The following is a 72,089-nucleotide window of genomic DNA, read 5'->3' as shown; positions in this document are numbered from 1 at the left end:
TTCAAACAACTAAAGCATGTAGTTTGGCTCAACCATCTGCAATAGTTTCCATTGAAATGTGTTCTTATGCAATTTTTAGGGATGTGTCCATACTCTTGATAGTAGTGACAACTTTTCCTGGTTTTGTAGTCCCAATTGTAGTGATGTCCATGACTTTTGGTCTTTTCTGGTAGGTTAGATGTCCACATAGGCTTTGATCTACACTCAAAAACACTATGTCCATACTTTTTGCAATTGTAGTAGTGACCTTCAAATCTTGGTGTTCTTATGGTTTTAGTCCTGCAATCATGTGTCTGATGTCCTTGCTTTTGCACTTGTGGCAGTGACCCATGTTTTTAGGTTTGTCAAGTTGATTGGTATTCTTGCTCCTGCACACATTAGAGGTATGTTCCTTTTTACCACAAAAATGACAAGTGGGTTTAGTATACTTACCTTTGTCACTTCTTTCTTCTATAGTCTTGGATGACTCTCCTTTTTAGTGCTGGTGTATCCTAGTCATGTAGTCTCATTACTAGATCTTGGCGATTTTAGAAGTTGTTCAAAGTACTTGATGGCTTCATTAGGTTTTTTGAAGCTTTCTAAAATTTCATTCTCTCTTCTCAATTCATTTTTTGGTTTTCCATTTTGCATCTTCAGTGTGGAGATCTTAATGTCCTTAACATTTAGTTCATGATGTGCATTCATCATCTGGCTTAGGGTGTCCCTCTGCATGTTGGAAATTCTTGCAATCTCAATTGATTTTTCCCCCAATCTGTTGGTAAGGTTTCTCTTGTCATCTTTTATTATAGCCTTATCTTCAATGGCTCTTTTCTTCTATTCAATTACTTCACAAAGAATCATGGCTTGAGATTCTTGTTCAACCTTGAGAGTTCTGATTTCTCTTGCTTGAGCTCTATTCTTCTCCATCACGTCTACTATTGCTGCATCAAACTCCTTGGAATCTCCATTTGCAAATACTTTTGAGGTGTCAATCTCCTTGTAATGTGTATCATTCTTAGCTATGGCATTCTCTCTTCTTCTCTTTAAGGATTTCCTCAATTCTTCCCTGGCTTCTTCTAGAGAATGTAGAATGAGATGTATCTCAATTTCCTAATTCTCTATGATCTTTCCAAGTTTGTCGACTTCCATCTCTTGATCTTTTTCTCAAGTTGTAAGGTTTCTCCTTGTGAGAACTTAGCTTTGATACCAATCATTGGAATTCACAAGTGGGAAGAATATTTCTAAGGGGGAGAGGGGGTGAATTAGAAGTACCAATAATTTTGAGCTATAAAATTTTAACTAAAATCAATACATGCACCTAACATCTCTAATAAACATGAAAGTAAAGACATGCATGAAAATAGATAACACAAGATTTGATCACCCAAAAACCTTCCAATATAAGAAGGTAAAAATGGGGTGGGAATGACATCCACAACTTATCACTGTAGCAATATGTAACTGGTTAAGGTTACAAAGTTTGACCATCATATCTGCCCTATGAAAGGCCTGCCCTATTAAAGGCTCTAACACCCTGTTAAAAGTGACCTATCTAAATGATTTACAAACATTCACTTGGAATGTCACCCTGCTAAAAGATTTAACACCTTGTTAAAGGTTCTACAAAATGGCTATTAAACCAACCTATCTTCATAGGATTTTCATTCTCCTAATACAATGGCTAGAGAGTATAGTAGAATGTGTTGACTTGATAATTTAGAATCTTCAATTGCTAATTTTAGATCCTTGTTCTATCCAATTTGATATGATCCTTCCTAATCTAATATAACTGTACTCGAAGTATTGACACTCTGTTCTGATAACTTGATTCCGCAATGATATCCTTCTTATAAGTCTTTACACCCCTTTAAACTTCCTTCAAAACTTTACTAGAATTCTCTCATGCATTCCATACAATCCACACAACATTGAATTATGGGGTTTTTTCCTCCTTAAAAAGGTTTTGAGACTTATGGTTAGTTATGAATCTATGATTGAGATTCATCCATCTTTCCTGCTCAAATATTTCCATTTTTTTGATTGGTTGCATGCTGATTGCATAGGGAATGTAATAGATTCAATCTTATCTTTTAGATCCTTTGAGATTCAGCTTGAGTTGACACAAAAATGGTTTAAATCTAAGTTTTTGAGGGCACAAACTCTTATTTTGATTCTATGTTACTCGACACTTACTGATTGTTGATGCTCAAAATATATAAGAATTCTGCCTTACTGGACACCTATAGTAAATCTGTCTTGCTCAGTACCTATACTTTTCTTGACACATATACTAGCTCGACATCAATTTTCACTCAACACCTATTGATTTCTAGCTTGGCACATACTGTAGCTCGACATCTATGTTATACTTGGCATCAACTTAGAAATTTCTTAAGTGTGTTGACACTCAATTATTAAAACCAATTTGAGACCAATCCATCTTCCCTTTGTTTCTTCTCTACTACATCTTTAACTCTTATCTCTTCTTTCTCTTTCTCTTCCTTTTCTTTTCTTTCCTCATTTCTTCTTCAATAAATTTCTTCTTGGCTTCTTCTATTTTTCTCTTTTTTGGCTCTAATAGCTTCTTTTCCTCTTCAATTTGTTTCAATTGATCTTGAATAACCCTGACCTAAGATTTAGGTTGTTTAGAACTCTAAAAATGTTAGTGTCATCAATGTTAATAATAACATTGGTTTGATCAATCTGCATAGTGTCACCACTTACTGACACTTTCAAAGTTGTAGGTGCTAGTGAAGGTGCTACTTTAGATTCTATCATCATCTAATTGATAGTTGTGGCTACTTCACTCCTTATTTTATCCTTCTCAGCCAACATAAATAGAAATGGTCTCACCTTGTTTCTCAAGTAAGGTGCTAGCCTATTCAACAAATTCTTGACTTCTTCCTTATCATCAGTCTTGCATATTGTCCTTATCATATACTTTTGAAGTTCTATATCCTCTTCTTGAGTTGGTGCTTTCTTCTCTATAAGTCTGTCACATACTTTTTGATTTCTTGTGCCTTCAATATCCTTAAGTTTTAGATTGTTAGCAATTAAATATCTCACAGTTGAGATATCAATCTAATCTTTCTTAGTATCATTATACAAATCATAAAAAAAATTCATCTGAACAAAGTCCCCTTCATTAGCAATGGTTGAATTTATCTTCTCAATATTCAGCTTCCAAAGTTTCCTTGCTTTACTTGTTGTTTGTTTAGAAATGATAACTCTCTCTGCCTATTTTTCTTCTTGTTCTTCACTGGATTCCACAATTTTTAACAATGTATTTTATCTCTTTCCTAGTCCAGTAGCCTATTACTTGACTCTTTTTGTCTTGGTAGTCATAGCTTCCGCTAATCTTTCTGATTTTGTTTGGATTACTTGGTTGTTTAGTTAATACTATAGCATATGGAATGCTCTATTCTGAAGAGGCTTCTACAATAGACACTGATAAAGGTTGCACATACATTATTCCTTGTTTCATTATCTTCCTAACTACCTGTGACTCACTTTCTTTCATACCGACTTCTGTTAAAGCTTTCTTCATTATTGTCTCAATCTTCTTGTGAGATGCTTTCTCTAAGGATGTTTGATGAGATGACTGTGTAATCTCTTCATAAGTCTCAAATCTATACTCAGCTTAGTCCTTCTCGAAGTTCAACAATAGATCAGTATATCTAATTTCTACATCATCACTTAAGTCATAACCTAAGGGATCAAGGAATGTTTCCTAAGGTTCTACTGCTTGAATATGAGTTAAATCTATATCAACCATAATACATATATCATTTTTTAATCTTTCTACAATTGTAGGTGCAATTATGAATCTTTGTCTCATCCCATTTTGAAATGTTTTCATTATCAAATTCTCACTATCCAAGATTTTATTTGCTGGATGTCTTCTACATAATCTGTAATCTTTTCCATGGTACATCTCTCACTACTCATAATTTATGTAACTAATAAGTATGGAAATATTTTAAGTACATGAAAGAATATATAATTGATCAATGATTAAAATCTAAACACACCATTCTTGGTCCTCTTGATTTTCTCCAAGTTTTTAAGAAGTTTCATTCTTATAATTTCAATTAGGTTAACTTGTTCCTTCTGAACACAAATCTTATAGCCTGCATAGATGAATCCTACTGATAATTTATCAATCTTAGAACTTGCACATATAGAATAGGCAATGATTCTGCTCAAGAATCTTACATCATCTTGTTTAATGGTGCTAATCACCATGGCCTTCCCATTGTAAACTGCTTTTTTGTAGCTCTCAACCTTCTTCTTAACAAGTTTCTCACCTATAGGTACACCTCCTTGTTTTCTAAGACCAATTACCTCATGAATAAGGTCAGTTGAAATGTCAGTTGCATTGTCTTCCATCATGAATTATACTTAGTATGATTTGAGTCCATTCTTTAGTTTCCAATTCTCGATAGAAGTGATACTTGAAAAGGTCTAGTTCTTTCAAATGTTCAAATGTGAGCTTTACACTCATATCATGGTTAAAGAATGTTTCCATATCTTTTTTCATATACTCACTCCCAATGGTTTCAAACTTCTTGTTAAGATAACTTCCTATGTCTTCCAAATACACTACATTATTCAAAGTAATGGATAATGTTGAATTAGGGTTTCCTTCTACGGGTTTCATAGAAAAAAACCTTCAATTTTGGTCTCTCCTCATTCTCAACATTATGAACTACTAACATATCCATGATTCTATCAAATGTAAACTTTATTGAAGAAATTATGCAGATAAATGATAAAATACCTCTTTCCAAAAATAGGGTTTAGTTCAAGATTGCCTTGTCAAGTCATTTATGAGTGCTTTATGCTTCTGATGTAATCTTACTAAAGTGGTAATCAAGTTTGTACTCCATTTTATTCATTCAATTTGAACTTGCATTAATTGCATACTTTACAAACATGAAAAAGTTGTCAATTACATTTTGCAATCAAATATCTACTTGATAATCTTTCTTCAGTCTTCAAATGCTACCCAAAGTTTACCATAGGTTCCTTCCATCATGACAATGCTCCAAGAATCCTCGCTCCTTGAAATTCTCTGTAGAAACATAGTTTTCATCTTCTACTACTGAATTAACTTTCTCTATAATAATAGTAACTCTCAATTCCTTCATAATAAGTTATGATAAGCTCCAAGTTCCAAGCGAGCTTAGATTCCTTCTAAACTTATCTCGATACACCTTTTCCCAACTTCTCTACCCATAGTTCAATCTCTAAATAAAGTTTCAAATTTTGGTGTTGTGAACAAGCTTAATTCAACTTAGTTGAATCAAACTTGATTATTGACTTCAATCTTCCTATCTCATCATCTTCTAACATTTTTTCTAAGATGTCTAATCCTTTTATGAATGCCTCATATAGTTCTTGTCGAAGTTCACTGACTGCATTTCTTTATTCCTCATTGTCTTTCTTAGTTTTAGAGTTCCTTTCAAGATTCCTTCTATCATTTTTGATGTTCCTTCCATCATTTATTCTATTTCCAAAGTTTCTTCCATTGTTCCTTCTATCTCTGAAGTTTCTATTCATTCTATGATACTTTTTTGTATGTCCAAAGTTGTTGCATAACTAACATACTAGAGTTTTGCTTCTAGGATTCTACTGATCAATAGGTGCATGATAATTCTGAGCTATGTATCCAAAGTTGTTACACTTATAACACACGATCTATCTTCTTTCTTCATAAGGTCTTCCTTCTCTCAATGTCCTCTCATTAGATCTATCATTATCATATTTAGGTTTTCTACAATCAATTGCTTTATGACTCATACCATGAAAATTATGAAAATACAAATCCTTAACATGATTAAATGATTTATTTGTACAATCTCTTTTCATATGACCTATTTCATTACATGAAAAACACATACCTCTAAATTCATTCCTAGTTTCTTTAGGAGAGTCCACTTGCTTTGATTCATCCAATATCTCAACTTCCTTGCCTTGTCTAACTTCTTTAGTTTTATTAGAAGATTGACTAGATTCAATCTTATAATCAGATTTATCTTTCTCTTTTAGATATGATCTATTTTTAGGTTTCTTTGTAGACATGTTAACTAGATAACCAAGACCAATCTTATCCTAGGTAGGTCTCTATATTGACATTGAATCATCAAGATTTTCTCCACTACAATAAAGCTTCTCAAGTTATTATTTGCACTAAGTTAGTTCACCTTTCACAATAGTGTTGTACTTATGAAGTTCTTCATGATCTTCTTTCAATGTTTCAAATTCAAATGTCTTCTTCACCAAACTCACTTTAAGATCTATATTCTCAATCTTCAAATTAGATCCAACTTTGCTAGGATAATTCTTCAAAGTCAACTTTAGATTGGTAATCTTCAATTCATGCTTCAAGATCATGTACTCTATCTTTAGCTTTGAATAATCATTATCACTAGTTTCAAATTCAGTAGATTCTAGCTTATATTTGAGATCTTCAATCTTGTCCTTCAATTGTCCAATATATATTTTGGAGTCTTCATATCTATCCTTCAACTTATCTCTTTCTTCAGTAAGGAGATCAATTTATTCAAGTGCCTCTTCAAGGTTCTTCATAAACTATTCCATATCCATAGGGATCTTAAGTTGTTAAGCCTCTTCTAAGTAATTGTACTGTAATACCAATTTTTAGAAATAGGAATTAATTGGGGTGGGGGGGCGAATCAATTTACAAAATTTAGTTGCCAACTAAATATTATTTATCACTTTGAACCATACATAAGAAAGTAAACAAGTAATGTTGAACAATAATAGTACCCATGCACAAAGATAACTCATAACACCATATTTTGTTAACAAAGGAAACCCTAGAAAAGGGAAAACCCCAGTGGGGATGATACCCACTAGTTAATATATTGATATATATATATGTTCCTTGTTAGAGGATGGACCCTGTTAGGAGTCAATGAGAAAATTCAAAATAGAAAGTCTTTATTAGGAGACTTTGAATCCCTGTTAAGAGTTGTAGTACAGTAGATGCAAGATGAGCCCACTACCCAAACATGTACTTCCAATTACAAGAAGAGCTCACTGCCCAAACAAGAAATTTTTCTTCTAGTATATAGGTTTTGTAACTTCTTTCTTAATTGATCTCTAACCTCAACTAGATCTCAGATCACAAAATTAGGCTCTCAAAACTTCGCATATATCCCTTCACAAAGTTCACATATCACAATACAATTGCTCAATACAACACATCACAACACTTTACCACTCATTTGAATTTGTAAGATGTCCTTTTCATAAACACCATGCCTTTTTACAAATTGTTGCTAGGTTGGCTAAGACCATAATATACTTTTCCAACTTAAACATCTTAGATGTCGGCCCTAATTGGTCAAGTAATTATTTTTTAAACAAAATAATTCCTTTCCTTTAATTTTGTTGTCCAGTTTCATTGGTAGAACAAAAATATCTCTTTTCCATACAATTTGTATTGATTTATGAGGTTATGCACATCATCATAAAAATGTATACTATCTCCATCTAACTTCACTAATCATAATATGAAGTCAATACCAAGTTACATACAAAACAATACACTGTTGTAAACCAATTTCATACTTAGACAATTTTTTGAGTACCAAAAGCTAAGTATCTTTATTTATGAGGTTTTCTACAAGCATGTACATCATGTGTTTCCATAAATGACACCAATTACATATCTTCATTAGCCAATTTTCAACAATAAGCTCTTTACTTTTATGTTCTTCTCAATCAGTTTTGTCAAAGATGAGATCAAGTCAATTTGATGATCATCATCACTTGATAGGCTAGCAAGAAAAAGTGGAGTAGATGAACTAGATGGTTTAGTTTCATCTTCCCTTTGCTTCTTCTCTACTACCTCTTTAACTCTTCTATCTTCTTTCTCTTTCTCTTCCTTTTCTCTTCTTTCCTTCTCTACCTTTTCTTTTCTTTCCTTCTCTTTCTTTTCTTCCTCCTCTATTATCTTCTTCTTTTCTTCCTCTACTCTCCTTTTCATTTCTTCTTCAAGCAATTTCTACTTGGCTTCTTTGATTTTTCTCTTTTTCTACCTCTAATTGCCTCTTTTCCTTTTCAATTAGTTTTAATTGATCTTGAATAACCTTGACATGAGATTCAGGTTGTTTGAAACTCTCAAAAGGGTTAGTGTCATCAATGTTAATAGTAACATTGGTTTGGTCAATTTGCATAGTGTCACCACCTACTGACACTTCCAAAGTTTTAGGAGTTGGTGAAGGTGTTTCCTTTGACTTTGCCATCATCTGACTGATAGTTGTAGCTATTTCACTCCTTATTTTATCCTTCTCACCCACCATAAATAGAAATGGTCTCACCTTGTTCCTCAAGTAGGGTGCCAAATTGTTCAACAATTTCTTGACTTCTTCCTCATCATCTATCTTGCATATGGTCCTTATCATAGACTTTCAAAGTTCTATATCCTCTTCATGAGCTAGTACTTTCTTCTCTATAAGTTTTTCATAGACCTTCTAATTTATTGTGCCTTTAATATCCTTAAGTTTCAAATTGCTAGCAATTATATATCTCATAGTAGAGATATCAATCTGATCTTTCTCAATGTCATTATATAAATCATGGAATTTATTCATCTAAACAAAGCTCTCTTGATTTGCAATGGCTAAGCTGATCTTCTCAATCTTTGGCTTCTAAGGTTGCCTTGCTTTTCCTACTGTCTGTTTATAAATAGTAATTTTTTCTACCTATTTTGCTTCCTGTTCTTCTTCTTCGATGGATTCCACAATTTTAAACAATGACTTTTGTCTTTTTCCTAGTCCAGTAGCCTTTTTCTTGACTCTTTTAGTCTTGGTAGTCACAACATCCACTAATCTTTTTTATTTTCTCTTTGGCTCACTTGGATGTTCAACTGATATTGCAACATATGGAATGCTCTATTTTGAAAATATTTCAACAATAGACACTGATAATGGTTGTACACACATTATTCCTTGTTTCATTGTCTACCTAACTACGTGTGACTCACTTTCTATCATACTAGCCTCAGTTAGAGCTTTCTTCATTATTGTCTCAATCTTCTTGTGAGATGTTTTCTCTAAGGATGCCTAATGAGCTGATTGGCTAATCTCTTCATATGTCCCAAATCTATACTTAGCTTGGTCCTTCTCAGAGTTCAACAATAGATTAATATATCCAATTGCTACATCATCACTTAACTCATAACCTAAGGGATCAAGAAATGTTTCTTGAGGTTCTACTACTTGAATATGAGTTAAATCTATATCAACCATAACACATATATCATTTTTTAATCTTTCTACAATTGTAGGTGCAATTTTGAATCTCTATTTCATCACATTTTGAAATGTTTTCATGATAAAATTTCCACTATAAAGGATTTGGTTTGTTGGATGTCTTCTACATACATCTATAATCTTCTCCATGGTACATCTCTCACTACTCATAATCTGTATAACTGATAAGTATGGAAATCTCTTAAGTACATGAAAGAATATATGATTTATCAATGACTAAAATCTAAACACACCATTCTTGGTCCTCTTGATTTTCTCCAAGTTTTCAAGAAATGGCATTCTTGGAATAATACTTAGATTAACTTGTTCTTTCTCAACACAAATCTTATAAGCTACATAGATAAATGTTGCTGACAATCCATCAATCTTAGAACTTGCACATATAGGATAGGCAATGATTCTACTCAAGAATCTTACATCATCTTGTTTGATGGTGCTAATCACCATGGCATTCCCATTATAAACTACTTTTGTGTAGCTCTCAACCTTCTTCTTAACTAGTTTCTCACCTATAGTTACACTGCCTTGTTTGCTAAGACTAGTTACCTCATGAATAAGGTTGGCTGAAATGTCAACTACATTGTCTTCCATCCATAATTTTCCATCATGAATTCTACTTAGTATGATCTAAGTCCATTCTTCAGTGTCCAATTCTTGGTAGAAGTGGTATTTGAAAAGGTCTAGTTCTTTCAAATGTTCAAATCTAGGCTTTACAGTCATATCATGTTTAAATACAATTTCCATATCTTTTTTCAAATACTCTCCCCCAATAGTTTCAAACTTGCTATCAAGATAACTTCCTACTTCTTTCAAATACACTATGTTCTTCGGAGTTATAGATAATGTTGAATTAGAGTTCCCTTTTATGAGTTTCACCAAAACAACCTTCAATTTTGGTCACTCCTCATTCTCAACATTATGAACTACTAACATACCCATAATTCTATCAAATATAAACTTTATCGAAGAAATTTTGTGGAGAAACAATAAAATACCTCTTTCTAAAATAGGGTTTAGTTTGAAATCACCTTGTCAAGTCACTTCTGAGTGCTCTATGCTTCTGATGTGATCATAATGAAGTGGTAATAAAGTTTGTACTCTATTTTATTCATTCAATTTGAACTTGCATTAATTGCATACTTTGCAAACATGAAAAAGTTGTTAATCACATTCTGAAATTAATTATCTGCTCAAAACCTTTGTTTGATCTATAAATGCTATCTGATTTTTACCATAGCTTCCTTTCGTCATGAAAATGCTCCAAGAATCTTTGCTCCATGAAATTCTCTATAAAAACATATTTTTCATCTTCTTCTATAGAATTAACTTTCTCTGTAATAACAATAACTCTTAATTCCTTTGTAGCAAGTTTTGATAAGCTCCAAATTGCAAACAAGGTTAGCTACTAAATAAACTTATCTCAATACACCTTTTCCCAACTTTGCTACCCATAGTTTGATCTCTAAATAAAGCTTCAAATTCTAGTGTTGTGAACAAGCTTAATTCAACTTAGTTGAATCAAACTCGATTATTCACTTTGATCTTCCCATCTCATCATCTTCTAACTTTTCTTCTAAGATGTCTAATCCTTTTATGAATGCCTCATTAAGTTCTTCTTGAAGTTTATTGACTACATTTATTTGTTCCTCATTGTCTTTCTTAGTTTCAAAGTTCCTTTCATGATTCCTTTTGTCATTCCTGACATTTCTTCCATCGTTCCTTCTGTTTCTAAATTTTCTTCCATTGTTCCTTCTACCTCTAAAGTTTCTATCCATTCTACAATACTTTGATGTATGTCCAAAGTTGTTGCATAACTAACATACGGGAGTTATATTTCTAGGATTTTACTGATCAATAAATGCATGACAATTCCAAGCTATGTGTCCAAAGTTTCATACACTTATAACAAATGATCTACCTTCTTTCTTCATAAGGTCTTCCTTCTCTTGATGTCCTCTCATTAGATCTTCTTCTATCTGCAAGATTAGTATTTCTAAACATTCTACTATTCCTTCTATCATTTTCATATTTAGGTTTCCTACAATCAATTTTTTATGACCCATACCATGACAATTATGACAATAAAAATTCATAACATGATTAAATGATTTATTTGTACAATCTCTTTTCATGTGACTTATTTCATTACATGAAAAACACTTACCTCTAAATTCATACCTTATTTCTTCAGGAGATTCCACTTGCTTTGGTTCATCCAATTTCACAGTTTCCTTGTCTTGTCCAACTTCTTTAGATTTATCAAAAGATTGACTGGATTCAATCTTATCATTAGATTTCTCCTTCTCTTTCAAATCTAATCTATTTTTAGGTTTCTTTGCAGACATGTTAAATAGATAACCAAGACTAGTCTTATCATAGGTAGGTCTTTGTATTGACATTGAATCATCAAGATTTTCTTTGCTAGAATAAAGCTTTTAGAGTTGTTGTTTGGATTGAGTTAATTCATCTTTCATAATAGTGTTGTAGTTAAGAAGTTCTTCATGATCTTTTGTCAATGTTTCAAATTTAAATTTCTTCTTCGCTAGACTTGCTCTAAGATCTATATTTTTAGTCTTCAAATAAAATTCAACTTTGCAAGGATCATTCTTCAAATTCAACTTTAGATTGGTAATCTTTAATTCATGCTTCAAGATCTTGTACTATGTCTTCAATTTTGAATAATCTTCATCACTAGTTTTAGATTTAGTAGATTTAGGCTTGGATTTAAGATGTTCAATCTTGTCCTTCAATTGTCCAATATATACCTTGGAGTCTTCATATATCTTTCAACTTATCTCTTTCTTTAGTAAGGAGTTCAATTTGCTCAAGTTCCTCTTCAAGGTTCTTCATCAACTGTTCCATATTCATAAGGATCTTACTCAAGTTGTTAAGCCTCTTTTGAGTAACTATGCTTTGATATCAATAGTTAGAATTAGGAATTATTGAGGGGGGGGTGGGGTGAATCATTAATTTACAAACTTTAGTCACTAACTAAATATTATTTATTACTTTTAACCATACATAAGAAAGTAACCATGCACAAAGATAACTCATAACACCATATTTTGTTAACTAGGGAAACCCTAGCCAAGGGAAAACCCCAGTGGGGATGATACTCACTAGATAATATACTACTATATATGTCCCTTTTTAGATGATGGACCCTATTAGGAGTCAATGAGAAAATTTAGTATAGAGAGTCCTTGTTAGGAGACTTTGAATCCCTATTAGGAGACTTTGAATCCCTGTTAGGAGTTGTAGTACAATAGATGCAAGATGAGCTCACTGCCCAAATAAGTAATTAGTCTTTAGGTATATGGGTGTTGTAACTTCTTTCTTGACTAATTTCTAACCTTAGTTTGATCTTGGATCACAAAATCAACTTCACATATATCACTTTAGAGAAAGTTTGCATATTACTTAATACAATACAATTTCTCACTACTTCACACTTGAATTCACAAGATGTCCTTTGCATAAATACCATGCCTTTTCACAAATTTGTACTAGGTCAGCTATGACCATAATATACTTTTCCAACTTAGAGTAAAGATCTAGGATGTCATCCCTAATTGGTCAAGTAATTATTTTGTAAAAAAAATAAATCCTTTCCTTTAATTCTCCTATTTTGTTTCACTGGTAGAATGTGAATATCTCTTTTCCATACACTCCATACTGATGTCTAAGGTTATACACATCATCATCAACGTGTATAATATCTCCATCTAACTTCACTAGTCATAATATGATGTCAATAACAAGTTACATACAAAACAATGCACTATTGTAAACCAATTTCATACTTGGACAATTTTCTAAGTATCAAAAGCTAAGTATCTTTATTTCTGAGGTTTTCTATGAGGATGTGCATCATGTGTTGTCATAAATAACAACAATTACATATCTTCATTATCCAATTGTAAATATGTGTATGGGCCATCCTCTACTTTAGATAAAGCAAACCTTTGGGAGGTACTTTCCAAGGCAATATTCACTATGAATGCATACAATGTTATGTTGGCAAGGGACTTCAATGAAATTCTTTCTTGTTGTGAAAAAATTGGGGGCATTTTTTCCCCTGTAAAGATGGTGACATACTTTATCAATTTTTTTGACAATAATGTCCTCGTTGATATGACACCAGTTAATGGAACATTTACATGGTCAAATAAGAGAAGCGATTTTCCCCAAACAAAAATTTTTTTTGACCAATTTCTCATTTCACATGGTTTTCTTGTGACTGCATTTTCAATTGTTTCTGATATTCTCTCTTTGATAACATGAGATCACTTTTCAACTTCTTTATTTATTAGTAATGGGGATACTGTCTTTCATTGTAAGCCCACATTTACATTTGAGAAAATGTGGTTTAGACACCCATAATTTTTTTCGCTACCCTTTTGTGCCATAGAATAGAATGTATCAATTTCACAAGAAGCTTAGATACATTAAATCAAAGATAATCTAATGGAATAAATTAGTCTTCAACAACATCTTTCACAAAAAATTAGAAGTTGAAGAAAAATTAAAACATGTACAAGAATACATTTTCCAATTTGGTATGGACTAGGATTCATACATATAACAAAAGGATTTTTAAATATAATAAGAGGAATTAAGTTCTAGGGAGTAGATCTAGTGGCGACAAAAATCTAGAGAACTATGGTTAAGAGAAGGGGACAAGAATACTAAATTATTTCACAAATCTACCAACATTATGAAAGCTAAGAAAGCTATCTTCTCCGTCATTTACTCAATAAAAGGGGAGAAAATGGAAAAGAAAGTGGATATAGATCAAGGAGTGGATTTCTTTAGTAATCTATTGGACCCTCCCAAACAAAGATTTATCATGGGTAGGGAAGAAGAGAAACTCTTATCTTTCATCCCAAACCTATTTTCTAAATTAGAAATCAAAACATGTTGAATTATTTTACATTTGAAGAGGTTAAGTGTGTAGTATTTTCATTCCCAAGTGATAAAGCCCTAGGAACTGACATATTTACAACTCATTTCTATAATAAAGTTTGGGATATTACTAAGTTTGGCCTTCTACTTACTATGGAACTTGTTGGAATATTAGTAAAGGTAGGATGCAAAGAAGGGGGTGAATTAATATCCCCCAAAAACTCTTAACCTTAAAAAAAATTAGTATTCACCTTAATTTATCTGTCACTCAGTAACCTTATAAATTTTACCACATTACTTGTAATGAAAATTAACTTAACTAATTCAACATGCATCAACTATAAAATCATAAACATAAAATTAGAACACATAACACAATCATTTGATCACATAAAAACCCTTGGTTACATAGAAAACTACGGTGGAGATGGTACCCAAAAATCCATCACTACTACAATAAGAGGTTTCCTTGTAATGGCTACAATTTTTTGTCACTTCTAATGACTTACTCTATTAGGAGTGTACAATTAGATTTTCTAGAATCTACCTTTCTCAAGGATTTTAGAACACTCTTCTAAGTGTGTACTCAGTTAAAAGAATTTACATAAAAAATTTAAGTCCACCTTTTACAAGGATTTAGAACTACTAAAATGATTATGAAGTAGCAAAAAATGATCTTTATAATAACAACTTACTTTGCCTAATTAGATCCCTCTTCTACTCATTGATATATCACCTTTTCTGATTGATCTACAATTCCTCTCAATTTTACTTGAATCTCTGATCTCTGATCTCTAATATAATCTGTAGTTTACTCTATTATATGATCTTTTTTTTTCTTCAGTACTTCTCTTGACACTAATAGCAACATTTAACACGATTCTTTTTTAGTCCCTTTATAGTTTCCTTTTGTATTATTATTCTCTAACCTAATTAGGTTTTAGGAACTTTCTAGAATCCATCATTGATCAAAATCAATGATGTAAAATGCTCCATCATTTCTTTCCTTCCCATTCCTCATTTTCATTGGTCTTTTCTATCTTGAAATCATCACATAATCAATTCACATTCTTCAATAAATCTTTGTAAATCTTTACTTCAATATTTGTAAACTATTTTTCCACTCGGTATGATCATTCACATAAAATTTTGTGCCAATTAAAAGTTTTACATAGCCTCTATTTCACTTAGTCAATGTTATGTTCTTCATGTTATTCAAAATAGTAATTCTTGGTTATAACTGCCTATCTTGGTAATCTCTCTGCTCAATGATCTCGAACTAGCTCAGTGATGTCCTCTACTCAATGATTATAGAATAGCTTGGTGAGTACTCACTTACCAGATTCACCTTCACTTGTCATTTTGACATTAATTGACAACATGATTGTATATGGGAGTAACATTCTCCTTATTAGGATTAAACCATAGATAGAAATAACAACTACATACAAATATAACCAATATCAAAAAATAATAGATCACATAGAAAAGGAAACAAGACACCAAGATTTAACATGGTTCACCCAATCCTTGGGCTATGCCCACCAAACAACAAGTCTGATATTATTACGATCTAGTAATTACAACCTGATTACAATTTGTAGTCCCTTACAGCCCAATACCACCGCAAGAACCAATTTCGCATCACAACTATCAAACAATCCCTAACCCTAAGCTCTTTTATACTAATATTTTTACCACTTTAGGGTTATAATTAATAATTACATGTTAGCCAAAATCTCAATAAAATAGGGCCCAAATTTTTTTTCAACCCCAAAGAATTTATGAAGTATGTACAATACTTTCCTAATCAATCACCACAATATAACAATCTCCCACTTGGGGACTGATTAGGCTCCACACTAAACAAAAATCTCCCACTTGGAGACTGATCCTGTAGCTATGCCACTACTCCATGAGGTTCCCATTGGATCAAACCACCCTACACTCTGTTGTTCTTTTATTCATGTTCAATCTAGAAGACCAACCAAAGTTGAAGAGGAGTTTAGCTTCTCCCTTGTTACTACCTTTGTCAGCATATCTACTCAATTATCATTTGTATGTATCTTCTCCAGCTTTAACTATCCATCCTCCAAAATTGACCAAATGAAATGGTACCGCAACTGTATGTGTTTGATCTTTGAATGCAGAGCTAAATTCTTTGCAAGATGAATAGAACTCTAACTATTTGTGAACAAATAATTATCCTCCTAAGGATGTCCCAATTCTTCTAAGAAGAACTAAAGCCATATCATCTCCTTGGCTGCCTTTTTAGCAACAACATACTCTATCTCTATGGATAGAGCATTAATCTTCTGTAACCTAGAAACCCATCTCACAGTTGCCCCACCAACACTAAAGAAATAAACTGTAGTACTCTACCTGGTATCAATATCCCTTGCCAAATCTGTGTCAACATTTTCCTATAAATTAGTAATAGAGCTCCCAAAATGTAGACACTTATTGGATGTTCCTCTCAAATATCTAAGAATCCATTTGGCTGCATTCTAATGCTCAATTCCTAGATGACTCATATACCTACTAACGACTCCCACTATATGTGCAATATTTGGCCTTGTACATACCATAGCATACATCAAGCTTCCCACAACTAAATCATAGGGTACCTTGGACATCTTATCCTCCTCTTCTTGTGTCTTGGGACACATCTCCTTAGTCAACTTCAAATGACTAGGTAAAGGTGTTGTAGACACCAAAATTTGTCCAAAACCCATTTCCTAACCAATTAGATAAATATTTATTATTTATTTAATTACCTTATCGTTTAATTAAATAAATTTATATTTATTTAATTATATTCCCCTTACCTTTATTTAAATAAACTAAGGTTTATTTAAATCCTAACCTATTCCCACTTGCATCTAACCCCTTTCACTTTAATTATGTCATTTACTTAATTAATTCCCTCCTAACCCCCTAGGAATTAAATATTGCATTTAATCCTATTTGAGCACCTGGCTCCTACATTTAACCCTCACCTAACCTCACTATCCTACCTAACCCATCTTGCTAAACCTACCCACTTCCTTAATCATGCTTGATTTGCATAATCATCCTAGCTAATCTCCTCTTAATCCTAAGTGTGTTCTCACACATGTGTGAGAGATGTTCACACTTTCCTTATCCCTCATATCTTGAATGTCTCTTGCACACTTGTCCTCTTGCATGAGAGTCAAGTTGTCTCACACATGTGTGAGAAGCCATCCTTCTCACACCTCTTGCACACTTGTCCTCTTGCATGAGAATCAAGTTGTCTCACACATGTGTGAGAAGCCATGCTTCTCACACCTCATTGATCATGTCACCATCAAATATTGCTTACACATGTGTGAGAATATTTCCCCCTTTGAATGGTCAAAACCCTAATCCATGTGGAGTCTACTTGGCCTCCACCTCATTGACACCTCATTGATCCTGAGAGATCCTAGCCCTCCATCTTGCCTTCAATCTCAACTGTCCATTGCATCCATTTTCTTACAAAAGGAGAGCCCTCTCCTCATTTTCACATCTACTATCTACCTTATTGTTATGTTGTTGGACTTGTGAGCAACCACATCCCATGAGCAATGAAATCATCTAGACTTGATGGTTTCATGAGGTTTGCATAGTGCTATTTTGATGTTCATGTTATCTTTATTTTACGTTGTTTTCTTTCATATTTTGAAGTTTTGCATGATAATGTAGGAAGATGCATTAGTTGTTTAGTGTTTTCCTTTAGTTACATTTTTATGCAACACAGGTGTGTTGACAGCTTTAGCATTCTCCATAGAGAAACATTACAACACCTTCTCCATATAATATGCCTGAGATAGCATCAATATTATTTTCTTCTTGTCTCTACAAATCTTCACCAAGGATTTATTTTTTTGCCCCCAAATCCTTCATAGCAAATGCATGTGCTAACTAGCATTTCAGCCCCTTAATATGATCCATGTTAGACCCAGCTACAAGCATATCATCAACATATAAACATAAAATAATGTCATTATCATCATTCAACCTCTTAAAATAAACACAATGATCTGAATGACACCTACGATATCCATGCTCATGCATAAAACTATCAAATTTTAGATATCATTGTCGAGGTGCTTATTTCAAGCCATATAAAAAAAATTTCAATTTGCACACTAAGTTCTCCTTACCTTTGACCTCAAATCCCCATGGCTAAGCCATATATATCTTTTCATCCAAATCAACATGAAGGAATGTTGTTTTAACATCAAGTTGCTCTAAATGCAAATCTTCAGTAGCCACAATACTTAAAACAGTACAAATAGAAGTCATCTTAACAAGAAGAAAAAATATCTCATCAAAATCAATGCCCTTTTTTTGTGCAAATCCTTTTACAACTAAACTAGCTTTAAATATTTTATACCTCTATCCTCTTCTTTTAACCTATAAACCCACTTATTCTATAAAGCTCTTTTACCTGCAAGCAAATAGCATAAATCCCATGTCTTATTCTTCAGCAAAGAGTCCATTTCATCTTTCATTCCAAACTCCCACTGAATGTTAGTATCCACCTGCACAACTTCATCATAACATTCAGGTTCACCAACATCATTAAGTAAAATTGAATACAAAGAGAGAGAGAATCTTTCTAGAGGTCTAATTTTTCTTGTTGACCATCTAACATTCACCGGTGTGTGTGGTATTTGTTGTTGCGGTTGTTTTACATCATTAGGAATGGTTGGAACATTAGCTTTTGGAGTATCATCTAGCACTACATAATCATCTTCTTTCTTCTCATGTTGCTGCAATAGATCTTTGTACAACACTTTTTCATTGAATATGACATCCCTGCTTCTTACAATTTTATGATTTTTAAAATCCCAAAGCCTATAACCAAATTCATTAATGTCATACCCAACAAATACACATTTCTTTGACTTAGCTTCCAACTTGGTTCTATTTTTAGAATCTATATAAGCAAAAGCTTCACAATCGAAGATCTTGAGAAAAGAATAACTCGCCTTCTTACTAGTCCATGCTTCCTCTAGAATACCACAACCCAAAGGAGTAGAGGGACCTCTATTAATCAAATATATAGTAGTATTGGAAACCTCCACCCACATGTGTAAGGGCAATCTAGCATGCAACCTCATGTTCCTTGTGTGCTCCATTGTAGTCCTATTCATGCGTTTAGCCACTCCATTTTCTTGTGGAGTCCTTGGAACAGTTTTATGTCTACGAATACCATAAGTGGAGCAATAATCTTCAAATTCATGACTGCAATACTCACCACCATTATCAAATCTAAGACATTTTAATTTCTTACCAGTCTCATTTTCAACCAATCATTTCCATTTCTTAAAAGTTTGAAATACATCAGATTTTTGTCTAAGGAAATAAACCCATACTTTTCTAGTTTCATCATCAATAAATGTAACATAGTAATGAAAGCTACCAAGGGAAGATACCTAAGTGGTTCCCCATACATTGGTATGCATAAGCTCTAATTTCTCCTTTTTTTTTTCCTTCCCAGTCTTCACAAAACTTACTCTCTCTTTTTTTTCATACATGCAATTTTCACAAAAATCCATATTAACACATTTTAGACCTAGTAAAACTTTCTTTAAATGAAGTAATTTCATACCTTTCTCACTCATGTGCCCAAGTCTATTGTGCCACAACACTGTATCATAATTTACAGTAGCTATGTGTTCTCCCTGCTCAACAATAGCAATTGTTCCTGAACATTCATTTTTCTCTAAAACAATTAAAGTAGAAGGAACAATATGACCTATACAAAGATATAAAGTGCCTACTTTCACACCTTTTTCTACTACAAGGGAACTTTTTGAAACTTTCCAATTTTTATCATTAAAAGTAACTACACAACCCTCATCACTGAGTTGCCTTACTGAAATTAAATTCCTACTTAGCCTTGGAACATGTCTTACCTCATGTAGTAGCCAATGATTCTCATTCTACAACTAAATCTTAAATTTTTCCCTTTCCAACAATCTGACAGGGTTCAGTATCCCCCAAATAAACAAGTCCAAAATCCCCTTGGACATAATCAATGAAATAACCTCTATGAGGTGTAGCATGAAATGAAGCACCAGAATATAAAACCCATGAATTATCAACACTTTCTAAAGATAGAAGCAAAGCATCCTCTTCAGATTTTTTACTTAGCACATTTGCCTCCTTGTCTCCATCTAGTTTATATCCTTCATTTATCTTTCGATTCCAACAATCTTTCTTTTTGTGCCCTGGTTTCCCACAGTACCAGCAGTCATTTGGTCCTCTCGATTGAGACCTCCTCCCCTTTGACTTTCCTCTTGATTTTCCACAATTTTTGGAATTACTTCCTCTCTCAGTCATTCTGCCCCTTCTTTGTGCATTCAAAGCACTTCCTGATGTAGATCCACCTGAGGTTTTCCTATGAGTTTCCTCACTCAAAACAACATCGATCACATCATCATATTTTAGGGTACTAGATCTAGGGACATAATTACTTATAGCCATTCCAGCTTTCAGGCAAAGAACACAAAATCAAGAGAGCCCTAATTTCTTCATCAAAATTGATACCCACAAAAGATAACTGACTAGTAATAGTATTAAACTCATTTAAATGATCTGCAATAGATCCACCTTTTGCCATTTTTATATTAAATAAATGCTTCATGAGAAATACCTCACTTGAAGCAGAGGGCTTTTCATATAGTTTCGCTAGGGTTTGAATCAATTCTTTTGTCATCTTTTCTTTTGTAATATTAAATGTCACTGATGGTGCCAAGCATAATCAAATGCTTTCAAGTGCCTTTCTATCTAAAAGATCCCATTCATCATTTGACATAGATCCCTGATTCTTAGCTTTGCCTTCCAACGATTTCCATAAATCCTTCTGATAAAGATAGTCTTCCATTTGCATCTTCCATAACTAGAATTTCTGCCCATTAAACCTATCAACCCTCAGCTTTCCCTCATCTACCATCGCTCCCACTCGATTGTGAGACTTCCACTCATCCATGAGACTTTCCTATAGAGGATAACTAAAAAACAACCTCGCTTTGATACCATTATTATTACAATCTAGTAATTACAACCTGATTACAATTTGTAATTCCTTACAGCTCAATACTGCTGCAAGAACCATTTTGGCATCATGACTATCAAACAATCCCTAACCCTAAGCCATTTATACTAGTATTTTTACCATTTTAGGGTTATAATTAATAATTACATGTGGATGGCAGTAGAAGGAAGTCGAGGTTCTCGTTATCCTTTTCCAACTCTTCCCATTGCACCTTGTCAAATGTAACACTATCTACGATTGCAACCACCAATGAGCACCTCCGGATCAATATGCATAAGGTGCATAAGCATGGAAAAAGCTAGTGCATGTGTGTAGTTAAGAGACACCCAAAAATTGTATGCAATCTCCAAGTATCATTGATTTTGGACAAAATAGGCATGCCTTTCAAAACACCTATGACAATCCACTAACACCCGTGAGCGAATATCCAAATAAGATAGATTAAAGGAGAGACCACCCAAAAAAATCCCAAATCTGCTTCCAATTCTATGTGGGACCAAAGAGGAGTAGGGGTAGTGATTAATGACCTAAACTGCCCAAAACTATGAAAGTTACCAAATCTAGAGTTGTATACAAATTATTTTAACAAAATAAATTTGATTAAATTTTTTTAAAAAGTGATGCCTTGACACTGTGTGCAGAAGGTGGTCCATGGTCTTTGAACAACATTCTTCCCTCTAGGAAGAAACATAACTGAAGATGTATGAATGAAGTCTCCCTAATCCTTAAAGGAATATGTAGGAAGAAATATCAAGGTGTATGATGCCTCTGACAACTGCTCCATGGTCTCTGTATAGATCTTTAAATGGCTATAATCTTTTGGAAATTTTTGTAGAACATAATCAAAAGACACATTTTTAACCTCAAAAGGCAAATAGATCTCCTCAAAATGTTGTGCAAATGTATCCAAACTCATATCAATTTGTGAAGAATGACTATGTAGAGAAGGAAGAAGAGGGCTAGAAGGTTCCCTCACAATGACTGAAGAAGAATCACCTTCATCAAACATAAGATGTATGAAATCAATACTGTCATCTAGATTTGAAATGAGGGATTCTACAAACAAAAAAGATATGTCTGATAGAAATTGATCCCAATGAATTGAATCCAGAAGATGCAAATGATCATGTTGCAAAGAATCATTGGAAGCTTTCAATGAAGAAACTCTAATCTATGAAGAAACAATAGGAGCACCAGGGTTATCAATATATTTATCATCCAAGAAGGATGTGTCCATACAAGATAGGGCAACTAAAATCTTAGCATCATCCATAGAAGCCTCATTATCCAAGGAATCATCACTTTCAGATGAAGAGTCAATGTCTCCATACAATTACTAGATGATGGTCCAAGCAATGAAAGGGCACTCTGTGTGCTCTATATGGTATAAAATATCCTTAGAAATAGTAAGACATATTAGTCCATAGACAATATCATTACTATTAAACCATGTAATTTTTTTTTCATAATCATTGGGCTCTTAAATGTGTCCAAGGAGATAGGGTAAAAGATCTTGCTCAAGGCAATGATTCTCTATCTCCTTTTTCCAAGACAAATAATTTTCTGAGGTTAGCTTGACAAGACAAGGATGAAAATAAATACTAGACATCATTAATCTCCCCCAAAAATGGAACTTTATCTCAGTTCATGATTACAAAAAGAAAAACATTAACAACCCCCAATCTAATGAAAGAAAATTCATTCTAAACAAGCTCTGGTCTTAAATACTTGCAAATAACATGGATACTTCTTCTTTAGCTCCCTACACTCTAATACCACGTAAGATTTTGCAACCTAAAGCTACAAAATAAATTAAGAATCTGCTAAAAGAATGAAGCCAAATTGTAGATCAAAAAAGCATAGTAAATAGAGCTGCTAAAATAAAAAACCTATTTCTCATTGATTGATTATAATCTACATTCATATGCATGATTTATACAATAACAACCACCATACCAATTAAGAAATCATGGTGAAGAACTGTAAAATAACAACATGATTTATGCATGCATGAACATCCATTGTTTAAGCTGAAGTTGAACAAATTCTCAATCTGTATGCCCGAGATATGAGCAAAAACATGTAGGTAGGTCCAAACAGAGCCCAAGGAGGTGACAGGAGCTCTAATACCATGTTGAAGTTGATGAAATATCAACCCTACAGCTCCCAAGAATCACTTGCATGCAAACACCTATCACAAAAAGAGAAGCAAAAGCTATGAAGGCTAAAATTGTCAAATCCATAGGTGAGACATTCTTGATGAGCAAAAAGATAGATTGCTATTATCAACAATGAAATTCTCAATTCTCAATTAATGTTTACAATGAGAGATCACCCTTATAAAGGAGATCAAAACCCTAAAAAGGTCCAACCTAGGTTGCACCAAAATAATTAATAAAAGAATTAATTATTAGATTCCTAAAGTTTGGCTTTAGAAACTAGAGTTAATTAGAAAATATCTAATTACTCTAACAGTGGTGTAGTCCAATTGCACCATTGTTCAAAATGAACTTTGATGGGGCATCGCATGGTAACCCAAGAGAGGCAGATGAAGGGGTTTGTATAAGGAACCATAATGGAGATATTATGGTTGCAAGAGCTATTACACTACCATCAGGAACTAATAATTAGGTAAAGGTCATGTTGCTTCATTATGGACTCTTTCTAGCCATATCAGTTATTATTATTGGAATTCACATTGAAGGAGATTTGATGTTATTGATTCAAGCCCTTCAATAGAGACACTCTCAGAACTAGAATATTAACTACATTCTTTAGAGAGCACTACCTTTGTTAGAAAAAAATCATCACTTCAAAACTTCACATGTATACTAGGAAGGGAATTCCTTGGCATATTATTTGGCCAACCTTGTAGCTAACAAGAAGTCCATGATAAATCAACCAAACAAAGAGGATATTTTGGCTTATCCAAGTATATTTGATATTGTAGACAAAGAAAAGATGGTTACATTGTGGTGTAATAGTAAAGCCCATGCAAAAGGCTACTTCTTAAGATCTATGGGGGGTCATATAGAATATATCCACAATATTTTCTACATACCTCAAGTTACTGTGTGTAGGAGTAGAAAGAGCTATGATCTAATATTTACTCTGCCTCAAACACAACCATTAACTTTGTCTTCAACACATAGCCATGTACCTTTAGGTTTGAGGGTATGTGCAAGATCATGGTGTGCCAAAAAGTGGCAATGTGAAAAAAGTGGAGTTTGAAAACATCTAAAAGTGTTTCAAAATTTGCTCTGACTTTTTTCCACCCATCCTAATACCAAGGCAAAAAGGTTGGGCCAAACCTTATTGGGTTTCTGATCCATTATCGAGTACTCAATATCATATCGAGTATCTAATAGAAGATCGGATATCCAAAACTTGCAACTTGGATTTTAAAAAAAAAAATCAAGAGCAAATAATGCATTTGTATTTGGATTTATTTTGAGATGACTCCATTTTGGGTATACGATATAGCAATAGGTATACAATATAGGTAAGGTTTTTGTATTTATTTATGATTTTGAATGAATTTTAATGTAAATTAGGTTTTTAAAATAGAAATCATTGAAAATTATGTTTTTTTAATAGAAATAGTTGAAAATTAAGTCTTTTTAATAGAAATGTTTTGCAATTTAATAGGTATGGTTGACCCAAATGATGACACTAAGGCAGAAAACAATGTTCCTCGTAACCCTCCACCAAATGATCCAATACCCCCTCAAAATTGTCCACCAAATGATCCCCTAACCCCTCAAAACCCTCCTCGAATTGAAGATTTGATATATGGAAATCTCACCGAACTGAGGGTTTCGCAAACCACATATAACAATATACCTATGTTGGGTTCCATGTTATCTATGTTAAACACCATAGTAGATAATATTGAAACACTTACTAATGAACAAAGTGTTGCTCTTCACTGGCATGAGAAAATGCATGCCATGTTTGATGATGGGTTGGACTATGATGAGGTTGTGGTCCTAAATATAACTAAAGATAATATAGTCAGCCTTTGCAAACCCAAAAACTGGTAAACCAGTAGAACGCACAAAGCCCAAATTATCAATTAAATGGTGCACAGATGAGGTTATGCGTACAAAATTTTGGGATCGTTGGTGGATGCTTTTCAAAAAACCTCCATACAAAAATTTAGAGGTGTCATACTATTTCATTAAAAAATTGTGTGTCGAATTTGTGTTGCACCTCAAGGTGAACTACTAGAGCAAGAGGCCCAACATGGGTGTAGGAGGAGGAGCTCCTTAGAATATATTAGACCCTTTTCCCAATGGAAGAAAGCTAGCAATTTTTTCCCCACTACTGATGTCTCCTCCCCCTCCAATGCAACATCTTGATATCATTGCATAGGCTAGCTCTCAGACTATTAGAGTCATCCATATATTGAGTAGCCTATTGATATCCCAGGCTAGGTCAGTTTTGCCTCCCCATTTTTATGATGATGGCACGAGTTCATCATTGATGGGCTAATCACATGTTTGTGTGCCCCATACTTGCATAATGTGCAAGAATATTTGTATGGGTCCCATAGGTGATCTTTCTGAGTATCAGTTTGTATTTGAGGAGGAGGATACACCAAACGCATGTACAGAGACTATACACCCTGACGTGAGAGAGGAGGGGCATGTAGAGGCATGGCATCATAATGTGTTGGTATGTGTATACATTTTTTTTTTATGGCATATTTGATTTAAATTTAATCTTTATAATAGAGCAATTTTAACCCATATTGACTTATACATGTATGTGATCTTCATTCATGTTTAGTTAATGACTGAGGAGGAGCTCAAACAGGTTGATGATGTCATGCTCTCGGCTATTTCATTTGGCCTTGAGACATCTACATTAAATTATGTTGTGTTCTCATTGTTTTTCTATTTGATATTGCAGCATATATGGTTTCTGATCTTTCTTTTCTCTTACAAGTATCACCTGTCAGTGGGGGGAAAGAGTGTGGGGGGTGAGGCACAACCCATTGACAAGAAAAAGGTAATTACATGCTTTTAAAGTGATTAAATATCAATGCATTCTTGTAAAATGTTTGTGATAATGAAATTTAATTACATTTTTTGTTGTATAGGGTGTGGCTACTGGTGATGAGTCCAAGCAGATTCAGTGTCACAGACCCTCTGGCATTTCCATTCATAGTGAGAGCCTCATCGTATGTATAAGTATCATTTATTTGCTATTTTCCTTATTTGCATAAACAAATTCAAAATGGATTTCCATGATATTAAAAAATAGTATTTTGTATCTCATAGGAAACACCAAGTGCACAAGAGGTTGGATGTCAGAGTTTTGTATCTTTGCTCATGCAACCATTATATCTAGAGGAGTCAATAGAGGAAAGTTGTAGTTTGAATTATTGATTATATGTTATAAATTTAGTATGCCATGAATTATAATGTTATGGTTTAAGTTGTAGATTCATCTAACAAACATACTTGAACATATACAGGCCACAATCAATGAGGTTTAAGCATTGTCGAGGACATATGAGAGAACTCCTAACCGGTGTAGGAGGTTGATGAGGGAGTTATTTATGATGAAATTTTTATACTATAAATATTCATTAAAAAAAGGATCATTATGCATTTGAGTAATTCAATGTTAGATACATAGAATCACATAAATTCAGTAGTCTAACTTTGGGTTTTCCTTTTTTGTTTATGTAGGAGGCATCTAATCCACCTAGTGCAAGGAAGAGGCTATTGATCATCCACCAATAGCATAAGATATTATAATTGTCATAGGATGCATCATGAGACATTTTGAGATGGCATATGCCACATGGTATACAGAAACGTTGATATTATACACATTCTGATGGCATGATTGTTAGGATTAAGCTCAGAAAAAAATAATAGTTACATGAAAATATAACCAATATTAGAAAATAATATATTACACATAAGAGAACACAAGACACCAAGATTTAAAATGGTTCACCCAATCCCTAGGTTACATCCACCAACAACAAGTCCAATATTATTATTATCAAGTGATTACAATCTGCAACCCCTTACAGCTCAATAACACCACAAGAAGCTACAATATCACCATTACATTATGAAATCCCTAACCCTAACCATTTTTATACAAGTCTTTTACTGCATACACAATTAGGGCTAGAATACGTCGTCCAATTGGAAAATAGCAGCTGACGCCTTTTACAATATAAGGTCATTTAACCTCATCTTGCCCCCAAACCCCCATAGAAATAATATGGGGAGACAACTGCACCAAATAAACCTCTGAGTCTGACTAGGCTTTACATCACAATAATGATCACCCACATTTTGTATATGGATCTATGTATTTTGATATATATTTGCATAATTTTTCTATGGATACATGAAGTTGAACTTTGATAAATATTTGTATAATTTGTTTATGTATATATGTATTTTGATATATATTTTTGTCATTTATGTGCACAATGATATACATATTAATTTAGTATAGTATTGTTCAATTTATCATGGATCATGTGTATTTTTCATGTTTATGGAATATCATTCATTTTGATCATGTTTGTTATATTAGATTTAAATGCAATAATTTGTGAAGAACATTTTAACAACCTTTATTATCAAATTTTGATGCAATTTTTAATTTGAAATGATACCATATATGTTTAATTTGAAATGATCTTTGCAATCCCTTAAGATGTCACTATGGTTCACCTACCCAAACAGACTTAGAGCACCTTGGAGACTCTTCGGTACAGGGTGGTCGTGAATAATGGAGACTCTCTGTGATCAGGAAAGAGTGTCACTAGGGTTTACCCTCCTATATGGAGCTAATGACACTGACAATTTGATGCCAATTTTAGTGGTTTCAAAGTTACACAGTGATACACCAATCAACTGAGAGACACTGCAAGTTTTGGCATCAAGCGAGATCATTGTGTTGAATCCAAACAAAATGTGATATCTCAGAAATGAGATAGGTTATTTTAGATCATGGCGAGACCTTCCTTTGGAATTTAATGTTTCACCTATAGCCCCCATGAGCTCTAAGTTATAACCCTTGAAAGATCAACCTCCAAATGCACTTAGAGCACCTTGGAAAGTCTTCGGTACAGGGTGGTCGTGAACAATGGATGCTCTCCACAGCTAGAACAAGGGTTCCATTAGGGTTAACCCACCCATCCAGAGCTAATGGCATTGACAATTTGATGCCAAGATTAGTGGTTTTAAAGTTACGCAATGATGCACCAATGAACTGAGGCACACTACAAGTTTTGGCATTGAGCGAGATTGATGTGTTGAATCGAAATGGAATGTGATCTTTCATAAATGCGATAGGTTATTGTAGGTCTTGACATTAACATCTTGTAGCATTCAAAATTTCACTGATATCCCCCACGAGCTCTAAGTTATGACCCTCAAAAGATCGACCTCTAAATGCACTTAGAGCATCTTGGAGACTCTTGGGTACGGGGTGACCGCGAACAATGGAGACTGTCTACAGCTAGAAAAAGGGTGTCTATAGGGTTCATCCACCCATCCAAAGCTAATGGCATTGATGATTCAATGCCAAGATCAGCGATTTCAATGTTACGCAATGATGCACTAATGAACTAAGGCAAATTACAAGTTTTGGCATCGGGTGAGATCGTTGTGCCAAATCCAAAAGGAATGTGATCTCTTAGAAATGAGATAGATTATCATGGGCCTCAGCATGACCATCCTATAGCATTCAACATTTTACTAATATCCCCCACGAGCTCCAAGTTATGACCCTCAGAAGATCGACCTCCAAATGCACTTAGAGCACCATGAAGACTCTTCAGTATAGGGTGGATGTGAATGATAGAGGCTCTCCAGGGCTGGAACAAGGGTGTCACTAGGGTTCACCTGCCTATACAAAGCTAATGGTACTGATGATTCGATGCCAAGATCAGTGGTTTCAAAGTTATGAAGTGATGCACCAATGAACTGAGGTACACTGCAAGTTTTGGCATTGAGCGAGATCATTGTGCCGAATCCAAATGGAATGTGATCTCTTAGAAATGAGATAGGTTATTGTAGGCCTTAGCTTGAACATCCTATAGCATTCAATGTTTCACCAATAGCCCCCATGAGCTCTAAGTTATGACCCTCGAAAGATCGACCTCCAAACGCACTTCGAGCACCTTGGAGACTCTTCAGTACAGGGTGGCCATAAACGATGGAGGCTCTTCGTAACCAAAATAAGGGTATCACTAGGGTTCACCTACCCATCTAGAGCTAATGGCACTAACAATTTGATACCAAGATCAATGGTTTCAAAGTTAGGTTGTGATGCACTAATGAACTGAGGCACACTACAAGTTTTGGCATTGAGCGAGATCATTGTGCCGAATCCAAATGGGATGTGATCTCTCAAAAATGAGATAGGTTATTATAGGCCTCAAAATGACCATCTTGTAGCATTTGACGTTTCACTGATAGCCTCCACGAGCTCCAAGTTACAACCCTTCGAATGTCAACCTCCAAATGCACTTAAAGAACCTCAAAGACTCTTTGATATGGGGTGGCCATGAATGATGGAGGCTCTCCACGAATGGAACAAGGGTGTCACTAGGGTTCACCCACTTATCGAGAACTAATGGCACTGACGATTCAATGCTAAGATCAGCTATTTCAAATTTTGGTGTTAGTATTAATTAAAATCATCATTTTTTAGGTCCCTCCACAAAAATTACATTAAGTAAAAACATCTTTGTTTCTTACACTAAATCAAAAAGCTTACATTTACAATATCTCAATTATTTCATCATTATTACATCAATACACAACTACCAAAAATCGTAGAGTCAAAAATAGAATAGATTTTTCTTCATTTCGCTCCTTATTTAGTTTTTACCTTCATGCATGGTGACTCTTCATGATGTACCTACATTCCAATATCATAAAAAATATTAGTAAATAATCGTATTAAACAAGATAATCATCATTCACTAAATCATTATGAATAAAAGAACATAAGAAGTAAATATACCTAGTTAAGTGTTTCTATAGGGTCTTCTCTCTATTTTAGGGTTTCTAATTGGGCTTCATGATCAACATTAGTAATAGTGAAAACTTCTTTTACTTTTGGTCTTCCTTGATGCTTCAAAAAATTCACATTTTTTTCTATAATAAGATGTGAATATATGAGAATTTTTGTGTGCTTTTCATAGTCTTCGAATGCAGGAATTCCATTCCTTCTAAGCATGTATGTCTGCAACCATGTTCCAGCAACAACAACTAAACCAATAGGATATGTGAATCCATCATCATCTGTGATCGGTTGTGCAAGGTTTTGTTTACCTCTTACACAATGTGCTAACCAATAATTTGATTTCTCATCATTCACTTGTGGTGCAACCAATGCAAAGACATGTCTTGGCTGAAGAAGATCTGATAGATGGTTATGCTCAAGTGAACTTTCCATGTCATCATTTCTGATAGAGAGTATGATAGAAAATGAAGTAATATAATGTGGAGTCCATGTTTCCACACACTCACTCAACTCACAGTGATCCTAATCACACTAAAAATAACTAGGACAAAAGCAAGCTAGCCATCATGTCCAAATGGTCCATTTACTAGAATCAAAGCTCCAAAATGAATACATTTTTTATGAGTCTCTAATAGTAACACAATTTGATCTATCACCTATGGACCCTTCCTCAATGAACCAAAAGAACCTATGTATTGTTGAATCAAGAGTCCCCCCTATGATAATGTTGAACTACACCAATCAACAATGCTACGAGCATCAAGAAGCTTTGCTCCTAAAATCTTTAATTGCTCCTTAACTAGAGCTCTCTTTACACATGCTCTTGCTCCATCATGTTCCCCTTTCCCATGGTCAGACTCAAAAAATCTCCAAATATGAGGCACCCCCTCTCTACGTGCATCCTACACAACAAATAAAACATGTGAGAATTCTTGAATTGACCTGTGAAATTATCTGACCAAATGATATGTCTATCCATAGCAATGTCATGCTCCTGTAAGAAATCAAAATAATTCTTGAAACAATGTTGCACAAACTCATGAGAGTGAGATCTATCATCTCTTATGTAAAAATGTTACTCTCTAATAATCTTCTGATTATCTTCCACTCTATTAGGGGCATGTCTATATGTTATGTGGACAAAAATAGCAATATGAATGGAGTTGTAATATTGAGATTATGTCTCATTTTGGGGCTACAATGTGTAGTTCTCTGCAAATTCAATAGCTGATATAATAGTGCCAATGGGAAAAGTCTCCTAACACATTCTAAATTTCTAATCGAACCACCAAGACCTATGACTATGCCTTACATACTTGTAGAAAAGATTTGTCTTGAAATATGAAATAAAACTAGCCACATTGATTTCTCTTGCAACCAATTCACATCTAGAGGCCTTACCTCCATTCTTCAATGTGTATTTCACCATTTCATATATCATTTTTTTACTATTGTCCTCCCAAGATCTTGTTTGTGTCCCTCATGGACACATGTATCAAACTTAGATAAGCCACCACATTCTAAACACTTCTCATTTAAGCAAACATCTCTATAAAAGACACAACCATCAACTCTAGGAAATAAAAATTGATCTAGTAAGTCTCTTGATGATTTTGGAAGCCCACTAGCACCACAATTCTCCAACATTTCTTTATTATGCAAAGTAGAACAAATGGAGCGTAATAGTTCATAGTGCATAGAAAACTCCACATGATATTTGCAACACGTATTTCAAATTTTAAGTGGCACACAATAAAATGGCTTCAAGGATTCCAAAGCCCTTTGTGATATATGTAATCTTGGATGACTCTCTAAATTCTTTGAACAACATTGTTTGACTTATCTCCAAAAAATGTTTAAGATGTGGTATGCAATCTTTGATGCCAATTCTCCACTTCATCACGTCTTTAGCAGTGGGTGATACTCTTGAGCTAGAGTGCCAAAATTGTATAATTTCTTGCTTCACATCATTGGATAGCTTTTTATCAAAATGCGGAAGTCTCCCACCAAAATCCCATGTTTCAATTTGAAGAGGATTGTCAATTCTCTCCCATCTACTAAGTGTTCTTCTCAAAGTAGTACGATTTAGGTTCAAGTCAATACAAGTTTGCCTCATATATCTACACTTTCTCAAATGATTACTTACCAAAGAGGTTGTAATAACCCTTCGAGCAGCTCTCTTATCCTTTCCCTATTATTTGTTCCATTGCTATTGAGAGCACTAAAAAGATTATTTAGAATAATGACATTTTTTTCAATTTTTTAATTGATATGAATCTTCAATTTGGAAAGCATAGGTCTCATCTTTTGCATCTTTAATAAGTGCATAAAAAGTTGACATTGCTCCACCATTGTCTTGTTGCCAAAAACATCTTATATAGTCTTGAATCCCATAGCTGAATGGTTCTTTGTGACTTTTTTCCTTCCAAATTGGTAATAACTATTTCATCAATTTCAATTATCCATTTTTGATGTTCTAGGACCTTCATGTTGATAATAATTAGGAGATATGTAACGTTCATCTGCATTTTCATTTTTGACACGGTCAATCATGGCATTTACGTTATGAACTGGTAAATTTTCAATCTCCAAATTTTCAATCATGGCATTATCATTATCAAATGATACATTTTCATTCCCCAACTGAACATATTCATTATCTGACTCTATGATTTCACCTTTGATCAATACATCATCAACTTGATTCACATTTAAAATACCTTGTCTCTTCCTGCAGTGATTTACCTTGTCCCTTTCCCTATATGCTACAATGTCTTCATTCGATAACTTCCTTTTGTGTTTAGTCTTTCGATGACTACTACTCCCCATTCAGACAATAATACTAGACACCTAATCAAACCTTATTGCAACTTTTTCGATTTTATGGGCCCCAAACAATCTTTTTTCTCCAAACCTATTTAAATGGACCCAAAATAACATGATTCTCAGGTCTCGAGTGACAGAGAATATTTTGGGAAAAAGTATGCCAATATTTTGGGTACCTAATCCAATATTGGGTATCCGATTCAAGATCAGATACTAGATTAGATATCAGGTACCCGAAATGGTCACCCAAATTTTAGAGGGAAGTTAGAATTTGGCTAGTGTGGGCAATCAACAACTCAATTTTATATAATTATATATTAGTATTTATTAGTATTATTGTTAAATATAATATAGTAATATATATTATTATTATTATATTTAATATATAATCATATATTATTATTAAATATAATATAGTAATACACGGTTTAGGATTCTCTTATGCGGAAAAATAAAGGCAACAAAGAATGATGATAAAGTTTTCTAATTAGTTTCGCGGTTCACATGGGTACATTGTTTAGTGCAGGTCATGTTGTCATGAAATGTGTTGAAAGCTATCACGAGTTAACCTATGACCCCATTCAACCCATTCAAACAAACCAAATAAGTCCCTAGGGGTCCTAGGACCCCTAGGGACATATGTTTTCATGAAATGCATTGAAAGGGGTCATAGGATAACCTATGACCCCTTTCGACCCATTCAAACAAACCAAATAGGACCCCTAGGGACATATGTTGTCAAGAAATGTGTCAAAAGGGGTCATAGGTTATCTTGTGAACTCTTTTGACCCATTCGAACAATAAAATACGTCCACATATGTTGTCATGAAATACGTCAAAAGGGGCCATAGCTTATCCTATGACCCTTTTCAACCCATTCGAACAAAAAAAATAGGTCCCTAAGGGTCCTAGGACCCCTAGGGACATATGTTGTCATGAAATGTGTCAAAAGGGGTCATAGGTTATCCTTTGACCCCTATCAACCCATTCAAACAAACCAAATAGGTGGACCCCTAGGGACATATTATGTCATGAAATGCATCGAAAGGTGTCATATGTTATCCTATGACCCATTTCGACCCATTCGAACAAATCAAATAGGTTCCTAGGGGTCCTAAGACCCCTAGAGACATATGTTATCATGAAATGTGCCGAAAGGGGTCATATGATATCTTATGATCCCTTTTGACCCATATGAACAAACCAAATAGGTCCCTAGTGGTCATAGAACCCCTGGGGACATCTATTTTCATGAAATGCATCGAAAAGGGTCATAGGATAACTCATGACGCCTTTCGACCCATTCGAACAAACCAAATAGGTCCCTAGGGGTCTTAGGGACATCTGTTGTCATGAAATGTGTTGCTTTCAACCCATTCGAACAAACCAAATAGGTCCCTAGGGGTCCTAGGACCCCTAGGGACATATGTTGTCATGAAATGTGTCGAAGGGGGTCATAGGTTATCATATGAACCCTTTCGACCAATTCGAACAAACCAAATAGGACCCCTAGGGACATATGTTGTCATGAAATGTGTCAAAGGGGTCAAAGGTTATCCTATTACCCCTTTTGACCCATTTGAACAAACCAAATAGGTCCCTAGGGGTCCTAGGACCCCTAGGGACATATGTTGTCATTTAATGTGTTGAAATGGGTCATAGGTTATCCTATGACTTGGTCGTGGGCTAGCCCATGACCCTAGTGGACCCATTGCATCATGACATGTGTCCCTAGGGGTCTTAGGACCCCTAGGGACATAGTGTAATCGATGTTATGGGTTGAATGGGGTTGTAGGCTAGCCCACAACCCCATTCGACCCATTGCATCGATTACCCTAGCCTACAACCCCATTATATAATAATAATAATAATACATTACTATATTATATACTAATAATAATATATGACTATGTATTAAATATAATAATAATATATTACTAGATTATATAATAATAATAATCAAATATATTACTATATTATATTTAATAATAGTAATAATTATTATTATATATTAATATATACTAATATATAATAATATACTAATACAATATATAAATAATCAAATATATTACTGTATTATAATATTTACTAATAATAGTTTAATTGTTGAACACTTGCTAAATTGATTTCCCTTCAAAATTTGGGCAATCAATTTTTGGGAAAAAAAATTGCCGCCAAATTTTGGGTACTCGATTAGGCTTGGTATTTACCAAACCTCTTTGGTCAACTCAAAAAACGTGTTTGAGACATGTTTCACTAACATTTAGGGTTCAAGTAGCCATCTAACAATATTTTTTTCATCAAAATTCAATGAAACGTAAAGGGTTTTTTGATAACACTCAAGATTCCATCGATATAATTGTTGTCAAATTCTAAGTTCGATAAGTATTTATTAGTTAATTTTAATGAAGATGTCGGTAAACTGTTGTTTGACATACTACTTGAAAAATAACTACAACTTTCAAACAGTGTAACATTTTTGAAATCCAAAAGTTGTGTCACATTCTATGCTTTGCCTAGTATAAGAAAAAAAAGGAATAATTAATTTTGTAAAGTTTTCAATTAGTTAAGGTGGTCAGAGGCAGGAGTTTTTTATTCTGAAAATGTTATAGTAGAAAATTCATATTTAATTATTTATTTAGAATAAAAATACCCAAAAATATGTCACATCTAGACATGAGTCTATTTTTTATATCTATAATTATATTTAAAATAGTATCATCTGATTTTGATTAATGTCAAAATTTTGACAAATCAAATAATTTTTTCTCTAGATAAGGCCTAGTAGTTTAGAAACTACATTCAATTTTCTATAGATTCTTTTCTTACAACTTTTTGATATAAAACCCATAACTACTTTGAAATTATGTGTCAACATAACCCTAATTTGTTGATTTTTCATTGCCACTTAAGACCATAGTTTGGTTGACCATGATCCTGCACATACCCTTGAGGATGAAGTTAAACTTGAGGCATCTATGGCTTCTCTAGTTTCTAGTTTAAGCTTGACAAAGATTCATAATGTACGAGGTATATCTAATGTATTGTTGGAGATGCTAAATGCTCTAGATCCTCATAGCAAGGAGGGTGTGTAGTAGGATGTGATTATAGATCTTGTTGGACAATGTCATACTTACTAGTAGTGGGTGATGCATCTTGTGAATACATCTTCGGACGAGGATCTTCTTAGTCAGGGTCTTGCATTGAATAATGAAATAGATTGTGTATGAGGGGATCATAACTCCATTACTGTAGGGTATCTTGTTACATGGGAAAGAACATCAACTCATGTGGATCCTCTTGTCAGTGTCAACCATGAGGAAGATGAGATGGAGATTAATTTAACTCAGCTAGCTCACAAGTTAAAATCCAGTGCACAAGCTCACCAGAGAGTTGATAATGTTGAAATGAATTAGTCAATAAGTTGACTCCCATTGATACCTCCTCCACCAGGACTTACATAATGGATACTCACAACCAACAAATTGTGTAGACAATGGATTTTTCTCATGGTGATGTTTAGGAGTCAACATTTGGTGCAACTCCACCAATAGCTAGCATAGTCAATGAGAAATACACACATTCAAAGACAATTATTTATTTAGCTGTAGCAAGCTTTGGGTTCTGGCCAGTTTACACATGGTTCCAATGAATCAACACATTTTAGTTGATTTCAAGTACACAAAACATCTCCATTCATAATGGAACTCACAATTATGCATGTGTTACAACAATCTTCAACTTCCTGCAAACATGTTTAACCTAAAGATAAGTTGTTTGCGGTTGCTTGTATTGTTAATGGTTTTCATTTTGTTGTTAGGTCTCTAGGATTAGCCAAGGTGTTTAAATGGAGACATTTTCAGTTGGGGCCTCCCTTTTTTTTTATTAGACTGCAGGAATCAAGTGCAGCACAGCCCCCCCTATAAACTGCAGTGCGCCAGGTAAACTTTTTAATGTGACTAGTAGCGCTGGCGCAACACGCCCACCGGTACCACGAGGACAGGGGAGACTAGAACCCGTGACCAACCCCCTGCAACAGGAAAGATTTAGCCAACCGAGCTAGGGCCCCCGCCCCAGTTGGGGCCTTCCTTATGTACAAGGGTCTTTTCTATTATTAATATAAATATATAGGCATGTATTGTCTTTTCTATTATTATATCAGTCAATAGGTTGACTCCTATTGATACCTCCTCCACCGAGACTTACATAACTGATACTCATATTCAGAAAATTGTGTAGAAAATGGATTTTTCTCATGGTGATATTTAGGAGTCAACATCTGGTGTAACTCCACCAATAGCTAGCAAAGTCAATGAGAAATACACACATTCAGAGACAATTTTTTATTTAGTTGTAGCAAGCTTTGGGTTCTAGCCAATTTATACATGGTTCCAGTGAATCAACGCATTTTAGTTGATTTCAAGTACACAAAACATCTCCATTCATAATGGAACTCACAATTATGCATATGTGTTACAACAATCTTCAACTTCCTGTAAACATGTTTAACCTGAAGATAAGTTGTTTGTGGTTGCTTGTATTGTTAATGGTTTGCATTTTGTTGTTAGGTCTCTAGGATTAGCCAAGGTGTTTAAAAGGAGGCATTTTCAGTTGGGGCCTTCCTTATGGACAAGGGTATTTTCTATTATTAATATAAATATATAGGCATGTATTGTCTTTTGGAATTTTTAATTTTTAATTTTTATCATTATATCAACAATTTATGTCAAATGTTAATATTACAATATAGCTTATTTCTAATACAAATTTTTAAATTTTTAAATTAATTACAATACATATAATTTTCATTTACATCTTATTTTAAGTTACAACTAGTATAGATATCTTAAATAAATCTATCTAAAGAAATGCCAATAGATATCCACTACAAAATAATTATAATTTAATTTACTACATCTAAAATTATTATATTTAATTTACTACATCTTTTTTTATTTAATTTTTTACTAACTTAATCTTTTTATTTTAATTTCTTAAAAAATGGATGATTTATATCTCCAAATATTATAATTTAAATGGATATTTTATGAGGTATTTATTAAATTGTTTCTAAAATTATATTCTATTTATAATAAGATTTAAACTTTTGACATGTAGATGATTGTCAAATTTAACCTGGAAGAATAAAAGTTAACATAAACATGCTCACACCACTACACTCCCCCATTTTGCCATTGTAGAATGCCTATCGGCATTAACTATGATTAAATTGTATATACTATTTCTAATTCTAATACTTATTACGACAAGTAATAGCCACTATGTGGCACTTATCTAAATAATAGTTGCAATTAGAGTAAAGTTACAATTCATATTAAGGATTACGTGAGTATATTTTAGGAAATATCTTAGGTTGGCCTTTGCACTAGGATTCAACTAAAATTGAAGCTATTGTCCCTAAAATTATTTCCACAGCCCATGTGGGCTTGGAGTTATAGTTGTGATTGATTTGGGTGCAAGTCTATGTTTCTAATCCATCTCCTAAAGTTGATGTGGCCCTCCATTAATAGTTGATTTGAGGTTTCATCTAACCTCCCACACCAGACCTTCTAAAACTTGGTTGTGTAAAATATATTAAGTCAACTCGTGTTTATTTTAGAATTATATATATTATTATCACTATTGCTTTAATTTATACTCTCCATATTATTTACTGTATATCTTACTATTGCACCACCAACCTTCATGGTCAAAAGAAGGCTTATCTTTAGACAATGAAGGTTGTATGTGCATGTCTTCTTGTGGTTAATGCATTTTTTGATCACATGTTTCAAAGTTAATAAGGTTAATAAAAGTTGTTTTGATTGGATAGTTGATCCCTTACCCCCTCTTCCCCCCACCGCCCTCTCTTGGTTACCTTGGCGGACTTTACTTTCTAACAATTTCATCGGCAAATAATCTACACATCAGTTCATTTCCACTAAATATGATATCATCAACAAAGTTTTTAGCTATACACATTAGTTCATTTCCACCAAATATGATATCATCAACAAAGGTTTCAGCTATTAACACCTAATCTTTAGATTTCATTTTTCAAGTACACACTATGATTATCACTAGTTCTAATGAAACCTATTTAGTTCTAATGAAACCGATTTTTACTATCTTAAATGTGAGATCATCAATTTCCTTACACCTTTGGGGTCCTCCACGCCACATTAACATGTGGGTTGTGCATGCACATGCAACCTTCATTGTCTAAAGACAGGTGTTCTATTGACACGATACAATTGTGAGATGCCTCCAAATGTACATTTCTTTGACATGACAAAATTTTATTCATTTTATTTACAAATCCCATCTAAAATGAGTAAAACTCAAATTTGTTCTAAATATGACATGTTCCTCCACTGCTTTAGTTGTAGATAAATATGATTTGAGATGGGCAAAATACGATTGTAGATAAATATGATTTGAGATGGGCAAAATATGATTTTTATAACAAGAATAATATGATTTTAGAATGATATTTAATATAATTTTTACCTATATTTTGTTAAAATTTTGATGTAACAATTTTTTTGAAAATCTTTACATTTGAAAAAGAAATTGTTTGCCCATTCAAAATATTATAGGAAATATATCTATCAGCTCAAGATTACACCTATTTTTGGTAAAGTGCTAGTTTTATTATATCTTATAAATGGGGTTGTGTATGACTATTTTCAGGGGGCTAGGGGTCTTAGAAAGGGAGACCCTGTATCCCCATTTCATTTTAAATTCTTCAGATAAATTCTCTTAGTAGGAGAACCAAGAAGGAAGTCACTGGAGAGGTTTGGAAGGGATTCCAAGTTGTCCCTTCCTTAACTGCCTTTTCCTATCATTCTTTTCCAGATTACTATTTTATTCGGTCAAGCCACGATTTTTGAAGCTTTTCATATTAGAAATGCTCTTGATGAATATCATGTAGCCTCTAAACAGTCCATTAATTGCAGTAAATTATGTATATTTTTCTTTAACACAGGACATCCAACATAAAGAAGGATCGAACTTGTCTTTGGATTTAAGGTTAGTAAGATGCCAACCACATCTCTAGAAGTTTGTTTTTTAATGTGGCAGTCACAAACAAGTTGTGGACAGATGTCATTAAGATGAAGAAAGATAGATTGTTGCAAGGGAAGATGCAAAAAGAGGGGTAAAAATTCATTAAGACAGAAAGGAATACAACAAGGAGAGCTCAACAAGGAGCTCGATCCTGAGCAACAAGATCATCAAATTCTTGCACCATCTCAAAGGACAGTTGCCTCCTATCCCTAATATTCCAACCCGGATCATGACTAGAAGCCCATTTGGCTAAACAATCAGTAGTTCTATTCCATTCACGAGGAATATACGTGAACCTAATGAACTGAAAAGAGGAAGAAAAGAAAAGAATCTGCTTAACAACAGTGGCTAGCTGCCAACTAACATCCTCAAGCTCTTGCGAAGAAAGCGTGTTCACCACCACCTGGGAATCAACCTCACAGATAATCTTACTCCATCCCCACAAGCAACACTGTTCCACAGCATATAAAATAGCCTGAGCTTCCATGAGATCATTAGTATAATCATCCTTATGAACTGAGAAGAAAAATTTAACATCCCCAGAACTACAACGAGCCACTCCGCCAATACCAGCCCGACTAGGATTCCCACGGGAAGAACCATCAGTGTTAATTTTCAGAACTCCACAGGGAGGAGGAGTCTAGTGCACATCCCGGTTAACCCGACCCTTCCTCTGATGGTGAAGCTGCCTGGACATAGAAGGAAACCTATGAGCTGCAACCCCATCCTGAAGATGAAAATTGAGGCGATTACAGATAGCAAGATCAATCGGATCCATACCGCCATCAAGCTCACACTTCACAAGAATAGTTTCCTGAAGAGAATGTGATATTTTCCACCAAAGATGCAAAACACCAAGCCGAACATTTTGGAATATGCGACGATTCCTCTCCAACCAGATATGCCATAGCATGAAAGATGGGCCAGCAATCCAAACAGCATGGAGAGAAGAAGACTTGGAGGGAGCACTACCCAAGCGGGCCCAGAACTCAGGCAAAGAGGAAGCATGCCGACAAGAGCAACCCCAAGCGCTCCACCAAAGGTGCCATATCTGAGTAGAATAGGAGCAATGGAAGAACAGATGGGAGACAGACTCCTCTCCATTACCACACAAAACACAATAAGAGGGGCCCTGAAATCCACGTTTACAAAGATTATCCCAGGTAAGACAACGGTTGTGAGCCACTAGCCACATGAAAAAATTGCACTTGGACCAAGAAACTTTATTCCAAACTTGCTTCCACCAAGAGACCTCAGCATCCCCAAATAATTGTCTAGTTATCTCCTGATACCCAGCAGAGACATGATATTTACCAGACAAGGTACCACCCCAAGCCAAAACATCTGGACCAAGCAAAGAAGAACACTCTCTAGAGGCCAGAATTTGAGAAAGCTCCTGACGATCCATGTCTGTACCTCCATGAGGCCAATCAGAAGAATGCTTCCATCTGTAACCAACAACAGGTCCCAATTGATAAGGAGTCTTGTAATGAGCCACTTTATCCCATCCAACGGCAAGAAAAGAGTCACAAAGAGGCTGAAGATGAGGGTATATGGATAAAATGGAAGGGAATCCATCCCAAGCATCAGACCAAAACAAATCCTGAGAACCTCCTTTACATATCCAGAACAGACCCCTCTTCACCAACATCGCACCTGTCTTCAAAGTATGCCAAACCATCGAGCTACGACCTTCAAGAGGAAGTGCAGAAACAGAGCAAGGATCAGCACCATGAAAATATTTATGAGTGATAATACGAGCCCAAAGTTGATGTTGTCCAGAGCACCATCGCCAATAAAGTTTAGCAGCCAAAGCTTGACTACTCAATAGAGCAGATCGAAGACCAAGACCACCCTCCTTTTTAGGCCTACAAACAGTTGCCCAATTAACCAAGCTCCATTTAGTACTACACAAATTACCACTCCAAAGGAATTGTCGAGAAAGAGCATCAAACTCCTTGAGAAAGTAAATAGGTGCAGCATTAACCATGCTTCTATAAGTAGGAAGAGCTTGGATAACAGCTTGAAGAAGAGTAACCCGGGCAGCAGTAGAAAGCCATCTATGAGTCCAATGATTTACCTTATCCTGAAGCTTGGTAATCAAATTTTGCCAGAAGAGACGTGGCTGCCTGGAAACAGCAATAGGAATGCCAAGATAAGTCAAAGGAAGTGATCCTATCTGAAACCGTAGGATACCAACAATCTTGTGCTGAATAGAATCAGGAGTGTTAAAAAAGTAAATGGAAGATTTGTGCTCATTAACTTTCTGGCCTGAAGCTGCCAAATAAACGTCCAAAGCATGTCGAAAGGCTTCAGCTTCCTTGATCCTAGCAAAACCGGCAAGAGCAGAATCATCAACAAATTGAAGATGGGAAAGAGAAGGTAAGCCATTACCCCACCGCCAACCTTGAATAGAATTCTAGGACACCTGATGCTTAATGAATCTGCCCAAGCCTTCAGCCATGATGATGAATAGATATGGGGAGAGAGGGTCACCCTGGCGGAGGCCTCTAGAAGCACCAAATAGTTGAGAAGGTTGACCATTAATAAGAACAGAATAAGAGGCAGAAGTAACACGACTCATAATCCAACTCACCCAGTCAGAGCTAAATCCAAAAGAAAGAAGAATACTCCTTAGGAAGCTCCATTTAACTCTATCGTAGGCCTTAGCCATATCCAGCTTAACAAACATGGCTCTCTCCCTTGAAGTAGCCATAGAGTGAATAGCCTCAGTAGCAATAACCACCCCATCCAAAATTTGTCTGCCAGCAACAAAACCACCTTGTTCTTCTGAGATAATAATGGGAAGCCACCTTTTCAGTCTCTCAGCAATCAACTTAGTAATAACTTTGTAAACCACATTACATAAGGCAATTGGTCTAAAAAACTCCAATTGATTAGCACCCTCTCTCTTAGGAATAAGAGTCAAGAATGTAGAGTTCAAAGCTCGAAGCATCTGCTTACTAGCATAGGATTCTTTAACCACCTCCAACAAATCATGATTAATGATGTCCCAAAATTCCTGAAAGAATTCAACTGGAAAGCCATCAGGACCAGGAGCCTTCCCCTTAGGCATGCCAAAGACCACCTCCTCCAGCTCTTCCAAAGAGATAGGACGCATGAGATAATCATTCATTTCCTCAGTGATAAGGGAAGGAATACAGGACAAAATAATATTTTCTTCATTATCAGCAGGAGTAGAGTCCTCAAAGAAGAGGGTAGAGAAGTACCAAATAGCCTCCTGGAACAAAGCTGGCAAGGAATTCAATTGGATACCTTGAGAATTAACCAAAGAAGAGATAGTGCTCTGATTCCGGCAAGATTGCACTGTTTTATGGAAAAAGGCAGTGTTTCGATCACCTTCCTGGAGCCAATCAACTCTAGCCTTTTGCTTCCAAAAAATTTCCTCTCGAAGTTCCCATTCTTCTAGAGCTCTAGAAGCAAGGGATTCAGCCTTGCCAAGATCCTCTGAGAAACCTCGATCTCTAATCTCCCTTGTGATGACATCAAGATCTTCTTGAGCAAGCCTCTTCATAAAGTGAAGGTTCCCAAAGCATTCCCTATTCCATATCTTGAGCTGCCTTTTAACATATTGAAGCCTTTTAGAAAATGAGAACATTGCAGTACCATATGCAGGAGCACCATCTTTCCACCAACAAAAAACAAAATCATGAAGAGAGGAGTCACGAAGCCACATCAACTGGAACTTAAAAGGAGGATGCTTCGGAACATAAGCCCCCATAGCGGAAAATTTGATTGGCCAATGATTTGAACCCCTCCAATCAAGGATTTCTGAAGAGATAGTAAGGGTGCCACTAACCCAGAAGCAAGAAACAAGAAATCTATCTAGACGTTCTGAGATAGCAGCAACACCAGTCCTGCGATTATTCCAGGTATAGAGACCATTAGAAGGCTTAACATCAGAGAGATGCAAAAGAGATATGTGTTGCCGAAGAAGAGCAGAAGAAGGCCCCAATCTAGCCAAACCACCATGCTTCTCCTCCAAACTTAAAACTGAATTGAAGTCCCCTGCTAACACCCAAGGATGATAAGGATGACAATTTCTAACATATTGAATATGTTCCCAAAGTTCCTCCTTTCCCACAAGATCAACAGGTGCATACACATTAGTAACCATGATTACCTCTCCTGAGTCTAGAGCAAAAGCTACCATAGAGAGAGCTGAGCGAGAAGACATCCAGCCAAGAGGAGAAATTTTTTGAGGATCCCAAAATATAGCTAAACTGCCAGCACTGCCTGTTGCCCCAACACACGGGCATTGGCCACGAGACCAAATACTAGAGGCATGTTGGACCATAGACTCCACAGAGAGCTTAGTCTCTTGGATACAAAAAACATCAGGACTATGATCAACCACCAAGTTATGAATAGCCTTTTGTCTAGGGATGTTATTCAACCCCCTTACATTCCATGAGAGAATAATCATCATTGGGTAGAATTGGGAAAATGAGAATCCAAAGGTTTCACTGAACCAGACTCAATCAATATATCTCCTGTGAGTTTAATCTTGTCTTGGTTTGTTTTGCGCCCACTCTTTAGAGGGGGAGTAGAAGAAGCCCACTTAAAGGGTCGAGGCATCAACCCCAAGGGGAGAGGAGATCCCTTGCCCTTACCTGATGGTAGCACATCCTTAATCAAGTCAGCCAAAACAACATCATTATCCTCCAACACTGCAGGAGTCACCAGAGCCTCTGTCACAGGAGCTACAGGGACCTCACAGTTCTGATATACTACAACTTGGGATGCCCCACAAGCATCATTAGGAACAGATCTCTCATCTGGGAAAACTGGATCAGAAGAGATAGGAGGAATACCCTCCTCTAGAACCATACTATCCAGCACCTCAAAGCGGTTAAAACCTGAATCAGATAATCTTTCTTTCAAAGGCCTCTTTTGACCACATCCCTTAGCTCGAGGGCGAACAGGGGTAAATCCATCCTTATCCTACATTTGAGCCTTACCCTTACCTGTAGCATCTTGCGGATTCATCCCCTTGGTAGTATTAGCCATTTGAGATTGTCCTTTCCCTGTAGTATCTGCCAAACCACCAACATTGCCAGCTGTAGAACCATCCACTCCTTTGAAACTCGAGTTACGGGGGCACTGACGCTGTAAATGACCATACTCATGACAAATCCGGCAACGGGAAGGGAGGGATTCATAATCTAACTGCTGCACCCAAGAAGAATCCCCCAGACAAATTTCCAAAGAATCTGGTAATCGGTTATTCAAATTAATTTCAACACAAATTCTAGCATAAGAAATAACCTTTTTATCGAGGGATTGATGTGCAATCGCAGCCGGCTTCCCCAACAAAGTAGCAATTTGTCGAAGGATGTCTTCACACCAAAATTCCAAGGGAAGACGAGGCAAGCGAACCCAAACTGGCACTGTTGAAGAGAGATCCTCAGCAGAATTAAAACCTGAATGCCAAGGTTTGACAAATAACCCCACATGGTTGTAGAAATAAGGGCCTCCTTCAAAAACCCAATCACGATCAGACATGAAAGAGAATACAACAAAAAAATAACTATTCCCTGCCAACATAATCTCCATATCGCCTTCCACTTGCCATGAGCGGTGGATCCATGCCTCAAGAGCGGATAGGGAAATCCGGATTCCAAGAAATTTGCATATCAAAGCATGCTTGGTCCAATAATCAATGTCCTCCATTACAGCCGTTGGAGAAATAACCAGAACAGGGCGATCATGGCTACGCGGAAAACAACCATTAACTTTTTTCAGCTTGGAGCTCTCCCCTGAATAAAACGATTCAGATCGCATTGCATGCATAGTTGGAGAAGAACCATCTATTCTCACCAACGGAGAAGAAATCCCAGGCCCTGCCATGCAAACAATAAAACATCAATCCAAAATTGACTGCAAAAAATTTCCAAAAACACCGACGCAAATTATGTCCAGTAGCTAGCAATCCAAACAGAACAGAAAAAATAGTAAAGATCAAACACCAAGAACAGGCTAGGGGAAAAACCCTAGCCCAGCCGGCAGCCAACGCTTCTCTACATTCTCATACTCAATTTCCTACAGACTTAACGTTAGCAAGGAGAATATATATGACTAAGGTTGTGCTATCAACTACTCCATTCTATCCCCTACCAACCTTGGAAATTCCCAAAAACCCCAAAATCCAACTTTCCTAGTCAGCATGGGTCATGAATGCTGGACAAATTAAATCTACAAGTTAAGAACATACTAGCTGTGTGCCATAGGCGGATTACTTTAATGTTTGTGTCAACAGATGATGGAGTCAACATAAACTTCCAAGTTGCTTCTTTTCTTTGAAAATCATGCTTTGCATTTTTAACCAGACTATGTTGTGATGCTAACTAATTGACATGGCAAGTATACAAAATATCCCATTTGAATTATCCAATGACTACATCTTATTAAATCATCTTACATTGCTATAAGATGTTCTGAGTCGTTGATTCTGAACGGCAACTCGTCCCTCTCAAACTAAGAAGTCTTTGTCATTATACACTATACTTGGCTTAAGCATTCAGAGCATTCATAACCTCACGTGTAAACCAGTGATCTATTCATAATTAGGAGAGGGGAAAATACTTTTACGAATTTCTTAAAATTCTCCTCTAAAGAAGACTATCAAAATGAAAGAACGAACCACTTAGTAGACCGTGATAAAGATATTTAATTGATATGGAGGAGTGCGGCTGCTCCTCGTATTCTCAAGTTTCAGAGATGTATTGGAAAAGTTGGTTCGAAGTTACTAAATAGTTATATAAGGGGATATAGTATAACATGGTTCAAAGTTACTTCAACAAATAGTTCATAGAAGAAGATATTGAAGGTTTATATTGTCAGTTCTTCAATAATTAAATTAGTGTTCCCATGCCTACTATGATTCTTTGCTTATGTTGTCCAAATATATTATCATTCATACGTTTATAAAATAGACTAGACTATGATGCTCATGCCTCATCCTTTGACCATTGATTAGTTACAATTGACCCTACATTGCAATAATATACTTTTAGAGTTTGCATATTTCCTATATTCATTCTACCAAGGACGTCATTTATTCAACCATGTTGATAATTATCATTAGTGTGTATATTACATTGTACGATTGTATTATAAGGCTTGTAAAGTCTACCTGAAGGAAATAGATGAACCCCTCAATACAGCCTGAAAAGAATCAGTTGTTACAAAATGGCCAATATGAGGCTTTCATATATGAGATTAAGAAGAAATATTTAAATATAAGGCTCGTGAGTATAAAGCAATACGGGCTGTCATGAGGCCTTCAAGTGTTTTATGGAAGATATAACAACAGGCTTGATATATACAAATCCTGGAATTTCTGATTGTTTCTTCATAATATAAATATCTTCTTTTATATAGTGAAAATCAAAATAACTATAAGCAAGACAATTTATGTGATCTGCCACATGGATGTTTACAAAAACTATTGCTTAAATAACTTATGTGCCTGTTAGAAAATTGAAGTTGCTGGTGTCTTGAAAAATATGTAAAGTCTTTCTGTCATTGTATGGAAAAAGTCATTTTGTCATCTTTGGTTTTGCGGAGTTGTATGTGCTCTGTTTTCTGTCTGTCTGTTGGTGACAGCATTTTATAAAAAGGGTTTTATGTCTCTTCAAAATTTGTTTTATCTTATAATCAAAAACTTATATGTCCACTAAATCAGATATGTATTACATTAATTCAGTACTAAATAATATTCTCTGTTTCTAGATATAGAGATTTCATTTAACTTCATCTGATATTCGGAATGTCTAATAGATTCTGCTGGGGTTTAGTGAAGTGGTAGGTTCGAGCAATTACTCTACAGCAGTAGAGGTTCAAATCTGATACATAGCATTGTGCTTGGCTGGGTGTGCGGCCCCATTAGTCTTAAACATAAAACTCAGATGGCCATGGTTCTACTTTAGGTAACTTTGTTAGCATCACCAAGAGAATTCAACCTCAGGTAAATGTCACCCCCTTAGCTTCCATTATATGTTCGATCTCAGAATATTATTCTGCCAAAATTGCATATAGACTAATCCAACATGGAACCTGATGAAGAATATAACTAGTTAAAATAATAAAAAGTAAAAGCTTGAATCCTGCTCTTCAGACTATTTAAAAAGTTCAAGAGTATAAAATTGAAAGCCAACTTTAAACACCAATTTTTTGGACCTAAAACTGGTCAACACATGTATAGATAGAATACCCAAAAACTGATATTAACTGATATTCAATGAAGTGCTATAGAGGAGATGTAACAACTCAAAAGATCTTCAAGTGAACTCTGCTATCTTCCTTGATAGAAAAAGAGTTTCATACACATTTGAATTTCTTTGCCCTTCTTTATATTCAGCCATTTATGCAATACAGTGCTTTAAACACGTAAGTTTATAAAACTCGTAAGTAAACAACTTGATACACTTTCTAACCAGTCACCCGATACCACAGAGTGGCCTGGACTGGCAAAAATAATCTACTCTACAAAGTGAAAACCATTTCAAATTTATTACTAAGCATGTACGCATTGTATGCTACATTGAGGGCACTTTAGCTAAGCTATTTGTTTTTGTAAACTCCGATGGCATACAAACCAGTGCATTCTGTTTTAAATGCTGATCCATGCTCTGTTCCATGCTTGCTTGAACCATTTCTGTGAACAGCTTCCTAGCAGCTTCAGATCCTTTCTCTATATCATCGACATGATCATAGCCAATAGTCTCAAGTGTAATAGACGCTGAGTCAGTTTTGTTCAAGGAAGGAGCTTCTCGTAGAGCCTGTAGAAGGGCACGAGCCTTTTCCTGGGCTTTAGGTGTGCCCTGAATGATGAGCTCAAAAAGTCCTGGAATAACTCCCTCTTTAAGGATCGCTTCCCTATAATTGTACTTTTTACTTTCACACATTGTCAGAAGAGCTCCAACAGCATGTTCTCTGCTTTGCAAGGATCCATCTTCTATCACTTCCACAAGTGTAAGGATTCCTCCTTCCTCCTCCAGAATGCATGTCCTGCCTTCTTCCGAAGCTGATAGTGATTCTAGCAAAGCACTGATTTTTTCAGCAGCTCTGGAAGATTTTCTCCACTCTTTCAGCAATTCTATTAAAGCCGGCACGGGCTCGGTAGCAAGAATGACTGCTAAATTGTCTGGGTATGTCGAAAGATTGTAAAGTGCCATGACTGCATCTATCTTTCCTTGATGGGTACCTATGGTGAGTAATTCTACCAGAAGTTGTGTAGCTCCAGAAGATCCAATAATTGGCTTGTTGACAGAAGAGGCTGAAAGTGTCAGTATTGCTGCAGCAGCATGTTCCTTCAAGCGAGCATTTTTTGACTCCAAAAGATCTACAAGAAGCTCAATAGCCCCAGCCTTCCCTATGGCAATCTTATTCCTGTGCAGAGTGCATAAAAAGTTAGAAGATTTCCAAACCAAAAGAAATTCACAAACAAGCTGCAAAAAGAAACATGCACTCTTAAAACACTTCTTATCAACATTGTGAAAGCTATAGCTTATCCTATGCAAGATTTTCAAGAAATTGAGAATATAATTTACTATTCTCCTCAGGAGACCGAACAAGATATTTGAGACATTTCAAAATACTGGAAAAGAATGAAACATAAATCCTATCCAGCTCTTAAATGTATAAATTGCTGCAGAAGAAGCTATTACTACAAACAACCCTGCCCAGAGCAGTAGAGTTGCACTCGGGTGGGGTTTTAGCCATTTATCATTTTGTTAGTTAGATCCCTCACCCGGTACCAGCACCACCTCCAAGTTGCCCTACTATTCTAATGGGCAGGATGCCCAACTGCCTTCTCTAATGCCCACATTGGACATTCCAATTCTTTCTTCCAAATATCAATAAGGATTTCATAAGTAACAACCTTGTCATAGAATACAAGGCATTTAGAGGCGCAAATAGGTTGCAAGACTCCTGTTGCCTTTAATGATTAGAGGATCTTATAAATTTATATGTATAGAGAAAAGGCTCCAACTTTCTCTAGGTCATCGATTAAACTAAGCTGCTTTCATCTTCATGGACATTCAACAAAGCTAGTCCAAAAGATTCTCAAGTCACTAAGTTGCCCTAAAGTTTCTCCATTGTGGTTTCAATCAATTCGAGCGAGACTCGCTCAAACAGGCCAAACAGCTGTGAATATTCTGCTTTCACCAGCCAAATTGAACTTCCAAAGGACAATCAAACTTATAAATCACCCTAACTTGGCCAAAGAATTTTAGTCCATAGGTAATAAAGATCCAATTATTAAAAAAATCAATCCTGCCTATGTCTATCTAAAAGTAAAGCAATTAAGAAAATTATATAGTTCTGCTTTGTGACATTATAATAGCCTCAACATTGAAAGAATGATGTTAAAGATTTTGTTTTATATCATGAGAATGGATATGTTGGAAAAAATGAAAATCCTTTCCTTGTACCCAGAAATTCTTCTCACAAGCTTGATCCAAAAACTGCACAACACTAACTGGGAAGAATTGCTCTGGACTTGTACTAAGAGATTGGCACATTTGATGCTGTACAATTTTTATGCCACATGTCATACTTTCATAGAGAAAGAAATGGATTGCTCCATTGCCTACCGTGACTATGCATTGACATACTGAGATTACAATCACAATAGAGATTGCTTGCGGCACGTGAACATTTCCTAAAGAAACATTATTAACATCAAGGGAGACAAAAACACAGTGGATTGCTCCAGGTGACGAGGCTCGTTTCTTAGGAACAGCAAAATTATACAACTGAGGGCCTACCACACTATATTAAACTAGTGCTACTGTTGAGGATACAAACAATGTTGTCTAACTCAACCCCAAAAAGGACATACAAGGAATTTCTGAATATAGAAGAATACAAACAACACAATTTCACTCTTAATCAAGTGCAGAAAAAGGGGAAAAAAAACTTTTCATAAGCAGAGTAATGGCAACAGAAAATAGAAATGGTATGAAAAAGAGCAGGAAATCTTCTAGAGTTGCTTTAAAAAATCTTTTACAGCTACCTTCTAGAAAATCTCTAGCTGGAAGCATGGAATGCAGGATCTCTGGCCAACTATCTTGAACACTTTTGTTGATTGTCTAGCCAAGCACTTTCAAAATTGTCTAAGAGTGATTTGATTATAGAAAGAATTAACTTATAGACATATCAAGGAAAGATATTGCCAAAGAGAGAGGATTCCTATAAGAACAATGTCTTGTATGCCCTCCTCTACAGAAAAATTATGTCACAGACCTTCAAGTACTTTTAACCAATCCCTGACATATCATTTGGGCTCTTAACAGAAAAAATAAATTTTTTTGGACCATAAGTGAAAGTATTTTCATTTATTGAGGTTTAAAAGATTTATGTCTCACAGGAGATGCGCCTAAAGGATCAGTGAATACAATTCAGACCAAATAAATGATAACATCTGTGGATTACTCCAGGTGAAAGTTGAAACGACCCAAATCTTGAAAACAGTAAATTCCTGCAATGGAGAGATTCATTGTTGGGCATTCTCTGAATGAAACTAAATGATGATTTTGAAATCAGAGTTAAAAATAATTTCTTACAGCACAATGGAATATTTATTATCAGAAATGGGGTTAACTTTGAAAACTGTAGAGTTTGCAGACAACTGTTAATCAGAATTCTCCTAATACTTTCAAAACTTCATTAGTTCTAGAAATAAGTAACACAAAGAAATAGGGTTCAGTTAACATCAAAAAATATGCAAAACTAGAAGGGATCTGTAAAATCAAATTTGTCCTATAAATTACATTAACAACAGTGCAAAAGGAATAGCTTCAGATCTGCACAAATTTGCAAACATAAATTTGCAGCTACAAAGGAAAAGATACACTGATTCCAAATATCAACATTTCAGAGAAAAAAGCTTCAGGCTTAAAACTAAGCATCAACCTTCTCTATTCAGAAACACAATAGCTCTTTAAGACGTGCACATGTGCGTATAGACACACAAATGTGGCTCAATGCATTTCACTTCATAATTAGAGTCAAGAATTTGTAAACAATTTAGTTCCATGGATTCCTCTCACAGGCTCGAAGAGTTGAAACACCTTCTCAAACTTCTATTTGCATCTAGCCAAAATACCCAAACAGAAATTGGAGTATTTGCATGTTCACAAAAAATAACACTTCTGTGAACTCTTACGAATGAAAGCAGCACAAGCAAGACTACCACTCTGTAACTTATAGTTCTAATAAAATTTTATTCTTCCATGTAGGAGGCTAGATAAACATTAATAATTACAAGACTTGTTTTCATTCAATTGCAGCCTTGGGAGTTAAAAACGATTCATCAAACCAGACAGCACTCCAACTTCTCATTTTTGACAGCCAGATTGGGGTCATAAGTGCAGTTTCCAAACATCGACCCAAATAAATCCCACATATACCACAAAACAGATGAAAATCAATCCCCAAAACATCATACCTCAAATGGATAAGCCAAGCCAAAATCCTAACTAAATTTGATGAAACCAAGAGCCTTTGATCCTGAATTTAATGTTTTTTGCAACAGATCATGGATTCAATGAGAAGAAAAATGATTTTAATGATTGATCAAACCAGACATAATTCCAACTTCTAATTCTGGGCCAAATCAGAAGCTCCCAAACATACACAAATATCAATTCAATGTACACCATACCTCAGATGAAAAACAATCCTCTATACATCATACCTCAAATGAACAGGATCAGCCCAAATCCACACAAAAGTTGATGGAATGGAGAGCCTTTTGACCTCAATTAATGTTTCTTGCAGGTAGGCTGATCATGAATTCAAAAAACAAAAGTACTTTCGATGACTGATCAAGCCAGACTAAAAACAAACATACAAATCCTGATGAATCTTGATGGCATAGAGAGCCTCCAATTCGTAGTTCCTGAATTGTAATGTTTCTTGCAGGTGGGCAGATCATGAATTCAACCAAAAAAAAGGTATTATTAATGACAGAATCCCAACTTACTTCTCATTCTTTACAGCAAGGTTGAGAAGGGCCAAAAGAGCAGCTTCCTTGACCTCCATATTGGACGAACTGAGCATCTTAACAAGGGGCACAATCACACCCCCTGCCGCCAGCTTAGCTCTGCTTCTTGCAGATGTCTTGGTCATATTCCTGATCTCCTTAGCTGCACGAACTTTAACATCTTCTTCCCCGTGAAGAACAGCCCACACAATTCCCTCCACATTATTACTCATCTGTTTCCTCTGATCATCCCCAGTATCATTACTCGCCATTACAAAGCCCAATCAAAACAAATTACAACTACCCGAAAAACCAAATTATATACAGATATTTCAGCCCTAACTGCACCCACAAATTTACATTGCCATTATTGCGCCAAATAAACTGTCGGTTGAAATTGTGAATCCGTTTTTAGGCTAGGCGAAAGATGCAGCCAGTCATTCCCCATCGTCCGTTCTAACGAATGACTTTGCTGGGTCGTTATTCCCCGCCGACAGCAGGAATCTGTGCTATGCTTTCTTTACTTTCACTCCTCTGCAAAAATCCACGTTTGACGGTTCCGTCGACTGGCAGAAATCGACATTTGCGGCAACCACTCTACGCCTTGGATTGTCGCCCCAGACGGAATCTGATGTCTCTTTTTAACCACGGTTAACATTGGTTTGGGTTTGGCTGGGTTGAGTTAGGTTAAGTGTGGTATGAATGTTCCTTTGATTTGACTCAACTTCTTAGATTGTGTTCTACACTACAATTATTGGAATTTTGGGGGTGGATTCTTCCTTCATGGGCTTGCTTGCCTCTTAATTTGTGGGGACTAATTTTGGCCACTCACATTGTCTCATTTGGTCTTCAAGGTTATAAAATAAAATCTTCATTTTTTAAAATTCCTTTTTAAAATCAATATCATTATCATGGATAAATTCTTTCATAGATTGTTTCCTAGATTGCTGAAGATTGGGAATTTATTATTATTATTTTTATTGGATTTTGTCTCTAGATTGGGGAGAGGCCAATCTAATGTCTAGATAGTGAGTGATTTAAGAAATATGTGTACTTCAATTAAAGGGGTGTGTGAACTGATAATTTCTTGTATATAATAAATAAATTTAAAATAATGTGGTATTTCAAAATTTAATTTATTTATATTGTCTTCTCAAATATATTTTGATGTTTATATAGACATTTCTAGTGATTTGGCACATGAATCACTTTGCTTGAGATTTGACTTGAGAAGGAATTGAGTAGAAGTTTAGGTTTGTACATTTAAGAAATATGAGTGACATAAAAAAGTATCACCTTGTTTTTTATTATTATTATTATTAATTATATATATATATATATATATATGAATTTTTAATTAAATTATATTGTAGATATTTTACATATAATAATAAAAGATGTATAATGATATAATATTTGAATATATATTTTTGATTAATGAGAAAAATAGTTCTATATCAAAGAAATCCTTCACTTGAGACAAATGTTGCACAAAGAAACTATAATACAACCAAAAACTAGAGAACTCCACCTCAACCACCCCCAACCAAAATTCATTAAGATTTTCCTTTAGTCTTGCTTGTACTTAAAATATATGTGAGTGATAGTTTGATGTATGCATTTATAAAAATATTATTTAATGCAAGTTTATAAAGATATCAATATTTAAATTATAATTTAATGTATGTATATAAAAACATTAGTATAATTTTAAAATGTAAGCTTTCATTTGCCTTGTTTTGAGTTGAGCTTGTTGACCAAATTGAGTGGTAGATTATACTTGTAGATTTATTTCTTAATATAGTTGAGATCTTTCAATTAAAATATGTTAATATAGATATATTAGATATTTTTAAATTTTTTTGTCAAAAGTGGAGAACCACTATATAATATATTAAATAACTAGTTCAAAAGAGCTCCTATAAGAAAGAGCTAGAAAGAAAACTCTCATTTGTTACTCAATACATAATATTTTACATTTATATATATATTGTAAATATTTAAATATAAAAATTTAGATTAATAGAATCTCTTAAGATTAAAATTAATTTATTTTACTTTTAATTATATCTAATACATACAAAGATTAAAAAATAAAAATTCTTATATTTATTTTTAAAATAGATATAGCATATCTTTTTTATAGTATTCTTCATGAAAATGTCATGTTTGAAATTAATATTAGTATTTTAGAAATGGTTATCAAGTCTAATGTAAGTATTTTGGAATTATAAAATATATAAAGATATATTATAAGTTACTATCTTTTGAAAGATGTGAAAAGATATTATTTAAAAATATGTAAGTTATAATTTAATGAAGTGTATACAGATTGTGTATGTTAATTATATTTAATGCAAGTATGTAAAGATATTATTTGTTGATATTTTGAATATATTAATTTAAATTTAATTAATATTTTTTATCCAAGAGACCTTTCTCTAGACTCTTTCTTCCTCATTCTCCTTGTGAGTTGGCCTCTAAATAGGATCACAATTAACATAATTGATAAAAATTATCCATCCTTGATCTAATATTTATCAAAATAATTATAATTAATATTTTTCTTTATAAGTATAAAATTATTTGATTTTAAACAATTATTGTATAGAGTGTGATAAAGCATTATCATGTACTTTTTTCAAGTATCTAACTATTATACATATGTTAATTTACTATAATCTAAATTATGTTAATTTAATATAATTTAAAATATGTTAATTTACTATGAGTCTTATAAATATGTTAATTTAAAATATTATTATAATTTATTCTAAATTATGTAGAGATTTTTAAATTAAAATTTATAAAATATTTTTTTAACTTAGCTAATAATAAAATAGGAGATTGTTTTTAAACTATATTTAATTTAATTTTATATGTATATTAAGATTATAATTTTGTCGAAAGTTAGACAAGAGCCTATAACACAATGGTAACTTGTGAGCCTCTTATGTGGGAGGTCTTGGATTCAAATTTGCTTAACACATAATTAAATAATTACAACAAATAACAATAATGAACCTAGGCTTTGGTCGTTTACCAATTAAATTTATAAAAAAAAATTGGTTGAAGGATATTTTGCTTTGGCATTTATAATTTTATTCGAAAACATAGAGAACTTGTGTCATAGTTTTGTTTTACTAATTTTTAAGATATTAAATAAATAAATAAATCTCTATATCTTTAATTTAAAACTATTTATTCAAATTTATCATTTTATTTTTCATTTAAATACTAATTTTAATATCTATTTTAATTACTCTATGTGTGCATAGACATACAAAGCTATCTTTTTCACATAGTTTTATTTCATTTAAAATTTTCAAGGCTAATAACTCTAGGGCAAAAATGGCTCCCTTTCAAGCTAAGGAAGAGAATTATATGAAATCAAGAAAGGAATTTATTATTTTTATTCTAGCTTTTGTTATGTAGGTGCAAATAGAATGCTACTAGGCAAGGGAGTAGGCATGGCCTCCAAGCTTAAGCACATAGCAATCGATTAGAAAAGGGAGTTAAATCTAGTTTAGAGAGAGAAATGGAAGGTTTGAGAAATATATTAGAGATAGAAGGACAATAACGAAGGTAGTCAACAAAGGTTGGTTAGGATCAAGGTCCTTGTTAATCCATTGGATGGCCTTTCTTTTGTAGCAAATTGCCTTGAGAATAGAGTCTATTTTGTCTAATAGAGTGTTCATCTATAACTTAGGAAGAAGATACCACATTTTTGGCACCAACAATTTTTAGGTAAGGTAAGCATCAAGTCTCTCCTAGATTTTCATTTCCTATTTGTATGTGTCTCTAAAGAGCTGCAAGATGAGATCTTGCTTAGACAACATTTTTCCTTTGAAGGGTTTAGTTTTTGCACTTTGGAGTAGGAAGTAAAGTTTGATCCTTTGAAGTATCACTTTAGGAAAACCTTGGTCTAGATTAGGCTCATCAATATTCCCTTGTAATTCATTAGGATGTTAAGTCTTTAAGGGTTTTAAGGAAAGCCCTAGGCACCTTTAGGTGTGTATGTAAGGATTTCATAAATACAAAAGCGTTCATTGGCTAAGATATGTGTGGAAAATGATTAGGAGGCAAAGTTTTCTAATGAGGTGAAGATTATTTTCAAGAATGGGCGATGATTTCAAAACATTGTAGTAGACAGACAAGATCTTGGCATTCTAAGGGGAAAATAGTGCGATCTCAAAAGTGTATGTATTGTTGTCCAATTCCAAGGATCGTGTTTTAGACCAAGAGAACTCTAGAAGAAGATTTTTAATCAGTTGAGGGATGGTTTAAGCCAACTATAAAAGAGACAAAGAATTGATCCTCAAGTATGAGGAGGCAATCTTAAGGTAATTTGACTGACAGTCTAGAGGACATTTTCAAGGAATTTGTGACCTCACTCATCTCCTCAACAATGATGGATCCAACTTGAGGGAATATAAATTATTTATGCAATTGCATTTATGGGTCAAGATTGTGTATAAGTTTTTTAACCATCAATATTTTGGATCATACTCCATGATCCATCATCAAGATGAGAGAGTGTAAGAATTTATTCAAAATATTCCAATTGTGTAATATAGGCCCAAAATAGAATGTTGAATTATATTTTCTTGGATGCATGAATTAAGGTAACACTCTTTTAGAAACACCTTGTAAAGTGTTATTTCTAGATGGCTTCCCCACATACTTTTCAAAAATATTAGAAAACAATGGGCAAAAAAATTATAAATGATGATGATGCCTTTTGGACCTTAAGCTACCTTCTCAAATTGGTTAACATTGCTTTCATAACTATTATTTGTGAGAAGGAAATGTTGGATTTTTTTTTTATGATTTCAAGACCATATCCCTTTCTAATACCATCTATAAGGTGATCATGACCAAAGCTATGAGGAATCAATTAAAGAGAATCCTTACTAATATCATCTCATATGAACTAACTAGATTTTTCTTTGGGTCTATCCTTGATGGTGTAATGATTGTCCAAGAATCCACTCATTCTATCTAGATTTATTAAAATAAAAGGATGCATATCAAGCTAGATATCAATAAAGCATTATTAGCATATGTGTTATCCTTGTTGTCCCCCTATATCTAAAATGATGTGTTGAGGTCATTGATGATGGAGAATATTTAGAATATTTGATAGAGATGGTGTTGTTATTATGGTATAGTGTACAATGGTTAGTACTATGGATGGAGAGAAAATTGAATGAAAGAAGCTGCACATATGAAGGAATGAACATTTTCAATATGGAAGGAGATATGATTGTTGATATGGAAGGATTCAATAGAGATGTTTTAAGGTGAGATAACAATATGTTTATTCTAGAACACTCTAGCCTTTAGAGATTAGATGAAGTGAAAATTTGAAGAATTTTTTGTTATAGACAGTTCAAAGAAATGTTCCACATTCATAGACATTAAAGAATTTGGTCTAGCATCTTTAACAAAAGATGAAGAGAGTCAAGAGTAACTAAAAATATTGTGGATTTTTCTTCATGCAAAAGGGAAATATAGGTATTGGTTCATAAACAATGGCTTTTCACATCATATGATTAATGATAAAATAAAATTCATTTTAAAATTTGGGATGGTGGATCTATCAAATTTGGTGGTGAAATTTTTTCTCTAATATGTGGTAAAAGAACCATAACTTTTGATTAAAAAAACAATATTGAATATGTACTCTATGTCAAGGGTTTGAGACAAAACCACTTCTCCAAGTGCTCACTCATTTTGTTCATGTTTTGTTCCTATGACATTCTTATATTTAGGCCTAGGGAGTAATTCCCATGTATTCTTATTTTCAATATTCTCAAGTTCTTCCTTCATAGAATTTATCCAAGATTAATATTTGTATGATTTATCATTACTCTTAGGTTCAATCTGTGAAATTTTTTAAAAAATCATCTCTTGCCTTTCTTCTTGTCAATACTCCTTTGATTGCATCGCCAATAATCTAGATAATCATCAAGGTGGTTTCTAGAAACATGCTTACATGTTCCTTGTTCTTCTCTAGGTTCCTCAATCTAAACTTGAATTCCATCATCAATATCAAAGAATAAGCCTTACTCTTAGTTGAATATCCAAGAAATCTACCTTCATCACTTCTAGGATCAAACTTTCCTATTTCATCATCCATTTTGATATAACATTTTTTTCCAATTTTTTTGAAATATTTAATAGTAGGTGTATGAAAAAACCAAAGTTCATAATGTGACTTACCTATTCCTTGTCTAATCTAAACTCTATTCATGGTGTATATTTTAGTATCAAGTGCTTCTCTCTAATGTACATGTGATACCTTTCCTTCAAACAACATCGGTCTTGCTTCCTTACTAACTTATCTATTTCTTCTTTCTGCTACTCCATTATGTTGTAGTGTTTTAGGTGTTGAAGTTTATCTAAGAATACCATAATCCTCACAATATGCATTGATTGTTAGAATTTAAGCATTTTATCCTTATTTTAGATTCATTCTCAACGTTTTCCTTCAATGTCTTAAATCAAATTCTTTAGATTTTTCTCTTAAGAAAGAAACTCATGTTATTTTAGTAAAGTCGTCAATGAAAAGAATGAAGCACCTTCACCATAGAATTTTCTTGTCTTAGCAGGTCTACATAAATCTCCGTGAACAATCTCCAACTTCTTTGAAGAAGCAAATGCTTTTCTCTAAAATGTGCTTCTTTTCTATTATTCCATCACACACTCCTTCCACATCATGTTAGAAGGTTGAACAATCTTAGGTACATCTTGGTAATGTAGAAGAGTTCTTGCAAATTATTTATCTTGATAGATATGTTACAATGACTATCTTTGTCAAGTTGGCAACCACTTTTTTTTAATTCTAATTGTAATTAGAACTTATGAAAGCCTTGCGGTTATTTCCATTATCATTTTGTTTATTGGTATTTTTTTAAAGATTAAATTTCATTAGCTTTGCATGTATTTTCTTGGTTTTTTTATTTGTTTATTTGTGTATTTGGTAAGTCCCTCAATTCTTTAAATGTGACCTTTTCCTTAGATGATAAGGTCTAGGGGCATCTATTTTGCCAAATATGAATTGGATTCTCACCCTACCTCATCGGTAATTATTTATTTGAATATAAGTCTTCATATTTGTATGGAATCTTTTCTCTTAGCCCTCATCTCTTTTAGTTTGTCTTTTTCAACAACGAAATTTTTCTAGCTTCTTGTCCCTACTTTTTAAAATTGGAAATTAGCAAACTATTCTAAAATTAGAAACATTAACCTACCTTGTTTTTCCCCTCATGTAGACTATTTTTGAGTAGATATTTTGATCTCTTATTTGATGTTTTGGAGTATATATTTGTTTTGTTATACCTATAAATATACTCTTGCTACCCAATTATCCTTGCAGTAGGATGACATATGCCTAAAAATTCAAGAGTATTTTCTCTTGTGGTTAGGCTTCATATTTGAGATTATATAGCTTCTTGAGGTTTCATAAGATTTTATTTTCACTATTTTATGCTATTACTAGTAGTTTGTAGAAATGTGTTGCATGACAAGCATGATTTTGTTGTGATAGTTTTGTATGATTCATTTTTAATTCAATGATTAGATTTTATTTGTGATAAATTTGTGGTGATTGCAATTTATTTAAAGAAATAATGCCAATCTCTCTCACATTTAAATAAATTTTAGTAGTGATAGTAGTTTGCATAAGGAAACAATGGATGACTTTCTCATATTGAGTTCATCTATATGATGATGAGATCAAAATGGCTTTTCTATTTGACTATAGATTTTGACATTTTACAATTTTTTGCATGTTTTCATCATAGATATTTATATGTGCAATAGTATAATTTTTTTATGAACTTTGTTGTTCATTTGGTTGAGATATTCTTGTTGGAAGCATGAATGTTGATGATACTTCTATGAGGGAGTATTGTAGAAACATGATTAGATCATTGTAATGATGATATGTTACATTCATGATGATGTTTGTAATTGATGTCAACATAACAATTTTTTCTAGTATCTGACAAAAGAACAACTAAAAGATCAAGTTGGTAAGGACAGATTGTTGAGTACTATCAATAGTGAGGTTAAAAGGAGATACTACTAAGTGTCTAGTATATGTAGCTTGTAACGCCCCACCAAGGGATCCAAAAGAATTAACCTAAAGTTTTACTAAGTTTGCTAAACATTTTTTTTTTAAAAGTAAGAAAGTATAACATACACATCAAACACATAGTAGCGGAAGCAATAACATGTAATCATCAACAAACATACATAACAGGTTACATTCCTTAAGGATCCCAAGACGTTGAGTCACATTTAAATTTAATCTAATCCTAAGTCTAACAACTACCACATCTACATGAAAGAATAATCGAAAAGTCCAATGTCCATATAATATACATTTATTTCAAATGCCTCTTGGCAAATTAATTTAGAATGCTCAATCATCCACTGTACATGTCACAAGGTATGAAAGGCTTAAAAGAATATACATGTGTAAAAATAGAAATGCATCAACCTCCACGAATCCATGATACAAAGTAAGTAAAATAAATGAAACTAATAACATACATGATACATCCATCCATCATAAAAGATATAAAAATCTAACATACTAGAATAAAGCATAAGTAAACAACATCATCTAAATATGATAAACAAGCATACCAAGAAGCTCCAGCCACGGTGACTATGGACGGATCTCAATGATAAGAGTGAAAAAAGCACTACCACTCGACCACGTAGAACCTAAATGGTCCACTCCCACCGCGCTGAGGAGATAGTCTCAAGTCCCAAATAGGATATCAAATCACATAGCACAAGTACTCTCTAAGTTCAGGAATCCTAAAAGTATACTAAATCAAAGGTTCCAACACAAAGATTGACATCTAGACCCAGAGGCACCACAAAGACACGTAGGAAACCTACTATGCAAGCAGGAAAGTGTCATTGCAAAAGTCACGTAGAAGTTACCCGAGAAATCCCTTAGGAATCCTAGGTCCCTAGTGATCCCTGCAGCCACTAGTATCCTCTCGAACTGATGAGGCATACTATGGAGTGCAAGGTCGCAACCAAGCGTTCTCTCTACCCCATCCTAGTCTATACTAGCACTCAAGGCATGGGAGAGAACATACAATTATCTTGTTAGGTTCATTTTTCTCTCATTTAGTGTAAATGTTTTCACTTATTAAAACAACTTACAATGGGTTTACATTAGTAGCCTCTTAGGGCCCCGACCCTCATTGCAAGCCACTTCCCAACACTATACATAGATAACCTACCCTAGGCTCATGAAATCACAAATCAAAGAATCATAATAAAATCACCTCAGCCCTATACAAGCGACTAGAAATCATCAAATGTTAATCATAATAATAACAACAGTTCTCTATCAGCAACTGAAGACATCAATGATCAATCACAATATCCAATGGTTCTCCAACGAGCAACCAACAAGTATCCCAATAATAGATCACAATATTGATCGAAGACTCCAAAAAGGTCAAGTCAAGCATGTCACAACATGACATCATTAAGAGCATAGCAAAACACTTCAGTCCCATCAAGACGACTGGAAAGCAACCCAAGTATAACTAATCGATGACTCAAAAATGGTTAAGTCAAGTAACTCAAAAACATACACCTTACCTTCACACAAGGAAACTGGAAAGCAATAACAATCAGTAAATACAACATATCATAGAGCACTCCATCACATTACCATGGTTGGGTTAAGAAAGATCGAGACCAAATCATCATAACATCACATTCACAAACCTCGAGCCTCTGGTAACAACCTAAACTGGCCAACACTAGGACAAACCTCAAAACATAAACATCATAATCTCATAGTTCATAGTAAAGTTCCAACTTCCATTTTAGTGTGAGTTTTCGAATTTAAAGAGGTGCAGTTTTGAATCCTTATAGTTTAACCAATTTTCTAAAATGATCTAAAGACATGTTACTTATCAAAATAAATAAGTAGTTCAAATCTAAACAATATTATTAAAATAATATTAGGATAAATTTATAAATTTTTTATTTAACTATATTTATCATTAACTAAATTTAATTAAACTAACTTTTAATTAAATTAATTAATAATTATCAAACTAAATACTTGTATTACAATTTCAACAAATATCAATTATTAATAATTAATAAAATTATCAATAATTTTATTAATTAAAAATAAGTTATATTTAAATGCAAAACTATTTAAATAATAATAAAGTTTACATTAAAAAATTGGTTAATAAAATATTATTAAATAATATCAAATTTAATACTAAAATCTATTAATAATATTAAACTTATTAATAATTATTATTAATTAAAAAATGATATTTAAAAATTAATAAATATATAAAATAACTATTAACAAATTTTAGTAATTTAAAATGATCATAATTAAAAAATACTATGCGACCTGCATTTATAGCCCGTGCGGCTTATTTAATATAGCTGCCAGCTGCAGGCCATTTGCGGCTGCAACAGCAGTACATAGTACTACTGCTACTGCCGCAGTCTGTACTGCGGTCAGCGTAGCATATGATGTCGCAAAAAGATACGTGGGGGGGGGGGGGGGGTGAAACCCCCTCCCCAATATATATATATATATATATATATATATTTTTTAAAAAAAAAATTTTTAATAATTGTTTTTTAATTTAAAACATTAAAACACTTTTCATCCCCCAAAGATGTGTAAAAAGATATATATTTTATTTAATTGTTTTAAACTTTATTTTTAATAAAATACATTCCCACAACAATCTCCCTTTTACAAATAACTTTAGATATATATATATATATATATATATATATATATATATATATATATATATATATATGATAGAGAAAACACTATCAACTATTCTAATTTTTAATCTAAAATTTTCATTTTCAAAATCAAACCCTTCTCGTTTAAATCCTATGTATACAGAAGTTAATTGACAAGCATCTGATAAATTCCAATATTGAAATGTTTAAACATTCATCATAGAGAATTCAAGTCTACAATCCATAGACACGAAGAAGACATGAAATAGGAAAATTGCGTAAAGAATCAGCGATCAAACACAAGACCCTACCTGATCCTGATGCTAATACGAAATCCTCAAAAAACTATGAGAGAATTCGCTCCCCTTCAATAACTTTTCTCTAAAAAACTTTCTTAGAATTCTCCTTTTGAAATTCGTTGCCAAAAGATGTCTCCCAAAAATTTCTGTCTCCAAAATTTCCCCGTCCCTCAAAAATGAACCCCAAAGTTGTGATAAGGAGTTTTCTCCTCAAATCGGGGCACTAATTGTGCATTCACCTGAGAGGACTCCTTGCTCACCAGACTCAAACTCCAAATTAACTTTATTAATCTTTGCTTTACCTTTTAATGCACCTTAAATGAATTATTAAATAACTTTATTTAATTTTCCACTTGACTTCTATTTTTAATTAATTAATTACTTTAATCTCATGTGCACTTTATGAAATTAAAATAACATTATTATATTCACATGTTTAATCTTTTTAATTAATTCCTTTTATTTTAATCTTATGCATATATCATGCGAACTAAAATCTTTTATTAAATAATTATATTCTCACTTTTTAAATTATTTTAGAAACTTAATTGATAGAATATTTATTAACTCAATTAATAATAATATTTAGCATTTATTTAAAAATGAACTCTAAATATATTATTATTAAATTGAATAAATATCATCACTTTCTAAATTTATACTATAACTTTTATCTCCAAATTTAATTCTTTTATTTAATTAATTTCTCGATTAATTAAATATTAAAAATATCATATTAATTTTTCATTAAATAAAGTCATTAATTAATCTTTTTAATTAGACTTAATTAATAGAAAATACACCAAGGACTCATAAAACAACATACTAAAACCCATAATAGAAAAACACATACTAAATCAAACTAAAGGGTTATAATCATGAATTAATGTCATTCGACGCATTCAGAGGGTACTCAACTTAGATACTTGTCCTAATTATCAATTAGGACAAATGGCTAAAAGGGTTTAGGATTTGGACTTAAGGTTTATCTCCCCTCTCTTACCATTGAGATAATGCGATAGGGTACGCTCATCCTGGCAATTCAGGGAAGTCGATACCCAGTACCTGCAACCTGCATAAAATCCACGCATGTACAAACACAATATTCTAAGCTAAACAAGCAATGGCAGGAAGTGATGCATCGTGTAGATTTCGACTAGCAGGTGACTATGACTCCCTTCCTTAACTACATCAGAAACACCATACATAAAGAAAACAAACACGCGCACCATACACATGCAGTATGGGGTAAGTATCCATAAGAAACACATATTATAATCCATCTAACTAATCATCATCGATAACTAAAAATACTGAATAATCATCATACATACATGAAATATAGAGTACTAAGTAATCTCACTATATAATAAACTGAATGTAAAACAATATCCGATAATCTTAAAACAATACTACTAATCATCAAACATAAAACTGGCCTAAAAGAGTTTGGCAATGAAAGTAAAATGTGAACTAGGGGTAGGCACTACATAGCTAATTTTGGAAGCATAAGATATTAAGTCTGGAAGAAGTTATGCAAGTTTCAGTGAAGATTGTTATGAGATAGAGTTTACAGAAGCATGTTCTAGTAAACTTGTTATATCTCTTAGTAGAGTTGTTATTCTGAGAAGCTTGAGTTAAAGATGCGAAGAAGATATTTTGGAGATGATGTAGGTAAGCTCAATCATCATAATGTTACATGTACAAATTTAGCTATTCAAGTTACAAGGCAAAAGATTAATGTTATCACTAAGTGTAACATGTTCTTAATAAGGTCCTATAATAATTAATTGAGAATGTGTGACAACCAACTTAGGGAATTATTTTATGGTTTCGATATAAAGGAAGGACATTTTCTTTTATCATGGAAGGGAGATAGAAATGATTGTAAGCAGTGCCAAGAGAAGAATGTGAAGATAAGTAGAGCAGAGAAAAGGTGAAGGAAACTTCATTGCCGAGGTTTTATTGTGTGATCCAAAGTTTGATATTTGGGTCTAAGGTTCATGACCTGGTCTACAAGGTCTAATTGTGATTGGTCTGATTGATGGGACATAGGAAAGAAGTTAAAGTATAGTACAGATAATTATTCTACAAGGAATAGTTGAGAGATGAGTTGGATGGTGAGCTCAGTGGTCTTGCCCCAGAAGTTGTTTGGACAGCGGGTCCTTCTATCTTCCACAACTCCTAACAGGGTTGGCACAACTCCTAACATGGTTGGAAACTCCTAATAGGGATTCAAAGTCTCCTAACAGGGACTCATTTGTACTAAATGTTATAATATACTCCTAACAGTTTCCATCCTCTAACAAGGAATATTTATATTAGTACATCATTTTGTGGGCACCATTCCCACTGGGGTTTTCCCTCTGATCAAGGGTTTCCCTAGTTAACATATTTGGTGTAATTATATATGTGCATCTTGTTATGGTTTTTGTTTACTGTGATTGAATGGTTAAGATTATTTAAGGTTGATAAATTTTTTAATTATTGGATAACTGATTCACCCCCTCCCTCTCAGTTATCTTGGTGGACTATTGTTTGTAACAATTGGTATTAGAGCATCAGGTCCTTGAAGAATAAGCTTAACAGATTTGGGAGATCAAAGGCAAGTTATTTTAGAAAAGATAGTCTTGAGTCTGATGGAGGAAATTTCGATAAGATGGAGCTTCTTGGTAAGAAATCAAAATTGTGTACATATTTGAGCACCGAGTTTTTGGATAGAGGCACGAGTAAAGATAGATTGAGATTAGAAGAAGACATGAAGATTAAGGAAGGTATTGATCTCCTCATAAAAAGGGAGCTAGAAGGTATGGAAGATTTTGCTTTTTGGACATGTAATTAGTTTTGGTCATTTTTCATCTACATTCCCTAAGAGAATAAGGAAAACTAGAAAGAGTTCACTTTCTGATGAAGATGAAGAATTTAAACCAAGTATGGAAAGATTCTTCAATGACTGTGATGTTGAAGATAATGAGCCTAAATTGGTTAATGAAGAGAAAGTAGTAGAAGAGATAGCTTTGGTAACTATTGTTGATCCAAAGGATAACCATGAAAATGTGGAAGTTATCATTAGCAATGATTTGCGGAATGGGAATCAAATTGAAGAGAAAAGATTCAATCCTAGAGCAAAGGAAAAAGTTGAGTTGAAGACTCCTGAATAGAATGGGATTACTAAAAGAAGGAACAAGATGAATGAACAAGGTGAAGTTGTAAGGAAAAAAGATAGATTTGTTTGTAAAGGTTAGTCACAACAAGAAGGAATAGACTATGAAGAAACCTATGCAAGCAATAAGGTTATTCTTAGCTTATGCAACAAATAAGAAATTCAAAGTCTATTAGATGGATGTTAAGTCAACATTTCTGAATGGAGAACTTGAAGAAGAGGTATACATAGAACAATCTAAAGATTTTCCTATAACAGATGACAAGGACATAGTATGAAGATTGAAGAAAGCATTGTATGGCTTGAAGCAAACACCCATAACTTGGTATGCGAGGTTGGACAAACATTTAACAAAATTTGGATTTAGCAAAGGTATGGCAAACAATAATCTATATTGGAAAGAAATGGATGATGGATTGATGATTTTGGTGATATTTGTTGATGACATCATATTTGGAGGAAATGATGATGAAAGTGATAAGTTTGTAGAAGAAATGAAGAAGGAACTTGAAATGAGCATGATAGGAGAGATGAAATATTTCCTTGGATTACAAATTGTGTAGGAGAATCTTTATTTCTCAAACTAAGTATTTGAAAGATCTACTGAAAAGGTTTGGTTTGGAAATATATAAACCCGTTGGAACACCTATGGTAATTGGACACAAGTTATCTACAAAGAATGAGATACCTATGGTTAAGTACAAGAAGTACATATCTATGATTGGAGGATTGCAATATCTGACTCAAACAAGGTTGGATTTAGCAAATGCAGTTAAAATTGTTACAAGATTTCAATTTGATCCCAGAGAAGCACATTATGCACCAGTCAAAAGGATATTTAGATACCTGAAAGGAACACCAGAGTTTGGATTGTGGTATAACAGATCTAATGATTTTACTTTATATGCTTATACTGATGTTGATTGGGTAGGCAGTATGGATGATAGAAAGAGCACCATTGGTGGAGCCTTCTTTCTTGGAGGAAGATTGGTTTCTTGGCTAAGTAAGAAGCAAGACTGTATCTCACAAAGTACAGCTAAAGCAAAATATGTTGCAATAGAAAACAATTTTAATCAAGTTTTTTGGATGAAGTAGATGCTAAAGGATATAAGGATAGAATTTAGTGAACCTATTGTCATACATTATGACAACATAAATACAGTGAATATGTCAAAGAATCTAGTGTTATATTCTAAAACTAAGCACATTTCTATCAAGTATTACATGTTGAGAGAGAAAGTTGTAGAAAAGGAAATTAGATTGGAGTATGTATGCACCAAAGAGAAAATTGTTGATATTTTCACCAGGCCTCTTCCCAAAGAGACTTTTGAGTATTTGTGAGGTATGTTAGGGGTCATGCCCCTTCCTACATTAGAGTAGATGATGCAAGAGTGCATTAGTCTAGTATAACTGAGCACTATTGTTTGTTTGGGCTAAATGTTGATGCTTCCTGTATGGAGGAGTTTCCACGATGGATAGAGTCATCTAGGAATCTTGTTGGATGTTGGTTTTGAACAGTGTCTTTGGACACTTGAGTAGGTCAGAGATAATTATTATAGATATTGATAGTTGCTGAAACCTTTGACATTGATGTCAATGGGAGAGAAGTTATAGAATGAAAAATAGATTGAGAAAAACAATTTGAGCATGGAAAAATAGTTTGATATAGAGCACATTGAGGTATAGAAATGGGGAAGAATGATTGATGAAGAGGATTTCAAAAGAAAGGTTAACAATCTTTTGTAGTTGGTATTTTTGGAACTAGATGTTTTCATCTATGTTGCCATCAATGCCAAAGGGGGAGATTGTTGGAAGCATGAATTTTGATGATACATCTATGGGGGAGTATTGTAGAAACATGAATAAATCATTATCACAATGATATGCTACATTCATGATGGTGTTTGTCATTGATGTCAACATAGCAATTTTTTGTGGTATCAAGATGTTTGGGTAGTGTGTCCTTCTATCCTCTACAACTCTTAACAGGGTTGGAATCTTCTAACAAGGATTCAAAGTCTCCTAATAAGGACTCATATATACTAAATGTTGTAATAGACTCCTAACAGGGTCCATCCTCTAACAAGGAATATTTATATTAGTACATCATCTTGTGGGCATCATTCCCACTGGGGTTTTCCCTCTGATCAAGGGTTTCGCTAGTTAACATATCTAGTGTAATTGTATATGTGCATCTTGTTATGGTTGTTGTTTACTTTGGTTGAATGGTTAAGATTATTTAAGGTTGATAAATGTTTTAATTATTGGATAACTGATTCACCCCACCCCCACCCCTCTCAGTTATGTTGGTGGACTATTGTTTCTAACAATTCTAAGTATCAATTTTAAAGCTCAAATAATTTTTGAGACAGATAAGATATTGAAAGATGAAATTAGGGGTTGTGGTAAGTTCATCGCAAACACAAAACATGTGCACACAAAGCATGTAATCATGGTCAAGATTGTGTTGCTCTTTAACTTTGGGCTTGTCTTTGTATTACTAGAAAAACTTTATTGTGTAATTTGTAATGAAATCCACTTTTTGGTTATAAGAGGTTTTCATGGCATGAAATTTATTATAGACATAGATAAGCCATTAGTGAAACCATGTATATTGTTTGAATCCCATGAGTTAATTTTATCCTTATTTTATGGCTCATTAGGAATATGATTTCTTTTAATCATTCATCAAATTTTTACCCTTATTTTTCTGAATGGTTTAGAAGGTTATCTAGTTTAGTAAGTGATGCATTTGAGTTACAATCAATTTTTTGGCCATTGATAGGAGGAAACATATTTTAGTTGAGGCAACTTTCCTAGGATTTTTTGTCGTTATGCTTTGTGCTCAAATTTTGTGTTGGCTAAATGTACTTCTATTGCAAAATAATATCATTTCTTTTGGGCATCTTAGATCCTAAATCATCATATTATTATTATTCATTTATGTGAAATAATAAAACATTTTTGGTCTCTAAAAATCATCATTGAATGTTCTTGGTTCCAAATGATCTTGTTAATGATAGCGTGGTTGACCAAAGTCTACATAAAAAATCAAATTAAACTTCAATGGAATAAAATATTCATTTTAGATTTCTTTTTTTTAAATTAAAAAAAAAAAAAAACTTATCAACTCACCATTGCATACACAAAAGTGTGAAATTGCTAGTAATATCAAACCTTATGTTTTATTTTATAGAGCCAAATTTGCACTCATTTTTCTCATGCCACCATGGTTGAAAGAAGAAAATATGAAATATATGATTTTAGATTATTTTATGAAGTTAAATCATATTTAATTGAGAATCTTCTTATCATATAAAGCTAACTCTCCCCTCATGAATTCAATGTGAACAGATGTTTAAAATTAAAAGGTTTGTCCTTACAAATTAGATGTTTAAAATTAAAAGGTTTGTCCTTACAAATTAGATGCTTCAATTGTGGCTTGAAAAGAAAGGGATTAAGCATTTTAAAATTATTGCTACTTTGAAAAGCAATTAAATAGATATAGTTCTCTTAATTGAATATAAGATGATAAAGAATTAGAACAAGTAATCAATAACTAAAATTTTAGACTTTAAGTTTAGGGAAAACTTAAAGCTATAGGTTTAATTTATGTTTTGATTAGGGTTATGGAACAATGTGATGATGATAATGAATATTGTGTATTTCTAAATAAGAGTTAGCGAATTTCTCACTATCCATATAAAATTATTCTTGTGTTTTTGGATTTTGATTTTGTAACCAATTTTTTATTCAAAATATCAAATCACACTCTTTGATCCATCATCTCATAAAAACTTCTTGTCTTGATAATGGATCACAAAGTGTAATCTGAAACATAGACTCAAAAAGTGCTAGTATAATAAGAATCTAGAAGCAAACATGCATTTCTTGTTTTATTTTTATTTCATTTTATGTATCTATTTTTTTGTAACAAAAGTTATACAAGTGATATTTTTACTACTAGATAGTAGAATACTTAATTTTTTAAAATCTATTTTTATTTGCATATTACTTTAAAGGCTATTCATGATCCTAGATTATTCATATTTGAGTTAGTTTAGATATGTAATTGGGGAGATTAGTTAGAGTCAATTATGTGATTTGTAAAAATGAATCTGGAAATAGATAAATTTAAGCATGGGATCAAAATCCACCTCAAGCTTCTAATTATTAGGTTTAGTTTGAAGCATGTAATATTTCAATTATTACCTTTGGAATTGCATTCAGGAGCTAAACTCAATTTATTTTGAATTACCAAGAGAATTATCTAGAACTCTCACCTTTTTGCATTATCATTCGTGAAGGATCAAAGTCAGGTACTTCACTACTAGTTTGAATCAACATCCAAAGTATTATTTGGGTAGCTTCTTATTATCTTTGGTTTATGTTCATATTCATTGAATCAATTAATGTAGAGGTTCAACCAAATGAAATTTCATCTTGAAAACTCTCCAAAGGTACTCCTAGACAACTACAATCATCAATTTAAACAATTTTTCATTTTTTTTTAGCAAATATCATATTTGTGCACCAAAGTTCAGACGTAATGAAGACATGATTTGAGGACTTTAACAAGCCACCCAAACTTGCAAACATGACATATCATTCACTACATTAAATTGAGACAAAATTAAAAAAAAACATATCTTTATTGAAATTTAGTCACTTA

The 72,089-nt window shown here is 33.8% G+C and overlaps 1 protein-coding gene across 1 annotated transcript; it reads right to left on the bottom strand.

Annotated features, from left to right (window-relative positions):
- Window positions 1-48,469: 48,469 nt before the first annotated feature.
- LOC149571414 (uncharacterized) lies at window positions 48,470-53,473 on the bottom strand. The gene is made up of 2 exons (XM_089812937.1): window positions 53,183-53,473; window positions 48,470-49,581 (listed from the first exon to the last, which is right to left on the bottom strand). The coding sequence occupies exons 1-2, from the start codon at window positions 53,452-53,454 to the stop codon at window positions 48,729-48,731; spliced, it is 1,125 nt and encodes a 374-aa protein (XP_089669063.1). The 5' UTR covers window positions 53,455-53,473; the 3' UTR covers window positions 48,470-48,728.
- Between the last annotated feature and the right edge of the window lie 18,616 nt (window positions 53,474-72,089).

This window comes from Cupressus sempervirens, chromosome 2 (genome assembly GCF_028749045.1).
Source record: "Cupressus sempervirens isolate cs-2001-9-10 chromosome 2, ASM2874904v1, whole genome shotgun sequence".
Lineage (NCBI taxonomy): Eukaryota > Viridiplantae > Streptophyta > Pinopsida > Cupressales > Cupressaceae > Cupressus > Cupressus sempervirens.
This window is presented reverse-complemented; position numbering and strand designations above follow the sequence as displayed.

What these genes read in the sequence shown, in the direction of transcription:
- LOC149571414 (XM_089812937.1), bottom strand. Translation starts at nt 53,454, where the DNA reads ATGGCGAGTAATGATACTGGGGATGATCAGAGGAAACAGATGAGTAAT. An exon ending in CTTGCTGTAAAGAATGAGAA is followed by an intron (nt 49,582 to 53,182) that starts GTAAGTTGGGAT and finishes CACTCTGCACAG; the next exon opens with GAATAAGATTGCCATAGGGA.